Source organism: Dipteris shenzhenensis, chromosome 8, assembly GCF_047967505.1.
Source record: "Dipteris shenzhenensis isolate YYH24624 ecotype China chromosome 8, Dip_SZ_1.0, whole genome shotgun sequence".
Lineage (NCBI taxonomy): Eukaryota > Viridiplantae > Streptophyta > Polypodiopsida > Gleicheniales > Dipteridaceae > Dipteris > Dipteris shenzhenensis.
In genome coordinates, this window is record NC_141603.1 from 49,921,437 (window position 1) to 49,993,525 (window position 72,089).

Consider the following 72,089-nt stretch of genomic DNA (forward strand, 5'->3'; position numbering starts at 1 on the left):
TGGTATGCACATCCGCAAAAAAAAACGCCCTTAGGTGCGTTATCTGACCAAGTACTTATCGGATGGGTGTGCCTCTTTGAGAAAATTTCAATACCACCTAGGTTGCAGTGTAGGAAAAATATTGTGCCCATCGGATATCCTTTGCATGGTCAATCGAGCATTAAATACTATTTTTGCTCTAGTGTCATGCACATCCATAAAAAAAACATGCTGCTAGGTATGCTATCCGATCAAGCGCTTATGGGATGGGTGTGCCACTTTGCATGTAAGTCAATTCCACCTAGTTGAAGGTGTGTGCAAAGTATTGTGCCCATCGGATATGCTTTGCATTGTCGGTCAAGCATAAAACACCGTTTTTGCCTTAGTGTCATGCACAACCATGAAAAAACACGGTCCCAAGTGTGTTAATCAAACAAGTACTTCTCGGATGGGGGCTCCAATTTGCATGCTAGTCCGTTTCAACTAGGTTGAGAAGCATGCAAAGTATTGTCACCATCGGATATGCTCTGCATGTTCAATTACGCATTATACAACATTTTTCCTGTAGTGATATGCACATTCGCAAAAAAACATGCCCTTAGGTATGTTATCTGACCAAGTACTTATCGGATGGGTGTGCCTCTTTGAGAACATTTGAATACCACCTAGGTTAAGGTGTAGGAAAAGTATTGTGCCCATCGGATATGCTTTGCATGGTCGATCGAGCATTAAATACCATCTCTGCCTTAGTGTCATGCACATCTGTAAAAAAACACGCTGCTAGGTGTGTTATCCGATCAAGTACTTATGCGATGGGAATGCCAATTTGCATGTAAGTCAATTCCACCTAGTTGAAGGTGTGTGCAAAGTATTGTGTCCATCGGATATGCTTTGCATTGTCGATCAAGCATAAAACACCGTTTTTGCCTTTGTGTCATGCACAACCATATAAAAACACGGCCGTAGGTGTGTTATTCAAATAAGTACTTATCGGATGGGGGCTCCACTTTGCACGCAAGTTTTTTTCAACTACGTTGAGGTGCGTGCAAAGTATTGTCACCATCGGATATACTTTGCATGGTCGATCACGCAGTATACACCATTTTTTCCCTAGTGATATGGACATCCGTAAAAAAACACGCCCTTAGGTGTGTTATCTGACCAAGTACTTATCGGATGGGTGTGCCTCATTGAGAACATTTCAATACCACCTAGGTTGAGGCATACAAAAAGTGTTGTGCCCATCGGACATCCTTTGCATGGTCGATCGAGCATTAAATACTATTTTTGCTCGTGTCATGCACATTCGTAAAAAAACACGCTGCTAGGTATGTTATCCGATCAAGCACTTATGGGATGGGTGTGCCACTTTGCATGTAAGTCAATTCCACCTAGTTGAAGGTGTGTGCAAAGTATTGTGCCCATCGGATATGCTTTGCATTGTCGATCAAGCATAAAACACCGTTTTTGCCTTAGTGTCATGCACAACCATGAAAAAACACGGTCCTAAGTGTGTTATTCAAACAAGTACTTATCGGATGGGGGCTCCACTTTGTACGCAAGTCTATTTCAACTACGTTGAGGTGCGTGCAAAGTATTTTCACCATCAGATATGCTTTGCATGGTCGATCATGCATTATACACCATTTTTTCTCTAGTGATATGCACATCCGCAAAAAAACACGCCCTTAGTTATGTTATCTGACCAAGTACTTATCGGATGGGTGTGCCTCTTTGAGAACATTTCAATACCACCTAGGTTGAGGCGTACAAAAAGTGTTGTGCCCGTCGGATATCCTTTGCATGGTCGATGGAGCATTAAATACTATTTTTGCTCTAATGTCATGCACATCCGCAAAAAAACACGCCCTTAGGTGTGTTATCTGACCAAGTACTTATCGGATGGGTGTGCCTCTTTGAGAACATTTCAATACCACCTAGGTTGTGGTGTAGGAAAAGTGTTGTGCCCATCGGATATCCTTTGCATGGTTGATCGAGCATTAAATACTATTTTTGCTCTAGTGTCATGCACATCCAGAAAAAAACACGCTGCTAGGTATATTACCCGATCAAGCACTTATGGGATGGGTGTGCCACTTTGCATGTAAGTCAATTCCACCTAGTTGAAGGTGTGTGCAAAGTTTATGCCCATCGGATATGCTTTGCATTGTTGATCAAGCATAAAACACCGTTTTTGCCTTAGTGTGAAGCACATTTGTAAAAAAACACGGTCCTAGGTGTGGTATCGGATCAAGTACTTATCTAACCGACACGCCACTTTTCATGCAACTAAATAACACCTAGGTTGAGGGGGGTGCAAAGTATTGTGCCCATCGGATGTACTTTGCATGATATATATCACGTATTAAACTCCGTTTGTGCCTCAATGTCATGCACAGCCTTTAAAAAACACGCTTTTAGGTGTGTTATCCGACCAACTGCTTATCAGATGGGTGTACCACTTTGCATGCAATGCAATACCACAATTGTTGAGACTCATGCAAAGTATTGTGCCCATCGGATATGCTTTGCATTGTTGAACAAGCATTAAACACTGTTTTGGTCTTAGTGTCATGCACAACCGTCAAAAAACGCAGTCCTAGATGTGTTATTCGACTAAGTACTTATGGGATGGGCATGCCACTTTGCATGTAAGTCAATAATACCTAGGTTGAGATGTGTGCAAAGTATTGTGATGATCGCATATGCGTTGCATTGGCAATTAAGCATAAATCAGCGTTTTTGCCTTAGTGTCATGGACAACAACCAATAAAAAACATGGTCCTAGGTGTGATATTCTAAAAAGTACTTGTCAGATGGGGGAGACACTTTGCAAGAAAGTCAATTTCAACTAGGTTGATGTGTGTGCACAGTATTGTGTCTATCGGTTATGCTTTGCATGGGGGATCACACATTATACACCATTTTTCCCCTAGTGTTATGCACATCCGTCAAAGAACACGCTCTTAATAGGTATATTATCATACCAAGTACTTATTGAATGGGCATTACACTTTGCATGGAATACCATACCACCGCTTTTGAGGCACGTGCAAAGTATTGTGCCCATCGGATATGCTTTACATGGTAGATTGAGTATTAAATACTGTTTTTGGCCTTGGTGTCATGTACAACCGTCAAAAAACATGATCATAGGTGTATTTTTCAAACAAGTACTTATCGGATGGGGATGCCACTTTGCACACAAGTCAATACTGCCTAGGTTGAGGAACGTGCAAAGTCTTGTGACCATTGGATATGCTTTGCATAGTCGATTTCACATTATACACCATTTTGTTCCTAGTGTTATGCACAATCATCATAAAATACGTTTGGAGGTGTGTTATCCGAACAAGTACTTATGAGATGGGTGCACACTTTGTATGCAAGTCAATACGACCTAGGTTGAGGTGTGTACAAAGTTTTGTGCCCATCGGAGAAATGTAGATGCGATAATATTAGAAAATTCTCGGTATGTGTATATGTGTGTGTGTGTGGCAAACAATTTTGATACAACAAAGTAAACACCTAGTGCACAAATTATGCACTTCATACCTTGAGTAAATAAGCTTGTTGATGAGGATAAATATGCCGTTGAATAAAAGCACAGTTGTTGTATGACCACAATAGGATCGCTTTGACACTGTGATTTTGCACACATGTAAGTTTGCAAATAGTATAAAAAATCATATAATAATATATTAATAGTTTGCAAATGTGTATAGCAAGTGAGTAATGGGAAGTGGAAGTGGAGTGAGGAGGGAGGAGTGGAATGGGAGAGGGAAGTAATAGGGGTGTATGATAATAAGTATAAAAAATAGTATAATAATATATTAATAGTTTTCAAATGGCAAGTGAGTAATGGAAAGTGGAAGTGAGAGTGGGGAGGGAAGAATGGAATGGGAGAGGGGAAGGTAATAGGGGAGTAGGATAATAAGGGAGTGAAATGAGTGAGGGGAGTTAATAGGGGATGAAAAAGAGGAGGGTGAGATGGGGAAACATGGGATTTTGGGAGGAGTATGGGACGTGGTGGAAATGTGGGATGGGAGTGGTGGCAATGGGGGAGGAAGAAGAAATGGATGGGGGGAGGGCTAATGGAAGATTGGGATGACGGATGGGGGTCCAATGGGAGAGGGGGAGTAATGGGAGCCAATGGGAGAGGGGATAAATGAAAAGCCAATAGGAGAGAGGGGAGGAATGGAAAGCCAATAGGAGAGGAGGAGGAAAACCTAATTTTTCTTATATATAGTCTTCCTTCTTCATTCATTCTCCCCTCATTTCATTCATTGAAGCAAGAAAGCAAGGACGATCAAGAAAGCAAGGAAGGAAGAGCAAAAAAGCAAGAAAGAGCAAACTTACAAACTTTTTCCAGGTACTTGCAAATTTTTTTGATTAATTCTTTATCTAGATTTTTTTTTTTAATTTGAAAAGAGAGGAACTAGACAGAGAGAGGAACTAGAGAAAGAGAAAGGTTCCTGCCAGGAGGGGAGGAGAAGGAGAGGATGGAGGGGTGGGAGGGGAGGGAGGGGGAGGGGAGGGAGAGGCGGGGGCGAGGTCGAGGGGGGGAGGAGGGGGGAGGGGAGCCTAGTAGGGAGGGGCAGGGGCGAGGGCGGGGTTGAGGGAGGGAGGGAGAGGAGGGGGGTTCTAACGGGGTCGAGGGAGGTAGGGAGGAGGGGGGGAGGGAAGGGCGAGGGCAGGGGGGGAGGGGGAGGGAGGGAGGGAGGGGGGGCAGGGCGGTCTTGGTAGGGAGGGGGGAGGGAGGGGGTGGAGCCGGGTGGGGGAGGGAAGGGGGGGGTGGGTCTGGTGGGGGAGGGAGGGAGGGAGGGAGGGAGGGGGGGGAGGGGGGGAAGGGGGGCGGAAGGGGGGGGGGTCTGGCAGAAGGGGGGCGGAAGGGGGGGAAGTGGGAGGGCCGCCAGACCCCCCTGGAGGGGGGGAGGGGGCGGCGCAGCCGCAGGAAGGGGTGTTGAGATATCGAGCTCCACTTGTGATATGCCAGGGTGACCGTTGTGCATTTATGTCACCGACTTGTTAGCTACAGATGCAGTTGGTACACCGCCCATGAATAATAGCTGGATGATAGCTATCCTTATCTACTCCAGTTTGTGGCTCAATTAGTATGCCACCTTAGTTAGTTGCGTTTGGTTTGAGACCCACATATAGGGTTCTTTTATTTCTTTGTACAAGAGTTCTTTTGGCTTTCACAACTAAGAAGAGGAAAATTGTTTTCAGCCTCCACCTGTGTGTGTATTCCCCCATTGTGTATGTGAGAAAGCCGCAAGTGAGACTCCTTCCCTCTCTCCCATTATCTTCACATGGTATCAGAGCCTTGTTCGTGGTAAGGAGCTCAAGAAAGCAAACCAAGTTCGTGGTGTCCTGGTAAGAGGACTAGTGTTGCTTTCCTTTTTCGAGTTTGGGAGCAAATCTTTGCAGGTAGCACAGCCAGAAGTGCAAGAGTGCACTGTCTCAGATTGAGATGCCCTTCGTGGGGTGGTGACGTTATTTTTCTGATTCGAGGCCATTTTGAGGCCCTTTTTGGAGGCAAAAGTTCTTCGCAGGCACTCAAAAAAAGGCCCTGTTTTTGTTGTGCGACCATTGCTCTGTTGGTTAGTGAAAAGTTGCCGTAGAAATTGCATCGTATGCCTGTGTGCAAAAATATTGGGAGTTGCAGAATCATGCTTGTTGCCTATTGATGCAAAATCGTCACTAGGAAGTGACTGTGTGGTCAAATACCACTTTCGTCACTTTTGCAGATCTGCTCGTGTGGGGCAAAAGCTGTGTTTTTTTTAGTGATAGAATATTTTGCAGTGTTTTGTAATGGCGTCTGATTCTCTTTCACAGATTATCACTGAAAATCTTGACAAGAACAACTTCCAGGCGTGGAAGTTTAGAATGACGTATTTCCTTATGGGAAAAGGTTATTGGGAGTTCATTACAGGAAATGAAGAAGAACCAGTTCTTCCTAATGTTCCCAATCAAAGGAAATGCAGGCATTTAAAGGATGGCATGAGAGAGCCAGAAAAGTTATGTACTGGCTGTCTATCAGTATTTCGGCCTCTATGATTGTGCATATTCAGGATGCAAGTACGCCAAAGGAGGCATGGGATACTTTGGCAAAAATGTACAGCACAAATATGCAAGCCAGGAAAATGCAGCTCAAACAGGAGTTGCACAATGTGCAGAGAGAAAATTTGAGCATCAATGACTACCACATGAAGGTGAAGAAAATTGTAGATGCACTTGCTTCCATTGGGTCGCCAGTGGAAGATGATGATCTAGTTTTTGTGACCTTGAATGGTCTAGGAAAGGATTATGCATAGTTCCGGACATCCATTGCCATCCATGAAAAATTTTCTGATTTTGAAGAGTTGTTTGCTCTTCTAATTTCTGAAGAGCAGAGAAATGGGGGTGCATCTTCTTCAGGAGGAACTTCAAAAGAAACTGTCTTCTACTCAAATGTTGGAAGAGGTAGAGGCAGAGGTAGAGGAGGCCGATCTACAGGCCATGGTAGAAATCAGAATATGAAGCAAACTCAAGAAAACCAGTCCTATGGAGGAGGACGTGGTAACTCTAGAGGCAGGAGGAGCCAAAGAGGCCGTGGTGGATGGTAGAGAAGCCAAAATGCAAACAACAATGTTGAATGCTACTACTGTGGTAAAATGGGTCATATGGCTAAGGACTGCTACAAAAAGTAGAATGACATTATGAATGGAAAATTGCAGCAAGGCAATTATGCATCTTCTAGTAGACAGGGTGATGACAAAAATGAGCATCTGCTTATGGTGAAGCACATGACCAATTCTGTGACAAGTGTAGAAGAATGAAATGATGTGTGGTATGTTGACTCAGGTGCGTCAAACCACATGACAGGTCATGCAAAGTGGATGCAGGATGCAAGGAAAAAGGAAAAACTAGGATTTGTGGATACTGGTGATGATACTGCACATCCTATTGTGCAGATTGGTAAAATTCCTTTGTCTATGCAGGATGGGAAAAAGAAATACCTGTCTGATGTATTTCATGTCCCAAACATCACCAAGAACCTGGTTTCTGTTGGTCAAATGGTTGAGCAGGGCTTGTAGGTCAGATTTAATCCTCATGGATGCTTTGTTGAGGATATGAAAAATAACGGTCGCTTGATAGCAAAAGGAAAGAAGAAAGGCAGGATGTTTATGTTGGATGCAGACATGCCTAAATTGAGTGCAACAATGTTTGCACATGGGACCGGTGCCCAAAATATTATTGCAGGATTGCCAAAATTCAAGGTGGCAGAAATGCATAAGGTTTGTGAAGCCTGTCAATTTGGAAAACAGGCAAGGAAACCATTTCCTAGGCATGTTCAAGAGAGTAAAAAGCCATTGGAATTAATCCACTCTGATGTGTGGACTACTAAAGCTGCATCTATTGGAGGCTGTCACTATTTTGTCACTTTTATTGATGACTTCAGTAGAAAAGTTTGGGTGTATTTTATGAAAAAGAAAAGTGAAGTGTTTAGGCACTTCAAAGCTTTTAAAGCTATGGTTGAAAGTTAAGTGTCGCTATATAGCGACTTTTAGGATTAAAGGTCGCTATATAGCAACTTTTAGGGTTTAGGGTTTAGAGTTAAAGGTTGTTATATAGCGACTCTTTAGTATCGCTATATAGCGACGGAAAAGTGTCGCTATATAGCAATGCTGTGGTAGTAAAACCAAAACCCATCGCGACACGCAGTGCTTTCTTTAGCACTCTCTAATCTCTATTGTAAGCAAAGTAATCTCTCCTCCCACCTATTTCCAATGACCTCCCACTCGAGAGGGAAGGAGATCATGGGTGGCTATTTTTTGGATCTTAATGGATTTCCTTGCATTTTATGTTATGACTTTAGTGTTGTGCAGATGGAAAGGATGAGTGAAAGCTTGTCAGATGATGTGCCAATGCTCGGGAGTGCAGAGTGGCTTACAGAGAGGTTGTATTGTCATTGCACTCATTGCAAGCGAGAAGTATGGCATCAACGCCATATTGTCATGTGCCACTTGAGGATGTATGGGGAGGAGACCAATACCCACCGTTGGTGGTGCACATGGTGATGGATCATCAAAAATTCATTGCTATTTGAGTTCGTGATTAATATTGCATGCATACACGGCATGCATACACGACACAAAATCTTGAGACAGGATGAGGAGGGTGATGTGCATATACCTTCACACTACCAATGTGGATATGAAGATAGAGATCATGTGGATATGGAGATGCCACTACCAATGCCGGATCCAATTGATCCAGATGGATTTAGAGAAGAAGATGAAGATCACAATATGAGCCAATAGGAAGATGTGCATAATGACATCATATGGGAGGAAGATGGAGATCACGATATTGAGGAAGAAGATGACGATCATCAAGAATCACCCGACTTTATTGAAGAAGATGATTAGGTCTATGGTGAATGTATGATGATGATATAGGAGATCAACTCAGTATAGAGTTGGAGATAGACTTTTTTGGCACACTAGACTTGGCTCAAGATGAAGCCAAGTCTCAAATGTAGACATGAATATATGAGCTTCGAACTTGATGTACATGCTCTTGTACTTTTATTCTTTCAAAGGATCAAACATGTACATGCTCTCATATTTTTATTCTCTATGAGATCAAACATGTATGAAAATTTAAAAAATTTTGTCATTGGAAAAAACTAACTTTTAAGGCCTATATGAGTAAAAAACATCTCTGGAAAACGTCGCTATAAAATAGTATCTCAGTGTTGCTACATAGTGACACTTAAAAGTTGCTATATAGCGACCTTTATAATCATCGCTATATAGCGACATTTGCTTAATGTCGCTATATAGCGACACTTTATGGGATGCACTTTTCATACCGATGATTAGCACCCCATGTGCACTAAACATTGGTACGTAAACATCACAATAGGATCCATGTGTAGTAGTGTATTGCATAGCAGAATAGGTATTCTATTTAACTATTGTAGACGTCGATACCACAGTCTTACTCTGTACATGCTGAAGTTGCTTCTCGGGGGGGTCACTTAGTGTAATATGTCTATATCACGTGCGTGCAAGGGTTCTTTTCTAAATCCCTATGTAACCTATTTGTAGTATTTCCTGGTATCCCCTCTGTAAATTTTGGGAAATTTTATAAATCCCCTTCTGTAAGTATATTTATTTTCCTAGAGGAATTTTAAAAGTCCTTATGTGAGTCATACACTACTACTTTTGGAGTCCCTTTAGGTAGGATGAGATATTTAAACTGCAAGATCTCTACATCACCTGCATTATTTGAATCTACACACAAAAAATTGAGGTACCGACTGCAATAATGGGCAATGCATAAGTTTAAGATGGGTTTGTGTCCTGATGATGCCATAAGGCAAGAGAAACAAAGAATAAAGACATATGTGTAAAAATTAAGAGGAACAAATATCAAACAAGACAAATCATGTGTGCCGTACACCAAGAGCAAAGAATTGTGCAAAGCCACTTGAAACACGTAAAGAGCTCAAGAAACAACCTTTATAAAAATACTACATGAAAGATTGGGAGCTTTTATAAATGCTTTATATCTTTCAATTTTTTACAAAACCATATGTATGGATGTTTTAGCTAAGAGAAGGGATGATAGATTAGCCAATTTTACAAAGCATTCAATGACGATATATAATATTTATTTCTTGCCAAATACAAACATCCACTAAGTCATATCAAACCATGAAGCCATGGTATTAAAACCATAGAGGCTACATTCATACAACATCTTGTTGTACCCGATGCCAAAATAGCATTTTTAAACTTGCTTAATGGCATTCATATAAACAAAAGTACCCAGGCGGTTGCAAATCATCCACTTGTGTGATTCAAGGTCCTGCAAAAAAATAATTTAAAAAATCCATCAAGAGAAATCAAACTAAACTCAGCGCATAGTAATAATCGTAATAAAGCTTTTATCATATTAGAAAGATAACAAAGAAGCCCCTACCAAGTGCGTTTAATGCCCCTTTACAAAGTCATTGAATACATTCCAATCATTCTCATCTAAAGTATACTTATTGCTATTACACTCATAGGTGAGGTTTGCCAATGCAATTACGCTCTCAATATTTATCATGTCAAGGTCTGTAAGGTCATATGTGAAGCATCTTGAACCTTTTGCCTTTTGATACCACCCAAGCTGGACTTCTACTCCAAAAGGTCTATCTGAAAGGTTGAACCCTCTTTTATATTCCACATACCCCCCACCAACCTTTCTCCTCATTTTTTGAACTCGTCCAAGGTACCATATAGCTTGTGTTTTCTTTTTTTGCAAAGATCTTGGATTGCATTTCCTTTTGCTTTTCCTTGTTTTGTGTTCTTCATGAAAGAATACGGCACAATCGGAACCTATTCCAAATAGGTTCTCATTTGATGTAGCAAGAGGTATATCTTCCTTAGAGTAGTATACTCCTTGGCGAACCCTTGTGAGTCTATCTTTAGAGAGTGTGGGATTTCCATTAAGTTGGCTTACCAATGTGGACTTGAAGAGAGTTTTACCATCAATGGCAACAACTGGGCTCACTGCTTCTTGTTCATCTAGGAGAGAATCCACCACATGTCTGATTTCACTTATGGAGGCATCGTTGTCATTATCATCTATTTCTGACACATGATCTGCTTGACATTGATCTTCTTCTTCAGAATCAGATTCTTGTGAATATGCATCTGCAAATCCATTTGACCAAGGTTCCATCCACCACTTCATATTCTCACCCTTTGGCTTCATATGCAAACTTTCACACCTTTCTTGAGCACTTTTTAGTCCCTTCTTCAATGCTTCGATGATTTTATCATCAGTTGACACACACTCATAGTCCCCTAGATTAGCTTCTCGCATGTTCTCTTTGAGATTCAATTCTCTCCATACATGTTCTTGCTTCTTATGTGCCCTTGTAAATAGAGGACTATCCTCTTTGCATTCAAAGTGTGCAAGCCTATTCATACTACCTGCACTATGTAGCATATCCATCAAGTCATAAGCGCGTTCTTGTCCCACCATGCTTCCAATCTTACTGAAGAAGATTTCAACTGCATCTGAACCTGTAAGATGTAAAGGACACCTTAGGCCTGGACAAAATTCTCTAAAGTACTTGATCAGTAGGACCACAAAATGGCATGAGAGTTGCACATCTAAGAAAGCTTCCTTAGTTATGAAGTTTCTATTCAACGTATAGTTAGCATGATGAACAATCCAAGACCTCCAAATTTGAAAGAAAAAAGAGACTTTGCCCGCAAGATAGACTCGATCCACAAGATTCAAATGTGGAGATAAGAAGATGTCGATGTAGTCCCCAGCAATTTCAAGATAAGCTTGTGTTCCTAGCATGCTCCTCTCTTTTCTATGAATTCCATTGTTTGCCAATTCTCCCAAGCACCATTGCACTTGTCTACTGCATATTCTTTGAGCTCCAGCCCAATTTTGGCGGTCATCTCGCCTAATGTCTCCCTCCCTTAGCATATGCTTGTCGATAGAAAAAGCATCATACACAATAATGACATGATTTAAGGTGATCCAAACATTGCCAATAGCCAATTGACGCTTAGGCTTGTCAAGAACATTAACTAACTTTTTTCCATTATGTACAAAATCTTGATCATGCAGCCCAAAAACTTGATTTTCTAAAACTTTTGCTGAGAGAGGCCATCCATCCCATTTTATCCCAAATCTACTACCTCTTTTATCTAGATAATCGGAGATCATCAATGTTCTTCGTCGACTATCACCATCAGATGCATGTCCAATAATTGGACCAACCGTGGTCTTTAGCTTCTCATTCCATAAGTTTAAAATAGCATCCCATTGCTTGCGGACAAAACTTGCATCAAATCGGCCGCAAGTGCAATGAAGTGCAAGAACCAAGCGTGGGAGTGCATCATGCAATGGATTGGCAAGAAAAACTCTTGCACGTCCACCAATGACACAATTTTGAAATGCATCAATAATCTGATCATATCCTTTTTGTCCTTCTCCCACTTTGATCATGCATGTGGTCATGCACTCATGATCATCTACTTTATATCCATCAAAACCCACAAGCATGTCATCCTTTGGATTCCACCTACAAGCAATAATAAGCACAAGTCTGTAAGATCATATGCAATCCTCTTGCATTCAAAAACAAGATTTAAATTATGAAAATAATTTAGAGAAAAAGGAGGTTACCTTATCCGCTTCTTTATTGCAGTTTCATCTTCCACTATGATGAAGGGAATCCTTGACATGATTCCATGCTTTTCTTTTTCTTTTTCATAAATTTCAGTGATTGCATCAAAAAGATATCCATGTATACCAGGTACAAACTGAGTAGCAAGTCTTTGCCCTCGCTTTGTCGTTGATAAAGAAGGTCCATTGAGGTTGGAACTCAAGAAGTCATGTAACCTTGGACCTCCCCACATCCTTGCAACCTCAAATATTGCCTTTGTGTTCTCACTATATCTTTGTCCAGCACTTGACTTGATTATGTTTGTGGCAACATCTTGTAGAAAGTCCCATAAGGCAACTTTACCACCAAACTTTTCCAATCTATGGGCTTCGATTATGTTGTTGCAAAATCGTTTTACATCCTTTCGATTGAGAGACTCTATGCTAGCTTCTCTTAAAGTGCGGACTCTTACTGAAAGAATGGCAACCTGAGACTTTGCCCACCATAGTTGCTTAGAAAGGTCTCTTACTCGTCTTTTAGCAAAAAGAGTTGCATTTCTAAGCTCACTCTTTGTAAGATAATCTAGCCTTCTTCCACAACCGGTACCCCTATCTCCTCTCTTATTCTCAACCTTCTCTTCTCTATACAATCTCATTCTAAAGTCAGCAAGTTTAACTATCCCCTTGCAATGGTGGCATGTAAAGTCTTTAAACGGTTGCCCATCTTGTGAAATGCGTATGCAACTTATGTGACGAAAGCATCCATCCACATGAATATCAGTACATCCATTATTTAATGTCGCCTTAACATGACGCTCTATAAACCAATACTTCCCGCCACATTGATCATCTAAGAAAGGCTTTACCTTGACATACTTGTTACCTACTTTGACCTCATGGCTCCAAAGGCCCCAACATAGCAAGTCAAAATTTACAAAAGAAGATTCATTTTCTCTATTAAAACTTGAATCAACAGAGAAAGCACTCGTACTTGGGCTTCTAGTTTTTGTTGAAACCAAAAAGTTGCTAAGAGATCTTTGCTTTGGATCATGCTCCTTATCCTTTCGAGGACGCCCTCGCAAGCCAGTGAGTGCTACCTTTGGATTTTCATCTTTTCTCATGAGCGACTTGATATGAGAGTTTGACTTTGTGTGTTCATTGAGAACCGTGTACAAATCTGATCTTGGAGGACATAAACGCAACCATGCATCATCATATTTGCATCGCACCTTCACCAAGCTTTTGTCCTTAAAATCATGTATTGTAGCTTCAACAACCTCAAAATCCCAACCTATTGAAACGATAGGAGATGAGTAAGAGACTTAATGTAAGAAGATGGCAAATATTGATTGAGGAATAAAGGAACAAATAATACCTTCATTTGTGGACATAAAAGATTTCATCTTCTCTATCGCATCTTCTATCTCTCTTTTGTCATCCTTTGTTGGTTGATGCACTACTTTGGGCATATCTTCTTTTCGTAGTCCTCGAGCAACCATATACTTGAGCTCATGCTTTTTACTTTCCAATATGTGAAATCTCATGAAGTTAGAGAAGCAATTGTATGCTGCATGCTTGCCTTCTATCAATCCTTTACCATAAAGTTCATTACACTCATGACACCAAATTCGCACATGGGGCACCCCATTGAAGTCCTCAGAATGCAACTCAAACTTATCATCCCTTGACACTACCATTTCCTTTAGCTTTGATCTAACTCTATCAGATTCACGTTGCCAACATTCAAGAATAGTTGGGCTTAGTAATCTACTAGAAAGCTTTGAAGACATGTGCACTTGGGCATCAACATTTATGTCATCAGCTAGTTGAGTGCAATGTCTTTTACATGGATAAGGAGTTTCCTCTATGCGACATAGACTTCTCTTGATGTGCACTAAGAGTTGATCATTGATTGTCCATCGTTCCTCTTGCCGTTTGGTTATTATATATTCGTCCTCAACAAACTCAAAGGGTTCCAATAGAAGCTCATCACCTTCAATTTGTTCACGAACATGAGAGAATGTGGGATGACCTGTGTCTCTTGTCACCCTAACAACACCTAATTCCTCCTTATTATCATAGTCAATCACTTGAATCTTGAAAAAAGATGCCATGATAGGAGACCGATGTACTTCAAAATAAAATGAGAACCTTAATTATAACCCCCCTCCACCTGTGTGTGCATGACCTGCAAAATTTAGATTGCCAATTTGTGCATAACTGGTGAGTTTAAATTTGATCATTATAATAAAAATTTGTATGCATGACTCATGGGTTTGAGTTTAACCATAATAAACACAAACTCTTCCCAAATTAATACACAATTCTAATACAAAAATATAAAATTTTGAAAAAAAATAAAAATACATTCTAAGACACTTTACACTTTATTAAATTCAAATACTATAAACACATATACTAGTATTCAAAATGCAAGAAGTTACAGCACGAAGATAAAAATTTGAGAATTTAAAAAATATATAGATTATAGTTCTTTATTGAATTCAAATAGTATAGATGCATATACTAGTTTTGAAAATGCATTGAAAGAGTAACATTATAGTTTATAAACATAATTGTCCAAGAGTAGCTTTATAATAAAATCGGATTAATAAAACTGAGGCATCATCTCAACTGCAGGCCGCAAACATGCATGGGGTTGAGTGTTAAATCTTGCTAGTCGATTATTCATCTCGGCCAGTGTCATTCTATTTTGTTTTTCCACAAACATATAGTTAGTTGCATTGAAATAAATCTGCCGCAACTTGCCACTCCATGCTGACTGTTTTGTGTAATCCTCTTTGAAGTAGTATTCCTTACACTCCTTATAAAAATTAATAACCTCTTTAATCATGTATCCCATGGCAAACACATCTGATTCTTTACTGTAAGCATTGGTGTTCTCAGGGTCGATTATTTCTGGAGCTTGCCAAGGCCGGAGTCGATTTTGTCTTATTGCTGTACTCTTCTTGATCTTATAAGTCAAATCATCCATATCTGGAGTACGCTTCACAAAATTAATAGCTTCTCTTGATTCACTGTATCGAAGCAGCAATCCCCAATCAATGATGCCAACCCGTGGACTATGATTCTTGGTAAAATCTAGCATGACATTGAAAGGGTGTAGATCACAATGTATAATGCCTTCTTGGTGTACAGCTGCTAATGCATCAACCAATGCGTGTATGATGTCTGGGGTAGCTTCCACAAATGCCTTTAATCTCGTAAGCTGTACATCACTTAGTATTGGATCTGGTTCTCTCCTAGTGACTCCATTGCCTTTCAAGCATAACACTTGCTTTCTGAAAGTCCCTTTCTCAAAGGGTAGCTGCATCATCATGTCTCCAATACTCCCTCCATTGAAGTATGGAAAAATGTTGATCCAAGGCAAGCTTCTAGTAAATCCTATGCATCTGACAATACCTGGATGTAAGATTTGCATTCCATATTCTTTGTCAAATGACTTTAAGGTGTGAGACATGTTCCCTTTGTAGCGCTTTGCCGCATAAGTAATACTTCGAGGAAAGAAAGAGATGCCATTAAAAGTGACTTTAAAGCATACTCCAAATGAGCCAGCACCAAGATTCTCACCCTCCTCTATAGCCTCATGGGGGATACCTAACACAATTGAACAATCACCATTCCTAAATGAATGTGCTTTGTGAGAAGCATCCCCGCGACTACCGTCAATAGCTAACCATGCCTCAGAAGTTGGATCACATGAATGTTTTGATTGCTCATATCGCACTCTCTTCGAAATAGTGAAATGTGAATCTATGTCTTTTGCCCTCTTGCTTCTACCCTTCTCCTCTTTCCACTTCAAATCCCAAAAACCTAATTTTTCCATGTCAATATTAGGAGGCACATCATCTCGCAAGTCTTCTGCACATTTCTTCATATTTCCTATGATGCTATTGATCATGTGACGTACTCCACCTTCATTCATTTCACTCTTGGGCAACGTCTCTCCCATTGTGTTGGCTATGACCTCATTGTAGAAACACTCTATCCGTATTGCATTGCTAGTTATGTCTGTTATTTGCTCCTTGCTCATCTTACTTATCCCTATACAAAGATGCCGCCTAATGACTTTGAGCCAATTTTTCCTTTCCTCTGCTTGCATCTTTTCACAAAAGGATTTCTGGCAAAACATGCATGAAAAAACCAAGTATTGAGAGAGAATCTAAAATATATTCATATTTTAAATAATCAATGAACACAAAGTTAATTACAATAAAGAACACAACGAACTCCATTCTTATGAAATTTGCATCATGCTTACATGGGCCTACCATTTGAGTGTGTGGAGAAGTGTGTGTTAGACACTAGATAATCAACATTGGAAGAGTATTTCAAATAATATCCAATGGTTGATGACCCACAATTGATTAAAGATAAGATTCAACTTAGAATCCTTATACATAAGCAGCTTTCAAAGACCCCATGGATAGGCATTAATGAAAGACACAAATATCATTGGCTCTAGTATTATTACCTTAGATGTATGAGCATGAATCTCAGATGTATATTTATTGGAAAGTTTACAACCTCTACACACTAGCATTTATGCGATGGTCCCCTATATTCTACACAAAATATTTCCAAAGAGGACAACAACATCAAAAGTCGAATAAACGACCAAGTGTTGAAGCCGAAACTATCATACAACACTGATAACCTACAACGACACTGAAAGCCAAATAAATGACCATGTGTCGAAGTTTAAACATTTGTTTTATGAAATAAGCTACGACAACACTGAAAGCCGAATAAACGACCTAGTGTTGAAGCCTACTTATTTTATAAATTATATATCTAAGAAACAACACCAAAAGTCGAATAAACGACAAAGTGTTGAATTCTATTACTCTTCTAAGGTTGAGAGACGACACATACAGTCGAATGATACGACCAAGTGTCGAGCTAGTTTCAAAACAATGAGAAGGAGTCCTTGTAACGACATCAAAGGTTGAATATTACAACCAAATGTCGAAATGCAGACTTACTTACTTAACCGCACATATAATCGAGTAATACGATCCAATGCGGAAAGATAAGCACCATGCAAATGCATGGCCCAAGTAATTGACTCAAATATTACATTACAAATCAGATGATCGACGTATTATGTCGAAAGGCTATATACGACACTACGTCGATATCTAATAGTCATGTAATATCAAGAATAAAGAAGTTATGACATTGACATACTATATGAAAAGACGACACTACATCGAACATACGTGAAGAAGAAACCCCCCCCCAAAAAAAGCTTATCAACTTATCGAAAATTTGCCAACGAATGGGTTATTGAGCAGAGAAAGAAAAGCTATCATACCTTTATTTCAATTATAGTCATTCCCAAAACTGCCTTTTCGAGATGCAGTGCTTTATGAACAAACTTATTAGAGAGCTTATGTAAGGTAAAGGGAAAGGAGTAAGGTAAATGAGGAATCCTAAGCTATGGATGAGCAACCCAAGTTGCATGCTCAACCAGACAAGGAGTCAGCAGGAGTCAGGCAAGCAAAGAGAGAACCGCGAAGCCAAGCTGGGAGCATGAAGAACAGAACCTTCTAAAGGGAAGGGTGCCCACAAAAATTACATCGTGAGCAGAGTGGTCTAATATCAAGTCTCCAATAAACCGTAAAGGGATGGTTGTAACCACGTTATCCTACAGCTCTTCTCAAATGCTACCATATTTTGATGTTATGTAGCAAGCGCAAAGCAAGAATGACCTAGAGAAAGGTTGCCATGCTAGTGTCTCGGCAACCTAGAGTTCTTCATAGCAAACTTTGTAATAACTTAGAACTTCCTATGAAAAGCCAGGCAAGTGATGTGCCTACGTGACAAGGGGAATGAAAAGCTCTTTTTTGGGACAATTGACACACCCATATGCGAGCTAGGTGCCATCCAAGACTGAGATTTTCTGTATTTTGATGGACTGTTTCTGATTCCACGTCCAACGCTCACTACTTCATCGAGGAGTTGCTGTGCTGGTTTTAAGTACTTCGAACCAGTGAGGGAACCTCCAGATCTGACCACCGTTGGGACATTTAATTCTACCTGCATGTTCCTGCTACTTACATCATTCATAGAATGCTGAAAACTCGTTCCTAGCAGTCCATCTCGTGAAGACGCTCGGAAATGGCTCAAGTTCCCTACCCATTTGTTTTGGGCTCTTTCTCCCCTATCACTGTTGCTTTCAGCAGTAATATGATTTAAGCCAGGGGTGCTACTCATGCTTGAATCATCAGGTTGAATGCTATGGTATTGCAATTGCACTGGGTGCTGCTGTGGTGAAAGAGAAAGAGAGAGACCCTGGCTAGGCCCAGTAGAGGCTTGTGAAACAGCATTTCTATTCAGCATTGAAGCCTGCTCGTCATGGAGGGGCTGATGTCTCACGTTAGACTGGAGCATATCAGAGGTTGAATGCTGACCTGAGTTCATGGAAAGGAGCCTGGCAGCCAATGACTGATTAATTTGTGCCACATCATTTTGTGGTAGGAATGAAAGCTCATTCACTGTAGTCCAGTTGTATGGATGATTGTTAGCTCGATTTGTGAAGAGACTTGAAGTACTCTGTCGGCCCAAAGCTGTGCTGTACATGGTCGTTAATGTGGACGGTTGTCCCAAAGGACTCGGTGCTGCCGCAGGAGGCGAAGGAAATCCAATATATTGCTGCTGTTGTGGATTGTTGTTTCCAGCTGAATTATTCTATCCGACACCTGCAGGACTGACAGACACCAGGTTTTCAACATTTGAAGCGTCTGTATACCTAGCATACCCGGGATTCATAAGGTGGAGTGTTTGTACTGTATCTGCTTGCATATTCGATCGTGAGAAATAAGAAGCCATGTGGGCTTCACCGTTCTTTACAGCTTCACTAATAAGAAAGCTTCCTTCACTAATAAGAAAGTGTTGTTATTGCCTATAGTGATGACAGAAAACAAGCATGAACTCACGCAAAACTTCACACAGCAGAGATCCAGAGCGTGCAGGGTAGTGAAGTTACCAAAGTGAGGAGGAATCGTAGGTGAAGAAGCGGCTGCTCGAGCTGCAAGAATTTGAATCTCTTTGGTGGAGAAAGAACAATTTGCGGGCACTTGAGGAGGCGAATTCGGAAAATTTAGATGCACATCGGGGCCTCGAAGGCAGACAAGTGCGAAATCATAAGCACGAGCTGCAGCGTATCTAAGAGAGCGAGTACCTCAATGAATGGCTTGCCGGTCTGCTTGCTAGCTCTGATCGCTTGTTCACGTTCGTGCTAAACCGTGGTAGCGCAGTCAAACGATTGCGAGAGAGGGAGACTGCAGTGAGCTCCGAGAGAGAGGAAGGGAAAGCTCCGGTAAGCTGGTTGTCTGCTAGATTGAGAGTTCCGTGGCGGAGGGCGTTGCCAAGGTCCGCCGGAATGGGGGAGAGAGTCTTGCTTTAGCAAGAGAGGATCGTGGAGGATGGGGGAGAAGGAGATGGCGAGGAAGATGGAACAAGATTAGGAGGGGATTTCAAAAGCGGCGGCCCATTAAGGGCCATTAAATTTTGGCAGCAAGATTTAGCAAGATTTGGCAAGATCAAGATAAGATCAAGATAAGATTGCACCTTCATAGCTTGTAGAGAGCTTGCAACCGTGTTATTCATATACCATTTTACTCCATATTCAAGAATATTCTCACAATATTGCACAACCTAGACATCATGGTTGGATTGATTTTGCGATTGCATCATCGACAATTCTTCCCCTATGGTTGACAGTGAATGGGAGAGGACTTGTGAGAATGTTCTAAAACAAGATGGCTTCATTGTTGAATTTTACAAGGGATTTTGGCATGTCATTTAGGATGTTTTGGTTAGTATGCTTAATTTTATGTGTTACAATGGTGTTCTATTAGAAGGCACGACTAATGATTGGAGCTAGCAGACAGAGCTCTGATGCTCATCATGGAGGCACCAAGGCTCCAATATGAGGCGACATTGAGCCTTGCAACAATGGCTACCCCTCTAGGCCAAGAGCAGATCAAGTTTCCTATCATTGCTCTACGCTAGAGGCACACTACAAAAGAGGAGGAGGGGGAGGAGTAGGGCAGGGTGAGACAGGGCCCTAGCCAAAGAAATGAAACTTTGTGATCGATGATGGCAGATAGGTTATGAACACAAGAGTCGCATTATCATTGGTGTATAGATGATAGACGGAAGAGGATGGAGATATAGGCATTTAGCAAATGTAGATTCCACCCCATAAGATCCATAGCTTGTAATGGGTGGAATCAATGTCAAGAATTAAAAATCTTGACAAGGCAATAGCTGATTAATGGCCAAAAGTACATGTCTCGTACATGTGGACCAATGCATATTTTCCATAGTTTCCACGCACACCAAATATTTGTGAAAATTATTTTTCCCTTTCATAGGCATATAACCATGGTGGATGCCCCTTGGCCTTCTTTGTCCCACTCTCTTCCAGTCCTGCTAGCAACGCCTTGTGTCTCCCCTTGCCTCATGGTAGTAATAGCCCTCTTGGCGAGCATTTGCTCTCCCCCCTACACCTCCATTGCTTCAACTTGCCTAGCCATGTGATTGCCCTGCCGTCCACCAAGGTTGAGCCAAGATTCCTAGCTATGGTGAAAGGGAGGTGGTTCAATAGGTTTCCTTGTGCCCCCCTCAACCCTGTGTACATTAGATTAGCTACTTCTTGTTAGATTATGCTAGGTTTCATTAAAACTGTACATTATGTTAATCAAAATAGCTTATGTCATCTTCTGTTAAGCAAAAGTGCCAATACCTTAATGCCAATTTGTGAAATTTAATGTGAATTGGTTTTATGCATGTGAATTTTTTACTTAGAAAATGAAAAATATAGGTGCTTGAATCACTCTCATATCATCTAGATTACAAGAGTTACAAATTCTCAACAAAATGCTCACAAAACGGTACTCATTATGTTCGAGATACACTATGCAAAACAGTGCAAAACTACAATTAGGCCCATTAAACAAATTTCTAGAACTTTGCAATCCGGAAACAAAGATTTCTCTTCATGGCATGTTATGAATTCTAGTCATCTATATGTTCTATAAGTTGTACCATGAGACGCTCTTGGAAAGATATTAGTCACAAAAAAAAACAGCCTTAATGTCATACCACACTGTGATACACTCCACCTATGTCAAGAAGATGTAGACCGAAAGTAATGAAAAATAAGTTGCCAAGAAGAATGCAACTCATAATAGATTGCAACAAAGAAATTAATCGAGTAGCCACATCTTCCGGTCTTCTACATCCCTTCATCACAAAATTAGCATCTAATACATGACAATAATATAAATTATATATGCACATAGATTATTGCTTCATCACTGCATGTATGACTACAATATAAGTGCATTTGGGACCTATGCTCCAACGCCATGCTAACACCTATGTACAACCACATCCATGACAACTCAGGGAGATTTTAGCATTGTCCTTCTAATAACTAATCCACCACTAGATGCCGCAAACAACAAGATGCCATTTCTAGGCATTTTTAGGCATTGTGTAGCATGAGTGTAGCATATGCCGCAAACAACAAGATGCCATTTCTAGGCATTGTGTAGCGTATATAATACCTCGAGAAAAGATATGGTCTAAGAAGCTAGAAAGGGTCTTCTTTAATCTTTGAAGATACCATATATAAGAGCCTTCTTTAGCTCTCAATGTATCAGACACAAGGGCTTATGTTCTCCTAACCTAGAAATAGTTTTATTCTTTCATTTACTTTGAATTGATCATGTTTACCATATTCTAGTTCAAACTGTCACTGGTAGTGATGCTCATGGTACTTGCTAATCTACAACTCTAGGCACAAGTGCGTGAGAAACCCTCAAGCATAATGGGATTCTCACTCAATGAAAATTTTTCCTTTTGCTTTGATCCCTTGTTGCTATATGGATACTATATTTTCCCAAGTGGGAGAATCCTTTTGAATAGGGCTATCTCAAAATAAATACCTTACTTCTTTACTCTCACAGGTTTTATCCGATGGATTTAATTATAGAAGTGGCTCTCCACTATTTATTCTTTTTTAAATAATAGATCAATTGTTTGAGAGCCTGAAGGATCTTTACAAAGGCAGTGCTAAATAGACTGAGTAGAACCAAAGAAAATCAAGTATAAGAGGCATCAACTTCAAAAATAGTCCTCCACCATTGATTCAATGCAATCCCTCTGTGGATAGAAAGAAAAAAAAAGAGAGTGACGGGATAAAAAAATTTCAAAAAATAAATTCAACATTAATGGTGTTCATCAAGATTAGAGATCAATGTATGCAAGAAAGCATAGCATCCTCATAGCATCCTAATCTCATCCTAATGAAAAGGCCAAAAAAGAGTAATAAAGAGAGAAAATCATAGCATCATAATCTCATCCTAATGCAAAGGCCAAAAAGAGCAATAAAGAGAGAAAAGGTTTTTAGAATTCTCTAGAATTCAAGAAAGCATAGTATCCTAACCTCATCCTAATGCAAAGGCCAAAAAGAGCAATAAAGAGAAAAGGTTTTTAGAATTCTCTAGAACTTAAGAAAATGCAATAGGAGCGCTTACTCATTTCAAAAGGAAAATGCCAGTAATAGCATTTCAAAATGTCCCATGACATAAGCCACTCTACGTAAATATCCATGTCACATGTTGCAAGCTTCTAGAAAATTTTCAATATAAAACACCCTTCTGTATATTAACCTTTGGGTATTAAATTACTTCCTTATGTATATATAAATATGTAAGTAATTGAATTAATAAAAACCCATCTGTTGAACTCACGTGATAGGGTTACATATGACAAGTGACCCCCCCGAGAGTTGCTTCTTGATTCTTTCCTCCCTCATCCTAAGGATGTGGATGTTCTCCTTCGTCTCCTCCACTCTATGCTCAGTTTGTGCAACAACTTCATCTAATTCCCTCAGCATCTTTTGAAACTACTTAAATTGCTAATAAACATCAACATGGGTGATTTCCAAGACTTCCACTCTAGTTTGGAAATCTCTCATGATGGCGGCTTGCTTTTCAAAACTTTCAAAAACCATTGCAAGCTCATGCACAACCGTATCATAATCTTGTTATTGTAGGGTCTTGTAGCATACTCTTCCAACAATGTTTCAAAAAGACAACCCTATCGTAATCTTGTTATTGTAGGGGCTTTTAGCATACTCTTTGAACTTCCCAACAATGTTTCAAAAAGACAACCCCCACTGTGGCTGTGCTGCAACTTGCTCCACTGTGGCTTCTCTTTTGTATCATTCCTGCTGGCCTAGAGAGCTACCTCATTGTCTTCTCCACCTTGACTACTCTCTACCCCATCCTTCTTAGCCTTGAAGCTCTCTTGTAGATCCTACATCACTACTTTGTTTCTGCATTCTCCCTTTTCAGAGCCTCCATCATATGGTCTTTTTCAATGTTTAATGCATTTTTCATATTGCAGAGCTATTTGTAAAGACCCTCCTTTTTGGCTCTCTGATCTTCAAGCTCCTTTTGTAGATTATTGCTAGCTTCTTGTCTGCAATGTCCCCATCACTTCTAACTTCTTCAAACCTATCTCAGAGCTCCTTGATGCGCTTCTCTGCTTCTTCTCTTCTATGCCTTTCCATGTCGACCATTTTTATAGTGGCCTCAGCTTACTTTCGTGCTTGAAAGGCCTTGGCTTCTACCTTCTCTACCTTGGCTTCCGCACCCTCCCTGAGAATTTTCTCAAGTTGCACTGCCTTTGCTGCATCGGTGGCTTTCTCTTGTAGAAAAGTCACCTTCTAAGACATCTTCTTATCGTATTTCTCAAAAATCCCTTTGAGGGTAGATGTCATCAGGTGCATTGCAACTCCAATGGACTGAGATGAAAATTGGGATTTTCTATTCATGCGATTCTTTAGGTTGGTTATCATGCTCTTAGAGATCTCCCTTGAGAAAGATACATAACGTCCTTTCAATTGCTATACTGCTGCTTGAACCTACCAGAACTTCATAGTTCCTCTCATATCATGAAAGAAGTGCATTGTCTTTTCCAGCACATCTTGGAGGTCTATTGGCAAGCTAGGTAGCTTAACTCCATCGTCTTTACTAATCTGAGCATTGGGGTATACATCTAGAATATCTTGTCGCTTCCACTTCTTCTCGAAGATGTGTGCTTGAAAATTGCCACTAGGAATATCTAGCACATTTTCAATCAGGCTTTCAATGATGGTAATCTTTTGCCCTTGATAGACTTTTTGTCCCTTCTTCACATTCACCTCCTAGACAAACCTAATGAAGTTTCTAAGAGCATCCAAATTGGGATTCTGAAGAGCAAGTGAGGAGCTCCCAGATGTCACAATTTCAAGATCAGGGAGGAGAGGCTCGCAATCTACTACAGAGGGGGAGGAAAGACTGTGTGAGGAGCTCCCCGATTGTGCAGGGTCCATTACAAGAGAGATAGAAGTTGTAGGAAGAGTGCAAGGGAGATAGAAATGATTGAGAGGGATAGAAGATGAAACAATGAAGGAAATGGAATAGTGGGGGCTTAAGTTTGTAGTTCGAGTGCAGGGGAGAAAGATATGGTCGAGAGGGATGGAAGAAAAAACAGTGAAGAGAATGGAATAGCGGAGGCTTAAGTTTGTATCCTAACTAAAACGAGCTATCAAGGTGACAGCCACTACTGTGGTTGACTTGAATTTTGATTAATTCAAGGTGGCAATACTACCTTGCATGGTAATGAGTGATTAAAGGTGGTGGCATCTAAGATTACCAGCCACATCTGTGGTGGCGACTAAGATTCCACCAGGTTGGCAGTTAATTTCTAGCCACCGCAATGGCCCGCAATTACTCGCTTGCCAGTTACCACCATCGGGGCTTCCATGCATGATTACTATGACTGCAATAAATTACCCAATCATGGGGCTTGCATGCTTAGTAGAGTACTAGAGTGCATGGTAATGAGTGATTAGAGGTGATCATGATTCATGATTTACTTTTGTGGTAATTACTGCCTAGTGGTGGTGGCTCTCATCAGCCACATCTATGATGGCTAAGATGCCATTGGGCTGGTAGTCATTTACCTGCCACCGCAGTGGCTTGCAATCACTCACCTGCCAGTTACCACCACCAGGCTTGCATGCATGATTACTACGAGTGCAATAAATTACCAATCATCAGGCTTGCATGCTTAGTAGAGTATTGGAGTCCATGGTAATGAGTTATTAGAGGTGATTAGGCTTCATGATTTACTTTTGTGGTAATTATTGCCTGATGGTTATGGCTATCATCACCCACGTCTGTGGTGGCTAAGATGCCACGGGTCAGGCAATAGTTAATTACCAGCCACCGTAGTGGCCCACAATCACAACAAGACAAAGCAACTATAGACGCGCTTGATAGATGCGCGAAATAGCAAGCGTGTCTACAGGCACTGCTAGAATAGTGAAAATACAGGTGCGTCTAATAGCGCATCTATTTGCACATCTATTAGCACGTCTATTAGCATGTCTGCACTGTGAATTAGATGCAGATTTAGACGCAAAATAGAGAATACAAAAAGTGAGAGTGATAAATGTACATCACTACTTTTCGAACATTGCCCATGATTACCAAAGCACATAATTTTACCAAAAATATCAATGCTTTTTGGCAAACCCACATACATAAAAATTAAGTGAGGTGAGGGAAATGAGACAATATGTAAAATAGTTTTGCCAATATCAATGATGGGCTATGGTTCAATCTCATCCTCAATGAGATTAACCCTTACCAAACTATCTACTTTAAAATCCAAACCAGTGTTGAGATCTCATCAAATATTTAAAAGTGAGTATTTTTATATGTGTGTACAATACCTGTTCACATTGTTGCACTAGTACTAGTATGTCCTTCTTACTTTGCCAAAACTTTGTGGAGTCAATAGTTACAAAGCCACTTGCATGGCGTTTGATTGTTGCATTAGGGCCTCTTTCCACCATGTCCTTAAACCACTTTATATCCAAAACATACACAAAGAAGCATCGAAAGTCAAGCTTAATAATATCTTGGATTATGCTACAATAATCATCCATGGCTCCATTGGCTCCCTCAAAGCTAGCAATGATGCCGCAATCTTGTGTGTTTCTCTTATCATCGATCTGTTGTGTTTGAAAATGCTTGTCCTCACACCATATAGCATTGAACATAGTACACTACACCAAGACAAAATCAATTAAATAAGCAATCTAAATTGTTGAAAGCTCCTAACTTATGCATAACATTCTATATACCGACCTTGCTCATGCATCCCCTAGCATACTCCCATTCTTCCATTGTGATATGCATCCCCTCGTCTCTCTCTGCTCTCTCCATTTTGTCAAGTAGCCAATCCACATGAATATCCTTTAGAAGTGCTCTCAGATGCTAAGGTCTTCATGAAGCGCTCGAGAAAGAACAACCATCGTGCATGTACAATACCTCATATAGCAATCTCCTCAACCAAATAAACTATGAGATGTAGTTGGCTTGTGAGAATAGAATGTGGAAATGTGTCCTCCACTAACCACCTCCACTGACATAACTCGAGCATTCTCAAGCATGGTGGGATCTATTTCCTTTGAGCTCACATACCTAGAAAGGAAAAAGTACGCCATATTAGCAATATGAACACCTTGCATGGAGCATTGATATGCTTCACATTTGTCTCCTGTAAAGTACCTCATAAGCTCGCCCACGAGAAATGCTAATAGGTAGTATGAACTGAACACAATAGGAATGGTTGATTAGTTTCTTCTAATTCACTCACAAATTTGAAAGGAAAAAGATATTATGCACATAAAATACTTACTTGGAGCATCGTGTGCCAATCATGAGATTTCAAGCCATATAATTGCTCTACACCTCTTTTCTTGCTCTTTGTGTCAAACACCTCATGCATCCAGTGGGAGTACAAATTGTAGTGATAGCTTGCTTCACTGCCACCATCTCTAGCTTTGATAACCTCCATGGTGCACGAGGTAAAAAGACATGCCCATTTGGCCTCTCTTATGGCCAAGCTTCACACATCCTCCCTGTGGTGCGTAGATCCTCCCTTATGCCTGCGGAATCTTGTGTCCCATTCAAATGTTCCCAAATGGTAGATGCCACATTCTTGAAGATATGCATGGGATCAAGTAGGTGATTGATCTTAAGGTGGGACCAATATGGTAAACGATAAAAGATGGAGTATCTAAACAAAAGCGGGTGTTAGCGGGCAATCTTTATTTCCATTCGATATAGCACATAATAGTTACAAACCCTTACCGACTCATGCCAAGTGGTCGAGGAGTCGTGGAACCATCCCAAATTCTCATCCAATCTCCTGCAGTGAGTGACTGTGGGGAGACTTCATTCCAAGGGGCAACATATCTAGGATGATTAGATGGAATAAATCGATGGTGATTCTCATAGATGACCTTATTCAATGCGTCTGCGCATGAGGCAACTAGCGAAGGACCACAAACAGGACATGCATGGTAACCCAATGTAGTGAGACCTGAACAATAGATGCAATTAAGAGTTGAAGGTGGGTTTACTCGTAATTAAAAGTGCAATGCTTACCTGAACACTCGCCATAGCCTGGGAAGTCATGCATCATTCACATCAAGACTGCTTTGCAATTGAAGTTGCATGACGAGGGAGGCTTGCTCACATCAAGCACCTTAATACCTCTCCAAAGTATCTCTAGCTCATCAATCAAAGGCTCCAAATAAGCATCAGGATTTTTTACTTTATGTTTCCCTGGAATTAGAAGGGATAACATAACATGTCCTTTCTTAATCACCATAGAGGGTGGAAGATTATAATTCACCAATATCACTGGCCATACATTATAAGAGGTGCTTTTGAGACCAAATGGGTTCACATCGTCCATACACAATCCAAGTCTCAAGCTCCTAGGTTCTTCCTTGAAGCTTGGACATGTGTCTTCAATATGGTTCCACGCAGGAGTGTCTGTGGGAGTTCTCCACTTGCCATTGGTTGATCAATGGGAGGAATGCGATGACATGAGCTTTGCAATGGATTTGCATTGAACATATGTTGGATGCGAGGGATTATGGGAAAATGTCACATAACCTTATGAGGCACATCCAAAGTGTTGAGATCTGCTCTATACCTTGCCTCTCCACAAGTAGGACACTCTCTTGCATCCTTATGTGGTCCACGAAATAGAATACAATCATTGACGCATGCATGGATGTGCTATGGAATGCGTCTGTAAGCGTGTCTAAAATGTAATGTAGATGTGCATTTTGATGAGCTTTTAGACACGCTAATAAACGTGCAGACTGAGAGCTGATTTTTGAACCTGCTTTTAGTGCGCTTGCTTTCCTTCACATACTTAGTGCGCTTGCTTTCCTTCACATACTTTAGCATCGCGCGGCTTGCTTTCCTATTAAAATAGACATAGCTCCGGGCATCCATACTTATCTCCAAGCAGCCACACTCACCTCTAGGCTTACACAATCATTCCCAAGCACATAAGAGAAGAGGGTGAACAAGGAAGAGAAGAAAGAGAAGTAGCTTTGAAGAAGGACAACAAGCTTCCGTACCTCTATCCAAGGTCAGTCTCTCGGCGGTTGATGTTCTTTGAAAGTTGCACTCTTTGGATTCGTCTTTTGTTGTACGCAGGGAAGGGATGTTTTTGGTAATAGTGTTGTTCTTTTTGGGGTTGGGCGCATGTCCTTTTCAGTTTCTTTGAAAAAGGCATCTATCAGAGCCCGTCTATAGACGCATCTAACAGCATGTTTGACTTTTGGAAAAATAGACAGCCGTGCCTATAGACGCGCTGTTAGACATGTCTATAGACGCACTACGATAGTATTTCTTATGTGTTCTTCCCTTTTCCCTTCCCTTTCCCCTTCCTTTTCCTTCTCTTTCCCTTTCCCTTCCCCTTCCCCTTCCCCTTCTAAGAAAGGGATTGCATGAATGATGGAAATAAGTGATTGCATGAATGATGGAAAAGGATTGCATGAATGAAGAAAGGGATTGCATGAATGATGGAAAGGCATTGCATGAATGAAGAAAGGGATTGCATGAATGATGGAAAGGGATTGCATGAATGAAGAAAGGGATTGCATTCGTGAGGAAATAAGGGATTGCATTCTCTTTTTCTCTCCTTTCTCCTCTCTTTGCTTCTCTTTTCTCCTCTCTTTTTCTCTCTTATCTCCTTTCTTATTTCTCCTCTCTTTTCCTCTCTTTTCGTCTCTTTTCTCATCTCTTTCCTTCTCTCTTTTTCTCTTTTTTTCTCCTCTCTTTCCTTCTCTCTTTTCCTCTCTTTTATCCCCACTTTTTCTCTTTTCAATTTCTCCCTTTTTCTCTCTTATCTCCTCTCTTTTTCTCTATTTTTTCTCCTCACTTTTCTCCTTTTTCTTCTCTCTTTTCCTCTCTTTTTCTCCTCTCTTTTCCTCTCCTTTCTCCTCTCTTTCCTTCTCTTTTCTCCTCTCTTTTTCTCTCTTATCTCCTTTCTTTTTTCTCCTCTCTTTTCCTCTCTTTTCGTCTCTTTTCTCATCTCTTTCCTTCTCTCTTTTTCTCTCTTTTTCTCCTCTCTTTTCTCCTCTCTTTTCTTCTCTCTTTTCCTCTCTTTTATCCTCACCTTTTCTCTCTTTTTCCTTCTCTCTTTTATCCTCTCTTTTCGTCTCTTTTCGTCTCTCTTTTTCTCTTTTCACTTCCTCTTTTTTTCTCTCTTATCTCCTCTCTTTTTCTCTCTTATCTCCTCTCTTTTTCTCTATTTTTTCTCCTCTCTTTTCTCCTTTTTCTCTCTTTTTCTCCTCTCATTTCCTCTCCATTCTCCTCTCTTTCCTTCTCTATTCTCCTCTCTTTTTCTCTCTTATCTCCTTTCTTTTTTCTCCTCTCTTTTCCTCTCTTTTCGTCTCTTTCCTTCTCTCTTTTTCCCCACGTGAAGCTTCAATAGCCTGACATTGAGCAAGCAGATACAAACTTCTGTCACTCTAATTCAAAGAATGCAAGAGTCTATAAATGCTTGCTCAATGTCAAGCTATCACTCTATTTTTTCTTTTGCATCTCGTGACGAGGGCATGCTCGATGGTAATCTTCTTCTTTTCTTTTCTTCAGTTCATCATGTGGCCAGGAAGCTCTTTAGCCTCACCTAATCTTTGGGATGCCATCTGTTGGGAGTTATATAACATTTTGGAGCACCCTCCCACTCCTAGGGAGTTATACACATACATGACGGGCACAACAAACACCCCCCAGCAGTTGGCAATACAGACTCCAAACCACCCCAACCCCACACCAGCTAAGATTACCCCAGTGGAGTCAAGACATTCTAGACTTAGTCAAAACAACACCCAAGGGCCAAAAACAACAACCTCAATTTTTGTGAAAAGTGGGTCTTACAAGGTCCTAATGCATACTGTTTTGGAGATCTATAAAATTATAATCATTGCTATATGGTCAAAAACATTTTCTTTGAATTAAAAAGTCTAGAATTTAGGGATGTATCTAGGATTTGATTTTTATTCTCTCTTATTATTATTGTCAAATAGGCCAAAATTGACTCATTATTAGTGATATTTTTCTCAAAATAGGTATTTATATTTTGAGGTTTCTATATATGGATGGAAAATTCTTTGTATATGAAAGATAATGCTACATTTTTCAAGTCCTTGAAGTGGTTGAATGTGAGGGTTTTATCATCATTTTTCCGGTCTATGCAAATGATGGATTATCATAAGTGCAGTCTAGAGAGTAATATAGTGTAAAGTTAAAGGTAATATATTCCTTAAGAAAAATTTCATGTCATGCATGGTTATACATAGTATTGTGGGTTATATAAGATATATTCCCACACTTTTATAGTAATATAAGGCCACTAGATGAGATATACAAGGTTTCAATGGTGCATAAGCTCCATTGTATCAGTCTATGAGCTTTTTAAACCTAATTGAATGGTCAAAAAATGATTACTTGTGAATTGATGTTATATTATATCAAGTTAAAAATTTTCAAGGTTAAACTTTTTTATATGTGTATTAGATGTAGGTTTCATATGTATATAACTTTGAGTACGCTGTAGCAAATGATGACATACACATATTTATACAATTTTAAAGACCATAATATATAATTTAGTATTGAAGGTTCAATATTTGTTTATGTGTAGAAGACATAGGTTTCATATGTATATGACTTTGAGTCCGCTATAGCAAACGATGATATACACATATTTATTTAATTTTAAAGACCATAATATATAATTTAGTATTGAAAGTTACACCCAATGTTATTTTCTAAACTAAAACTATGTTCAAACAAATTAATACCACTAGAAGTAGATTCTTTTAAAGAGCCATATGCTTGAAATTCATTCATTCAATAGTTTTTATGAGTCAAAACAACAACCATGCAAGTTTTGCAAAGAAAATGGCAGCTTTGTCATAGCTTTTTCTCTATGCATGCATTTTTACCACGTTCTTGGACAAGTCAAAAATATATTTCTTGAAGATCTGACATAGCTATAGCAATCTTAACTCCAAAGCACATCCTAATATGTTGCACTTGTCCCACCCTCTACCAATAATAATTGTCCACGTGCTTCTCCTCTCAACACTCCAAGTGAAGACATTCCAATCAAAGACCCCAAGTGGTGGTATCGGGTGTCGCAAAAATGCACACCTTTTGAAGATCTCACCAACCTCAGTCTATGAAAAGGCAAGTTGCAAAGTTTTGACTTGAAGGATATCAATCTAGTAGAACAAATCATCACAATGCGTATAGCCATAAGTATTTCTGCAAATGACGAGGTGCCTAAGAAAGATTACTGGAGATGGCCATTGAAGATTTACAAATGACAAATAAAACAACTAGAAGAAATAAATGCAAGTCCTAAAACTAAATCATCATAACGCGGTGTAGATAGGGTCATTGTTTTCTTGGGTGTAGCCATTTTTGGTGAGGTTCAAGGAATTTTTTGTATGTAGGTATCTTGCATGACCCATAACTTATGCATTGCTCAATGGAATTCGGCAAACTTTGCCTTCAAGTTATAGTACACATTCCAACTTGAACATGAGACCAAAAAATTATGGAGTGAGGATTTGGAATAATATTCTTAAAGCATTAGAAGTGCTATGTTGCATGTGAAACATGCATCCCAGAGACTATAGGATATAGCAATTTATTTAAAAACATGACCCAAGTAATCATTCAAAATTATACTATGTGAGCTTCTCTTGAACCCAAGGAAACACCTAAATGAGAACATTAGATATGGATTAATGGGCCTCCAATGTTGTGCTAAAGTGATGCACACCGATTTGAGGGCACGCTCCATAACCCTTTTTTGATTTGTCAAAATGGATTGAAAATTTGGAATCCAAATTGGTAAAACTACTGCATGGTGGTCTTAAAACATTAATAGTTGCTGATATTGGTATCTAGATTCACCCTAAAATGGAAGAAGTTGAAAATGTGTAATTTGTGCATGTGTTGAATAAATCTAATACTATTTACAATTTTGAATTGTTTGTTTTTCCACGTACTTGCTTTTGTTGTATGGCTCATCTCGGCATGCCAAAGGTCATTGCATTTCATATGTAATACATAGCATCAAACCCGATATCGTGCCTTTGGCCTATTTGTGTTTTGAAGCATTTTAGGCCACATTGCAATTGTTTGGGATATCCAATTCTATTGACGCATACAGTCAGAGGGGGGGGGAAACTGATGACTAAAAATTTTGCTACTCTCACGAATTTCAAATTTGCACACCTTCCACCCATCGAATCTTGGAATATTTAGTACTGTCAACCTGCCCCCACCCTCCAAACGCCCTGTGACCTACATGCACCTCAACGTGACCTTGCACAGACTTTGGATTGGCATTGTCTTCTTTCGGGTAAGTTGTCTTCTATTCTTTGATCACCTCACAAGCTAGCTTCTCAGGGTCTATTCTGGACTAAGCATGGACATGGCATCAATGTGGCAACATGTAGCTTTCCATGGCTTGCAAGAGAAGCAGACCGAGGTTGCAAGACAGGAAAGTTGAAAAACTTGGTCAAGGCACGAGGAACAGATTGCAGATGTAGGAAAGCAATGACACGGTATCGAAATGGCACAATGGAAGACAGTTTGAAACATTTGCGAAGGGAGAAAAAATGAGAAGAAAGAAGACTCTTTGCAGAGGAGCAGTAGGAAGTAGTTGTAGATGCACACATTCAATCATTGCCATCAAAGCGAAGAACACAAGCTGTGGTGTCACGATTGGTGGGAGCATTCGAGGCAAGAACATCAAACAATTCAGGTGAATACCAGTCTTGAGTCTTCAAAGCTTTAGCATGCACCCTAAAGTTCATAGAGTAACAACCCTATCAACACCTCGGGAGATGCACGCTAAAGAGGCAATTGTGTCTAACCTGAGAAATGGTCTACGTAAAGTGAAAGGGGTGCACAACTTAGATCAACTAGCTACAAAGAGGGTGACATTAGCTAGGTTGGTGTCCCCTGAAACAAAAAAAAAAAGGCTTGGGTGCACAATGTCAAAGATATTGTCAATAAAAAGGAATACTGTGGCTCAAGTGGTTGAATGTAGAGCAGAAGCAATGCACAATTATCACGATCCAAGAAGTCTGTGGGCTTCAACAGAACACAAGAAAATGAGAGACAGCCTACATGCTCAAGTCGTTGCTAGAGTGGACATTTTGGCACAAAAATATGAGAGTTTCTCCAAATATAAAGGACATCTATAAAAAGTAGATGGGATGCAAGGTATTTGATCAGCATGTCATACACATGCTTGATATAATGTAGGCCAGTGGTGCCTTAATCCAGCCCGGTGGTTGTTTGTGATTGAGATTTGGGATACTTTACTTGTTTCAATTCTTAAACCAGGCTTGGGCATAATGTGATTTTCCTAAACCAGCCTAGTGGTTGGAACATCATGCAACCGTGGCTGGTTCAGCTCAGACACAAGTTATGTGATTATCCTGAACTAGTGTGGTTGAATAGACATGAGTTGTTGACTAGCCCAATGGCGTGGTTGAGCAAAAATTAACAGCAATATATTTCACAAAATATAATAGCAATATATTGTTATTTTACTAAACCATCCCAGTGGTTGGAATGTCATGCAACTATGGCTGCTTCAACTTAATCACCAATTATGTGATTGTCCTGAACTAGCGTGGTTGAACAAACATTAGTTGTTGACTAGTGTGGTGGTTGAAATTACTATGTTTCTTAGTACATAAATTAGTTAAATTTAATTTCCTACTATTCGGGTCATATACCACTTAATTTCTATATCAGGATGGCTTGAACTTAACGTGATTATACTAAACTAGCCCGGTGCTAGTTCAGGATAAACAACAGTTACTGATTGAAATTGTGAAATTCAGAAATGAAAAGCAATATACTTGTTATTGTATAATATGTAAAGTTGAGACTGTCAAGCTAAACCAACTTGGTGGTTGAAATAGTGATAGTGTCCTAGTTGAAATTCGTGACTGTCCTAAACCAGCCCAGTAGTTGAAACGGTGACTATTCCAAACATGTCCTAAACCAACCCGATGGTTAAAATTGTGACTATGTCCTAAACTATCCTAGTGATTGAAATTGTGACTATCCTAAACCAGCCCAATAGTTGAAATTGTGACTCTCCTAAGCCAACAGCATGGTGGTGGAAATTATTTTGTTTCTAGTAGCTTGATTAGTTCAACTATTAGACAGTTAGTTCAATTTAAATTCATTATATGATTATATTAAACTAGCCCAAGGGTTGAAATTATTTTGTTTTCCTCTAGGTTGATTAGTTTAATTAGGTCGTGTTTTTGCATGTACTGTATTTTATATTGTTTTTTCATTTTTTTTTCAATTCAATAAACGTGTCTAAAAATGTGTCTATGGATGCATTAGTCACCTCCATTATATTGATAGCCTTCAAGTCAAATCTTTGCAACTTTCCTTTTCACAGATTGAGGTTTGTGAGATCTTCAGAATGTGTGCATTTTTGCACACGCGGTACCACTTGGGGTCTTTGATTGGAATGTCTTCAACTTGGTCCTCCCCTTTTGTTGGAAAGTGGTCAACCTCATTGGAAGTGGCTCCTTTGGAAGAGGCTCAATTGAGAAGAAGCCTGGATAGAGTATGTTTTGGACTTTGCTTAAGGGTGAAAGTAGTAGGCTCATTGTCCTCTACAGGGTTCTCTATTGACCCTAGGTGTGGGCTTGTCAAGGATTTGGGAGGGATTTAAATCCAGCATTTCAAATTGGCAAATTAATACATTTAAGACAAATTTTTGGGCTCCCCGAGGCAATTTAAACTCATCCAGTCCACAAGTTTTAACAGCACCAGCTGTAATAGGTTAACGTGTTATGAATTAACATATCGTGCTGCATGGTAATGCTGCATACCGTGTATGATATCTACTGCAGGGTAGGTTTTATACACCATGAGGGTTTACACTACTACTACATGGTATGGTTAATCTACCGTCAATATAGTTTCTTATAAATATTGTGCACCCACCTCATACTTTTTACATTCTTGAGATTCTAGCTCTACTTGGAGTCTCAAAAGAAACAAAGAAGGATACGTAAAAATGATAAACAAAACTTCCAAAAAATTTTATAAGTTTTTGTATCCTTTTAAGAAGTGTTCAGTGTCGGTGGTGGGCTTGCTTAGGCTAGCTGATATCTACCCACATGAGGATGCAATGGATAAATGCAAAGCTCTTAGTTTATAATTTATCCTTTGAGATTTCAAAGGATCTTTTTCATAAAGAAAAGAAATTTTTTTTGTAAGAAATTTGAAGTTACTTTCATGACAAAATGATAAAGAAGGATGTTTTTAATAGGCATCAACTATACAGTTTTTAAAAATTAGTGAAAAAAGAGTATGTTTTTAGACATGGATGTAAAATATTAGACAATATATTATAGTTTATATTCATTTATTAGGAACTTGACTTTGGCGGGTTATGACTCACTTTTACCAACTGATAACAGCCCATTGAAAGTCTAGCCGATTGTGTACAGAGCTCGCAATCACCATCTTGTATCAACTCGCAAATTACAATGCTAGAGATCGTTATGGAGCACACTTGTTTAGTTACTAGTAAGACACAAATCATAGCATATTATATCATGCATTGCATTATAGTTTATAATACTTTCTTTTCATAACAATTAACTAAACGCAAGTTAGGTATGTCAATGAAGTTTGTTTAAACATGTACATCATTTTGAAAAAAAATTGATGATATATGTAGAAATTAGAAATTATACCATTCCAACTTAGCTAGGTGTCCTTTACTCTGTACATTCGAACAAAGAATCATGATAAGTGCACATGTAATAGCACTAGCTACTACACTAGTGTGTGTGAAACACTGACATTTTTGTACTATTGCAGATAGATGCTTACTTGGGAGAGATTGAGACATGAGAGAAGGAAATTTGCCATCCCACACCTATTTCCATATGTAGATTACCATGTCTATAACTATCCAATTATGTCGGGAGGAAGCAAGACAATTGGATGGTTGCTCTGTCTTGAGGTCTAGTGCAGGTATAGAATGTTGTAAGAATAATGATCAATGAAATTATTGTTTTGATAAGACTTATTTCATTAATTTTGGACTTGTCAATGTACAAATTCATTTTTATAGATACTTTTGGACTAGATTTTAGATAAAATTTAAGGAAAAACCACTCTTTAAAAGAAAGATGAAGCATAAAAACAAGCAATTTTTAAGAGTTTTTGGAAAGAAATTAAATCAAAATTATAAAATTTAACGTGAAAGAGATTAATACATGAAAAACACTTGTAAACTCTCATTAATAGTTATATCAAAAGACTTAATTTTTCTTAATTATTTATTTAATTTATTATAATTAAAATTAACAAAAATAATTTAAATGCATTAATATATTAATTAATGTATGTATCTATGTATGCATGTATGACCCATGCATGACATTAATTTACTATAAGAGTCCTCTAATGTATGTATGTATGTATATATGTATGTATGACCCATGTATGACATTAATATACCATAAGAGTCGTCTAAAATCTTAAAGATATCATAACGGTATCAATAAACACCTTTTGAGAGTCTTAAAACTCTAAAATCTCATAGATATGGCATCACACATGACGTTGCACATGCATGCATGGAACGTACATGTCCTTGGCTCAATCGATGGAAGGCCATTGATACATATGGTGGGGCCAGTGCAATGCACTTGTCCACATGGCATAGGCATGCCCGCAAGGCTTTTAGTTGATCTGTGCTCGTGGATTCACATTGTGACTATTGACAGAGGGGAGGGAGGGGGAAAGAGAGAAAGGGAGGGAGGTAAGAAAGAGAGGAAAAGAAAGGGGAAAGGGGAGCGGAGGGAGAAAGGAAGGGAAGGGAAGGAGAAGGGGTAGGGAAGAGGAGAGAGAGAGAGAGAGAGAGAGAGGAAGGGGGAAGGGAAGGGCAGCGTAAGGAACGGGGAAAGGGGAAAGGAGGGGAGGGAGGAAGGGGAGGGGAATGGGGATGGGGAGGGGAATGAAGGGGATGCAAGGGATAAGGGGAGGGGAGGGGGAAGGGGAAGGGAGAGGTGAGGAGGGGAAGGAGTGGGGAGGGGGACTCCCTAATGCATGCTCTGGCAGCCGCGTCCACTAAGCCTAGGCCTAATGCATGCTCTTGGAAGGCGAGAGGAGGGGTGAGGAAAGGAAGGAGAGGGGAGAGGCTAACAAATACATGCTCTGGCAACCGCGGCCACCACGCACCTACAGAAAAAACCCCCAAAAAAAACATTTTTATTTTTTTTACTTTTTTGGCACAGGCGCTTGGCGGCTGCAGCTGCCCAATCGATGTTTTGGATTCAAAGGGGGAGGGGTTAAGAAAAGAGAGAGGGGAGGGAGAAGAGAGAGGGAGCAGGGAGGGGAAGAGAAGAGAAGGAGAGGGAGACGAAGAAGAGGAAGAGGGGAGGGAGAAAAGAGAGGGAGAGGGGAAGAAGAGAGAGAGGGGAGGGAGAAGAGAGAGGGAGAGGAAGAGGGGAGCGGAAGGGAAGAGAGCGAGAAGAGAGAGGAGAGGGGAGAGAAAGAAGAGGGAAGAGAGGAAGGACACGAGATGGCAGGAGGGGAGAAGGGAGAGGGATAGGAAGAAGAGGGGAGAGGAAAGGGAGGGGAATGTGAGAGGCTATATATAAGCCACAGAACCCTAAAGTTTTGAATTTCCCTCTCTTTTTCCTCTCTCCCTCTCCCGCTTCCTCTCCTTCCTTAGAACTCAAACATCTCACTCTCTCTCCTCGCCATTCTCTCCTTTTTCTCCCCTTGAATTCAAACTTCCCACTTCTTTCTCCTCTCCCCATTTGAATTCAAAATTTCTAGGGTTTCATGCTTTATATATCGCCATACCCCTCCCGTCTCCCTCCCCTCTCACATTCCCCTTCCCTCTCCCTCCCTTCGCTTTCCCCTTCCTCTCCCCTCTCTCTCTCTCCACTCCCCCTTTCTCTCTCTACTCCCCCCTCATCCCCTCTTCTCCCTCTCTTCCCTCTTCTTTCTCTCCCCTCTTCCTCTCTCATCTCCCTCTCTTCCCTTCCACTCGCCTTTCCCTCTCTTTTCTCCCTCCCCTCTCCCTCTTCTTCCTCTCCCCTCTCCCTCTCTTCTCTTCCCCTCCCTGCTCCCTCTCTCTTCTCCCTCTCCTCACTCTTCCCTTCACCCCTCCCCCTTCGAATCCAAAACACCAATGTGGTAGCCGTGGTCGCCAAGCCCCTCCCCAAAAGTTTTTTTTCTTTTTTTGCGGAGGGGCTTGGTGGCCGTGGCCGCCAAAGCATGTATTTGTGAGCTCCCTCCCCTCTCCTTCCCTTCCTCACCCCTCCCCTCCCCTTCCCCTTTCCCTCCTCTCCATTTTTCATTTGCTTCTATTGTCTCTTTAGGTGCTCGGCAGCTGCGGCCACCAAAGCATGCATTAGGGAGACTCCCTCCCCACTCTTTCTCTTCCTCACACCCCCCCTGCCCCCCCCTCCCCTTCCTTCTTCCCTCCCTTCCCCCTCCCTCTTCCCCCTCCCCTCCCCTCCCCTTCCCCCTTTCCCTCCCCTTCCCTTTGTCACCCCTCTCCCTTTCCCTCCCCTCCCCCTCCCCATTCCCCTCCCCTCCCCTCCCCTTCCTCCCTCCCCCTCCTCTCCCCTTACCCCTTCCCCCTTCCTCACCCCTCGCCCTTTCCCTGCCTTCCTCACCCCTCTCCCTTTCCCTCCCTTTCCCTCCCCTCCCCATCCCCATTCCCCTTCTCTCCCCTCCCCTTCCTCCCTCCCCCTCCTCTCCCCTTCCCCCTTCCTTACCCTACCCTTCCCTTCCCTTCCCTTCCCTTCCCCTTCACCTCAGCTCACCTCCACTTCCCCCTCCCCCCCCCTTTCTCTCTCTCTCTCTCTCTCTCTCTCTCTCTCTCTCTCCTCTTCTCTTCCCTTTCTACTTCCCTTCCCATCCGTTCCCCTTCTCCTTCCCTTCCCCCTTCCTTTTCCTCTCTTTCTTACCTCCCCCCATTTCTCCCTTCCCCCCTCCCTCCCCTCCATCAACAATCATCACAACATGAATCCCACACCGACACAAATCAACTAAAAGCCCTACAGTCATGCCCATGCCACATGGAGAAGTGTAGTGTACTAGTCCCACCATATGTATCAATGGCCTTCCATCGACAAACCAAGGACATTTACATTCCATGCATGCATGTGTAGCATCGCGTGTGACTCCATATCTACCAGATTTTTAGAGTTTTTAAACTCTCAAAAGGTGTTGTTAATACCATTATGATATCTTGAAGATTTTAGAAGACTCTTATGGGAAATTAACATCATGCATGGGCCGTACATACATGCATGCATGCATGCATACATACATACATACATATAATTTTTTCAAACATATAAATTACTTTTATTAATTTAAATGGAATTAAACTATCTTTTTTTATTGAATTATTAATTTAAATTATTATTAAGTGCAACATTATAGAGAGATATTTTGAAATTTATTATGTGGAAATGACAGTGCCAAAAAGTAAACTTTTGATTCTCGAACAACATTTTCATAAAGTAAACTTTCCATTTGGGAAGGAGTTTTAGGATTAGTCCAAATGTAGACATATGAGTCCAAAATTAATGAAATAGGTGTTTGATGCGAGACGTATTGTCAAATAAATTTGAACAAGCCAAGAAACTTATTGAGAAACATATTTCGACCAAGTAGTTGATGAAGAAGCTAGAAGTGTGACGGAGGCATCTAGTCTCCATTACAGCTTGGAGGTCACCTGATGATGACTACTCATGTAATAATAGTGTGGGATGTATTTTTTATTATTTGAAAACTTGCAAGATGTTGCAAGAGGTTTATTGCCTCCCAACGTCTTGCATACACGAATGTGTCGAAATGCATTTCACCCAGCTTTAGAAGCTCTAGTAGCGGGTGATTTGTAGGCTAGTGATTCTTGAATATACCAAGTAATTGCTCGTGGTGGAGGAAGTACAATACCACTTTTTGAGCCTCATCCATAGTGACTTTAAAGAACTCGGTCTCAAGTCTTTTGTACCAATCCTCCGAGACAAGTTCAATGTAGTGGCATGAGCATGGCAATGTCCAAATACACCAATATCTACAATTTATTATTTTTCTAGCCTTTTGACAATTCTTGGCATTATAAATAATCACTTGAATGAAATTCTCGAGCCCAATATCTTTAATAAAGCTTTTGAGATGCACAAAAATAAATTCTCTAGCCTTAGCTTCATCGCTCGTATCAATCAATTGACGGAAGGCCTCTCCTTGAACGTCACAACCATGACACTAATCAAGGGCCTCTTGCTAATGTTCTTCCATCCATTCGTAACAATGGTGCAAGCCATTTTTTCAATGCCATTCATAAACAACTTGCTCAATCTCCTCTTTCATACGATTGTAGTAGGCATCCAGCATGCTGTTATATGGATGTCATCATAACTAGACATTGTGAAACCTGTGCCACCTTTGGCCACAAATGCCATGTCTTTTTTCCAATGTGGGCTTTGAACCATGCTCAACAAATAACCTATGCGATAGATAGCTGCAAGATGTGTTGTGCTTTGAAGGAAGCTTCCAAGGGTTATTGTTGCACACATGTATGCACATTCAAATGAGGCAATTACTACATCCTCCTCCTTTTTTATGCACATTCAAGCGATTTGTCGATTGTGCAAGGGACCTTGTGGCACTATATGCACCATTACACTTTGTGAGAAACTTTCTATGGTCAAAGGAAACTTTCCATGGTCAAAGACTGCTCACCCTAAGACACACGGTTCTTTCTTTGATTACAAGTTGGGATTGGTGGCATGCAACTATATCATCCATAGTTGTGTTTTCACTTGCAGATGTTTCATCTCCCAAATGGCTACCACTCCTATCCCTCTGCACTTCCCAACTCGGGGGGGTCACTCATGATATGTAACCCTATCACGTGAGTTCAACAGAAGGATATTTTTTATTTCTAAAATTTACAGAAACAAATATACATAAGGGACTATTTAAAATAGTTTTGGGAAAATTTTACATATTTGTATAGAAAAGGGGTACATTTTATTAATGAAAAATTTATAGATAGGGGATTTTAGAAATAGGCCTTGAACGCACGTGGTATAGAGGGTTTATACATAGTGACCCCCCTGAGCTTCCCAATCTCTCTTAGGATAGCCTAGGAAGTGTTTACACCTGAACCTATGTACTCTTCATGGCAAATATTACATGTCCACTTTGTAGCACTTATGAGAATAACATAATCACGAGCCTTTGTAGAATTTCGCCCTCGTATCTCTAGAGCCATGCTCTTGTCTATACACATATATAAGCAGTTCAATAATGTGCAAATGTTTCATGTCCATTCTGTCACACAATAAACTCCCTATCTTGCATCAAAATTTATTTCTCAATAAGTCTTGAGTTGAAATATGTTCTCAATAAATTTTCGGGCTTGTTTGACAATACGTCTTGCATCAAAACAATAATTTCACTCATCATTATTCTTATAACATTCTATAACTGCATTAGACCTCAAGATAGAGCAACCCAATCATCTTGCTCCCTCTCGACATAATTGGATGGTTATAGACATGGTAATCTACCTATGGAAATAGGTGTGGGATGGTAAGTTGCCTTCTCCCATGACTCAATCTCTCCCAAGTAAGCATCTATCAGCAATATGATCATTTGGTACATCATGCTCTGTACACAAATGTCAGTATTTCAGTAGTAGCTAGTGCTATTACATGTGTACTTATCATGATTCCTTGTTTGAATCTACAGAGTAAAGGACACCTAGCTAGGATGGAATGGTATAATCTCTAATTTCTATGCATATCATCAATTTTTTTTCAAAACTATGTACATGTTTAAACAAACTTTATTGACATACCTAACATATGTTTAGTTAATTATTATAAAAATAAATTATTATAAACTATAATGCAATGCATTTTATAATATGCCACGAATTGTGTTTTACTATAGTAACTAAACACATGTGGTCCATAACAATCTCTAGCATGTAATTTGTGAGTTGATAGATGATGGCAATTGCGAGCTATGTACACAACCAGCTAGACTTTCAATGGGTTGTTATCCAACAACTAGTAAAAGCAAGTCACAACCTGGCCAAAGTCAAGTATTTGTTTTTTCCTAATAAATTAATGTAAATTTTAATATGTTGTCTAATATTTTACATCCATGTCTAAAAACATACTCTTTTTTCACTAATTTGTAAAAACTATCTAGTTATTGCCTACTAAAAACATCCTTCTTTATCATATTTTCATGAAAGTAACTTCAAATTTCTTACAAAAAATTTTCTTTTCTTTATGAAAAAATCCTTTGAAATCTCAAAGGATAAATTATAAACTAAGAGCATTGCATTTATCTATTGCATCCTAATATGGGTAGATATCAACTAGCCTAAGCGAGCTCACCACCGACATTGGACACTTCTTAAAAGGATACAAAAACTTATATATTTGTTTGGAAGTTTTGTTTATCCTTTCTACTTATCTTGCCTTGTTTCTTTTGAGACTCAAAGTAGAGCTAGAATCTCAAGAATGCAAAAAGTAGAGGTGGGCGCACAATATATATAACAAACTGTACCGCGTGGTAGATTAACCATACCATGCAGTAGTTAGTGTAAACCCGCATGGTATCTAAAGTGCCCTACTATGTAGTAAATATCGTACCACATGATATGTAGCAATACCATGCAGCACAGTGTGTCAATGCATAGCATGGTGACCTATTGCAGCAGCTGGTGCTGGTAAAAATTTGTGACTGGACGAGTAGTACTCGCTCTAGGAACCCTAAAAAAATGTTTAAAACGTCTTAATTTTTCGATTTGAAATGCCTGATTTAAATCCCTCCCAAATCTTTGAAAAGCCCACACCTAGGATCAATGGAGAACCCTATAGAGGACAATGAGCCCACTACTTTCACCCTTGAGCAAAGTCCAAAACATACTCTGTCTAGCCTTCTTCTCAATTGAGCCTCTTCCAAAGGAGCCACTTCCAATGAGGTGGACCACTTTCCAACTAAAGGGGAGGACCAGGTTGAAGACATTCCAATAAAAGACCCCAAGTGGCACCACGTGTTGCAAAAATGCACACCGTTTGAAGATCTCACCAACCTCAGTCTCTAAAAAGGCAAGTTGCAAAGTTTTGACTTGAAGGCTATCAATATAACAGAGGTGACCAATGCATCCATAGACGCGTTTTTAGATGCGTTTATTGAATTGAAAAAAAAGTGACGAGCATGACTATTAGAGCGTCTATTAGCATGTCCACAAACCCACATCCAAGTGCACGTTTATATAATAGAGGGACAGGGTCATTGTTTGCTTGGGTGTAGACATTTTTGGTGAGGTTTAGGGACTTCTCTGTATATGGGTATATTGCATGACCCATAACTTATGCATTGCTCAATGGAATTTGGTAGACATTGTCTTCAAGTTGTAGTACACATTCGAAACTTGAACATGAGAGCAAAAAATTATGGAATAAGGATATGGAATGAGACCGTTAAAGCATTACAAGTGCTATGTTGCAGGTGAAGCATGCATCTTGAAGACTGTAGGATATAGAAATTTATTGAAAAACATAAAAATTTTGTTCTATACTGAAGCCAAAGGGCATGCTATTGAGTTTGATGCTGTGTATTATTAAATGTAATGACCTTTGGCATGCTTATGAGCCATATAGCAAGCAAGTGCATGGAAAAAGAAACAATTCAAAATTGTAAGTAGTGTTGGATTTATTATTAAAATATCTTTGCACATGCACAAATTGCACTTTTCCAACTCCTTCCACTTTAGGGTGAATCTAGATACCAATACCAGCAACTATCAATGTTTTAAGACTACCATGCAATAGTCCCAATAGTTTGGATTCCAAATTTTCAATCCGTTTTGGTTTTCAACAAATCAAAAGAAATTTATGAACCATGCCCTCAAATGGGTATGCATTACTTTAGCACAACATTGGAGGGCCATTAACCCATGCATAATGATCTCATTTAGGTGTGTCCTTGGGTTGAGGAGAATCTCACATAGTGTAGTTTAGAATGATTACTCGGTAGCTGAAATTTTGCTACTCCCGCAAATTTTGAATTTTCACACCTCCCACCCATCAAATCTTGGAAGATTAAGTAACTGCAACCTGCCCTTGCCCTGCAAACGCTCTGCAACCCGCATGCACTTCGATGTGACCTTACACAAACTTTGGTTTGCCATTGTCTTCTTTCGGGCAAGTGTGTTCTATTCTTTGCTTGTCTCACTAGATAGCTTCTCTAGGTGTATTTTGAACTGATTGTGGCCATGGCATCAATGGCAACATGCAACTTGCCATGGCTTGCAAGAGAAGCAGACAGAGGCTACGAGATAAGAAAGCCAATAAGCTAGGTCAAGGCACAAGGAATAGAGTGTGGGTCGATGAAAGCGCTGGCATGGTATCTAATTGACAATGGAAGACACTTTTGCAACATCTACGAAGGGAGAAACAACGAGAACAAAGAAGACTACTTGCAGAGCAGTAGAGCAAGAAGCAGTTGTAGATGCACGCATTCAATCATTGCCATCGGAGCGAAGAACACATGTTGTGGTGTCACAATTGGTGGGAGCATTCGAGGTAGTGACATCAAGCCATTCAAGTGATTACCAGCCTCAAGTGTCTTCACAAGCTTTAGCCTGCACCCTAAAGTTCGTAGAGTAACAACCCTACCAACACCTCGAGATATGCACGCTCAAGAGGTGATGCTCTCTAACCTGAGAAATGGCCTACAGAAAGTGAAAGGCATGCACAGCTTGGATCAACTAGCTGCAAAGAGGGCGACATTAGCTATGTTGGTGTCCCTTGAAAGAAAGGAGAAATGGCTTGGGAACACAATGCCAAAGATGTTGTCAATCAAAAGGACCGTGGCTCTAGGGGTTGAACGTAGAGCAGAAGTCAATCAAAAGGACCGTGGCTCTAGGGGTTGAACGTAGAGCACAAGCAATGCACGATCATCCCGATTCGAGAAATCTGTGGGCTTCAACAAAACGCAAGAAAAGGAGAGACAACCTAAGTCTAGAATTCATTGCTACAATGATGACGTTTTGGCACAAAAACACGAGAGTTTCTCCAAATAGAAAGGGCATCTGTAAGAAGTGCACAAGATGCAAGGCATTTGAGGAGCACATCATACACATGCTAGATACAAGGCAGGTCAGTGGTGCCTAAACCAACCCAGTGGTTGTTTGTGATTGAGCTTTGGGATAGTTTACTTGTTTCATTTCTTAAACTAGGCTTGGACTAAATGTGATTGTCCTAAACTGCTCAGTTGTTGGAACATCATGCAACCGTAGGGGCTGGTTCAGCTCAATCACTAGTTATGTGATTGTCATGAACCACAGTGGTTGAAGAGACATTAGTTGTTGTCCTGCTCGATGGCATGGTGAGCAAAAATTAACAGCAATATATTTCACAATATATTGTTATTTTATTAAACCAGCCCGGTGGTTGGAACATCATGCAACCATGGCTGCTTCAGCTTAATCACCAGTTATGTGATCCTCCTAAACTAGCGTGGTTGAACAGACATTAGTTATTGACCAACCCAGTGGTTGAAATTATTGTGTTTCTTAGTACGCAAATTTGTTAAATTTAAATTCCTTCTATGCGGGTCATATACCACTGTTAAATTGTGGAATTCATAAATGAAAAGGAATATATTTTATTTTCTAATGGTGAAATTTAGAAATGAAAAGCAATATACTTGTTATTGTCTAATATGTGAAGTTGAGACCATCAAGCTAAACCATCCCAGTGGTTGAAATTGTGACAGTGTCTTAAACCCATCCCGGTGGTTGAAAAATTGATTGTCCTAAACGTGTCCTAAACCAACCCGGTGATTGAAATTGTGACTGTTCTAAACCATCACGATGGTTGAAAATTGTTTTGCATCATTATATACTTTAATTAGATTGTGTTTTGTATTTTTTTAGTAGTAGCAAAAAGGGGGCTGATTGTTCTCTTGTTCCCACATGTAGGTCAGCAAATGGAGTTGTATCTCAAGTTTGTGCATCAGAATCTAAACATTTCAATTGGGTAGAGGAGCTTTGAGCATTGTAAGCCGTGGTACATCAGGAAACTCAAAGACAGGAATGTTTGTTCTTGCAAAACACATATAGACTAGCAAGCTATGAATGACTTGAAATCTGGTCATGTTGGAGCATTGCTTTATGGGGATTGATGCCCATGCCTCCCCAATGAATGCGTAGTCTGTAGGCCACCTGGATCCTCATCATGTGTTGCAAGGGAGGGCAGGTTTTGTAGCCTGAGGTCTCTGTGGGAGCCAATGGTTTGTCCAAAGGGAGACCGTGAGTGGCACAGGATTGAATGCATTCGTAGCACATGAAAGCATTGTGATTTGAAGCTGAAGAAGAAGACATTCAATGTCTATCCAAATGAAATGAGGGAAGACAACCATGTTGCTCTAAAATGGAGGAGATTTGAAAATGTCAATGTTGAAGGATCCGACAAAAAGAGATGGCTACTATCATATAAGAGCACCCAACCAAGGGATCTTGTAGGTCATGTGGTTCAATCCATCCCAAAATATGTGCTTCATAATTTCACAGCCAGCTCTGGGAGGATAAATAGTTCAGGATTGTGCCTTGCCAATTTTCCCAGTGACACTATTGTATCTATCATAGATTTTGCAAAAAATTATTATTTTCAAGAACAAGATGGGATACAAAGTGATCACTGGTACAACAAGCAGATAACAAATCTTGTGCATATCACGTACAATCATTTGCTTGATTCTTCCACGCCTGATGCCAATCTTCTTTGTTGACTCACAGGAGTCCAGGTCACTGCAATGCACTTACCATTTCTACATTTCAATGATAGGGAACATGACACCCTATTTGTGCAACATGCTTTTCTATTGTGTTGGGAATGGTTGAAAAACAAAAATACCCATGTAAAAAATATAAAACAACATTGGGTGTGGTCATATGGTGCTGCCTCTCAATTTAAATTAGCATGTGGATTCTACTTCGTCTCAAGGTTCAAATCCTTGACCGGTCTAGACATGATGTGGAATTTCTTTGGGTCTAACCATGGCAAGGGTGAACATGATGGATCCGGTACTGTTATAAAGCAAGCTTTGTTTAAACACCAATTAGCATGCCCTCAACAAAAACTCAAGAAAATTAAAGGAGTTCATGGTCTGCACAACATATGGGGCTTTTCAAACAACCAACTAATTAAAACTAGAAAACTTTATTGTTTCTGTAGTGCGTGCATCATAGGGGATCATGACGATTATGAGAACATTGCAACTGTGAAGACATGGGAGCAAGTTCAAGTTTTTCCTCTATGTTCAGATGGAGTCACAAACAATGGAGAGACAAATGACTCGCCATAGTTTTGGGAGAGTTTCGATGACCTCATTGACTGTCTAGAAGAGGAGGATAACTTTGCAGTTGTCGCAAATTCTAGGGGGAACGAGGAAGATGACCCATACTTTCTGTTTGCAGTGCACAAAACCTAAGTACAAGGTTGAGGAAACATTAAAGGATAATTGGAAAACAACCTATAAGAAGTGGGATGTAGTAGTCGGAGATTTTTGGTACAAAAAAACATCCAAGAGTGGCCGCAATTGCAAACTGCTACATAAGAGTCCACAAACATGTGTTTACTCTCATCTAGTAAGAGCTATTAAGTTCCAGATGCAACCTCTGCCACAACAAAAGAAGGGCAATAGTGTCTTCAAATTGGATTTAGATATGCATGAGCACATCTTGCAGTGTCTTGGAGCTATGGAAAAAGACGACTGAGATAGTACTAAGAAAATGTATGTAGTCTCATTGGAGGGAAACAATATGTCCACTTGTCCTACAAAATGGAATTTGTATTGAGACTACTTTTTAGAATATCCAAAAAACCACGGTGCTAGTTCTATTAAATTGTTTTTGTAAATCCCAAACGATAAAATCCATGCTTGTTTTTAGTATATCCCAACAACCACCATGTTGGTTTCCCATAATGAATCCACACATCCTACAAATCCATTCATCTTGTAATAATAGAAGCAAACCACCACACTAGTGGCCGTTCATATCCTAGTACAAACCAACCACCACGCTGGCGATAACTTATCCTGCACTACTACCATGCTATCCCTACACTACTATCGTGCTATCTTAAAATTTGTCGCACAGTGCTATACTAAAACAATTCCCTTTAGACTGTTTATCATTTCGTTAACCGTTATATTTCATCCCATGCTTGCTTTTAGTATCTCCCAACAACTACCCGCTAGTTTCCCATAACGAATCCATTCATCTTGTACGAATCCATTCATCTTGTAATAATAGAAGCAAACCACCGTGTTGGTGGCTGTTCATATTCTAGTGCAACCAACCACCATGCTAGCAATAACTTATCCTGCACTACTACCGTGCTATCCCTACACTACTGCCATGCTATCCTAAAATTTGTTACACAGTGCTAGTGCCCTTTAGACTGGGTATAGTTAACCATCACATTTCAACCATCGGGCTACTTAAAACATTTAGGTATTAACATGGAAGCAGGTCGATACAAAATCAGGTACTACGAGCACCATGAGAATATCCACAAGTTCAAAAAATGTCTGCAAGATTTTGATTATTTCAAAACACAATAACATTTTGCTTTTTCAAGGAAATTCCAGACTCCCAACAATCTTATCAACCTCTCTATAGCACAAGCATCTCCCAACTCTTGAGGCCAGTCTGCTGCACAATGGCAAACCTCTTCACACACTCGGATTAGACTCTTCTTGCTTGTCTCTGCCAACTTATACCCCCATAGTTTAACTTCTCCTTTCGCTAGGGGTCCTCTTCATCCTGGTCTTTGCAGTCTATACATCTTCGCACCTCTATCATGTCATGCCAAAAGAAACCTACATCATGAGCTTGACAAGTACCTTAAAGGAGCAGGAAAAACAATAGCCAAGGAAATCAATACTCACCGTCGTCTGTGTCGACTCCAAGTAATAAATGTAAGAAAAGAATACATCTGTGCCCAACAGATAATAGGATCTCGTATGCAAGAAAGAAAAGCTGATAGTATGGAGAATCAAAAATTTGATTACTATAAAATTGATACAATAGATGGCGTTGCCTCCCAGTCGTGCGCTCCTGTGTGAGAAGCTTCGAGGGCATGCTAGAAACAGTAGAGGACAAAGGCTCGATGCTAAGGAATCAGGGTTGCTATAGCCAGTGATGAATATGGGCTTCACGGGCTTGCTCTTATATAGCCACCAGTTGTAGTCAAGTAGACCCACGACCCAGTCCAGCCAAAACGGCCGACTGGAGGTCGGTCTCGAAATAGGCCACCGACCACATGTTAGAACCGTGGCACAGAATAGAGCAACTAACCTATGTTTGATGTTCGGCCTAGAGCCATCTGGGATCATCTGGGACTCCAAACAGGCCTCGCAACCTGAGAGTGGGCTGCCTCGAGAAATGCTCCATCTACCCTCAGTGCGGTCAGTCATGGGATGCCTTCTCGCACTTGCATGTAGCCTAGTTGGCCGTGTGCCAACTCTATTTGAAGCCCTCCAGCCATCAAGCCACACATGGCCCCCATCTGGTGTCCAAACCAGGACCTACCGGATAACTGAGCTACTCAAATGCCTTCTCCTCATATGGGGGGCTTACAAGTAGAGTTAGTTGGTTTCCGCGTAGTTACACGAGAGTGGAGCATTGATATCTAACACCCCCCCTTAATGTCCACCCGCAAGTGAACTTACTTTTTTAGCCCAATGCCAAGTCGATGAAGATGCCTCTCTAGCAAGTCTCTTCCAAGAGCCTTCGTGAAGATGTCCGCAGCATTCTCTGTAGTCAGACAGTACACCAAGTCGACCTCTCCATCCATGATGAGCTCCGTACAAAGTGATATTGAATCTCAATGTGTTTTGTGCGAGCGTGGAACACAGGGTTCTTTGCAATTGCCATGCAACTCTGATTGTCACATGATAACTGCATAGGCTTGTTCTACACTACACCCATGTCCCCTAAAATCCTCCTCAACCACACTGCCTCACAAGAAGCAAAACATGCTGATTTGTACTCAGCCTCGGTAGAAGAAAGAGCAACTGTAGGTTGCTTCTTGCTGACCCATGACACAGCTCCAGATCTAAGTGAAAAATAGTAACTTATCACTGATCTCCTACTGTCCACGTCTCCTGCCCAATCCGAGTCATAGAATCCGGTCAAGGTGTTGCCCTTGGTATAGGTGATGTCATAATCAAGTGTGCCTTTGATGTATTTCAGCACCCGCATCCCTGCCCTCCAATGGTTCTCCCGAGACTTATTGGGAAACCGGCTTAGTACACCAGTCACAAAACTGATGTCCAGCTGTGTGTTGCACAAGTAAATCCAACTGCCCACAAGCCTTCTGTACTTCGCTTCGTCCACCAGTGGTGATGAATCCTCGTTTGAGAGCTTCATGTCAATCTCCATAGGGGTGCCAACTTCAACCATGCCAAATGCCTTTAGTATCTCTCCAGCATACTTCAGCTGTGAAATGAAGATCTATTTTGGCTCTTGCCAAACTTCAATCCCCAAACAGAAATGCATCCATCCGAGGTCTGTCATTTCAAACTCTCTTCCTAGAAATTGCTTTGCCTGCGAGATATTCTCTTCATGATTCCCTGTTATGACAAGGTCGTCCACATAAAGGACCACGATCATACAACTGCCTCCTTCTCTGTAGATATACAAATTTGCATCAGATGGGCTCCTCCTGAACCGATTTTGTAGAAAGTAGGCATCAATTCGCTGGTACCACACTCGTGGGGCCTGTTTCAGCCCATAAAGTGCCTTCTTCAGTTTATAGACTTTACCTTCTGCACCGAGGATCACAAAATCTGGTGGTTGTTCCATGTATACCTCCTCCTTGAGATCTCCATTCAGAAAGGCAAATTTTACATCCATTTGAAACACGGGCCAACTTTCTTGTGCTGCTAAAGCCAAAACACTATGAATTGTGTGGTTAGTCGAGCTGTGGGAGCAAAATTATCTTGATAATCAAAACCATGTACCTGTGCGAATCCTTTTGCCATGAGCCGAGCCTTGTACTTATCCAATGTGCCGTCGGACTTGTACTTGGTCTTGTACACCCACTTGGTGCCAATTACCTTGCTTTTTGGTGGTCTAACCACAAGGTCCCAAGTGTTGTTCTTCATTATAGAGCCATACTCCGACTACATAGCCTCCATCCACCATCACCCTGTGCCTCTTCAAGACACTTGGGTTCTTCAGCACGGATCACCTCTGTCATCAAAGCGTAGTTGACCAAGTGTTCCTGCGCCCTTCTTTGCTCCTCTAATCTCTTGTACCAGCGGTGTTCGGATAGCTCCTCCTCAATGGCTGGAGGTTCTCTGCCATCCAAAAGTTGCTTTACCCACTTTAGGAATGGTCATTGCCGTTGTGGTTCTGCAGGCTCTTCTTCCTCTTCTTTATCTTGAATCCTCCCAAGCACCGTTGGGGGAGTTCTGTCTGCTGTTGGTGGTTGTACTGGATGGATATCCTGGTCCTGGTTGTCTGGGAAGGAAGCATCCTCCAATTGATGCGGCTGTTCTGAGAAGACCACATCGCAACTTACTATTACCTTCTTAGTAACATAATTATAGAGATGGTAACCCTTTGCCTCTTCACTGTAGCCCAAGAAAATACACTTTTGGCTCTTCGGTTTCCATTTGGTCCTGTTAGCATCAGGGATATGCACAAAACAGTCACATCCAAAAACTCTAAAATGTGCAGCTGAAGGTTTCTTACTAGAAAAGGCCTGCAGTGGAGTCATCCCATTCACAGCCTTCATGTAGCTACGATTGAGAATGTTAACTGTCGTGTTACATGCTTCAGCCCAGAAAGTCTTTAGCAAATCTTTCCCTTTCATCATACTCCTACCCATTTCGCAGATGATGTGCATCTTGTGCTTTATTACTCCATTTTGCTGTGGTGTATGTGGCGGGGGTTTTTGCCTCTTGATCCCGTGACTTTTGCAGTAACTTTTGAATTCACTTGATGTGAACTCACCACTCAACTTCTTCACCTTCCTCCCCGTTTCTTTATCGACCATTACATGCCATTCTTTGAGCTTACTAAAAGCCTCATCTTTAGTCTTTAGGAAGTATATCCATATCCTTCTACTGTAGTCACCGATCAGCATCCTAAAGTAGTAGGAACCACCCAAAGCTTCCATCTCCATCTTTCTGCAAAGGTCCATGTGAACGAGCTCTAGAGGTGCCTTTGCCCTGCTGGCCTCTTTAAAAAAGGGCTGGCGATGTTGCTTGCCCATCATGCAAGCTTCACATACATCGGGCAGATCTGAAATTTCTGGTAGGTCTGCAATCATTCCAATTTTATGCATCTCCTTTAAAGAACTAAGGTTTAGATGACCAAACCTCTCATGCCACAACTTAGTGTTTCTCACATCGGCTCGAGCATTGAAAGCTGAGAGTTTGTAGATGTTGTTGCACCGTGTACCTTTACCAATGACCTTTCCTTGAAGATCCAAAATTTGTGCGCCATTCTTATCGAAGTGAACTTTGAGGTCTCGATCCATGATCGTAGAAATGGACAACAAGTTCCTCTTAATATCTGGCACATAAAGAACATTGGACAATTGTTTTACAACTCCATCTGACTTGAGAGCAATCGTACCTTTTCCTTTTACTGGACATTTTGCATCATTACCGACTGCTACCAGGATGTCATTCCCTATCGGATGTAGAGAGGTATACCAATCCTTCCAACTGGTCATGTGGCGCGATGCACCACTGTCAATAATCCAAGGTTCATCCGCAGGAACATGAACTGCTTCCGTGCATATCTCCTCAATTGCTACGAATAGCTCTACTGGTACTGCCTATGCGCTGTTGCTGGACTCTTTCTTTACTCCGTTCTTCTCATCTGCAATCTTCTTCCGGCACTCATTCTGCTTGTGCCCTGCCTTGTTGCAATAGAAGCACTTAATCTTCTTCTTTCTCTTTTTATCATCAGAAGAAGATGGGTCACTAGAGTCCTTACCCTTACCTTTCTTTGATCCAGCCGAGAAAACCGAATCTTCTCCAGTCCTCGTCTTTTGCCACTTCTCCTCCTCCAGAAGCATTGCGCTGGAATCCTCAAAGTTGAGGGGTAGATTTTTGTTCTGCGTATTTAGTGCCGTAACAAGACTGTCATACTTTGGTGGGAGAATCCGTATGCACCTTCGTGCTAGATTCTCACTGGTGATGGTGATGCCAATTGCAGTCATCTGATCACGTAGATTCTTCACCCTGGTGATGAGCTTCTCTGCCGTTTCAGACTCAAACAATTTCTCGATCGCAAGTTGAGTCTCTAAATTTTGAATTCGCATCTGATTCGTGGTCTCGTACTGATTTTTCAAGACCATCCATGCCTCCTCCACTGTGGTGACATGTTGAATTAACGCCATTTCTTCTTGTCCACACGAGAATCTCATGTGTAGTTGGTACTATCTATTGTGCTGCATTGGTCGAATTTGGTCTCAGAATCGGTTTCACGTCCATCCCAGTAGCAGTATCCCAAAGCTCATATGCACTTAGGATGGTCTTCATCTGGAACTTCCAGAGTGGATAGTGTGACGCCAAAAATTGATATTTTTAACTTGGCATTGATATTGTTTTTCTCTATGTTTGATAAGGGTTTGAGTATCAAGTGATAGCCTAGTGGCTCTCACTTATTTCTATTTTCTATGATATTGTATGGGATTGAGAGGATGAGTGGAATGGCTCATTGTAAATACCATAGGTATGAATTATAAATACCTTGGTATGGGGTGAGAGTTATTTGTGTATGGGATATTATGGAGTTTTTAGAAAATAGGAAGAGTGAGTCATATAAAGAGGTGGGCTCATGTCCATGTGTTCCAATAATATAAGAGAGGCCACATGCCAAGCGTGTGGAAGGCATGTGGAGGAGTGTGAAGTCAAGAGGAATCCTTCTAGAATTCCTATGTGGAATAAGGAGGATGTGGACATGTGGAAAAGAGAGGGTCCCTATGGGCTCCATGTGAGGAGACTCTTGACTTTCTTAATATTTTAAGAGTCATGAGCATCTTGTGATGGGACACATGGCAAGAGTAGCCAAAAAGGACATGGATGGTGACATACGTGCTTATGTGATTGATGGGGAAAGGAATCTACAGGCAGCAATTGTAAATGGGTGAAGGAGGGTAACAAAATCTCTATAAAAGGAGCCCTCCCCCCCCTTGTTCATCAAAATCTCTTCCACCATTAGGCCTTATGTTGCTGTAGTTCTAGTCTCCCCAAGGCTCTTCCATGAGCCTTCTCTCCCTCTTGTAGATATTCTCTCATGTAGACTCTTGAGTCCATCTCTCTCTAGTTTATTCTCTCTCTATGAGTAGTCTTGGAGCTTCCGCTCCCTCTTGTATGTATGAAACCTCTTCTTCTCCCTTGTGTTTGTAGTGTTGAAGTGGATTCTCACTCTATTTGTAATGAAGGTCACTTCAGGTTCTCTCTCTCTTGAGTGTCTCGTCCCTTTTTCTTTTAAAGCCTTGAAAGTTCTTTCTATTCGGCCGCTCACTGTGCATACATGGTCCATTTGTTTCTCGAGCCACCATGCAAACTTCTTCTCCTCTTCTAGGGAAAATCTATGAGGGGTGGATCGTTGATGAAGGTGGAGTCTTAAGGGAGCATCCTGCTCAGGCAAAATTATCCTGGATGGAGGGTAGTTTTCATGACAGTTTGCCCCCCTGTTAGTGTTTTGCCCATAACTTTTTGCTCGGTAGTCCGATTGTAATGAAATTTATATCAGCCCAAATCTCTCTTCAAGGCGCATGTTCTTATTAGTCAGATCTTGAATCAAATACTGCTGCAAAAAGTTATGAGTCTATGTGTTTGACAGTCTATTTTCATGACAGTTTTTACCCCCTTCCAGTAAACTGTCCATATCTCTTCAACCGTCTGTCTGTTTTCAATGAAACTTATATCAGCACGAAGCCCATCTCAAGGCGCATCTCTTTCTTTGCTTGAATCTCTGATATCATGTCTCTACTGAAAGTTATAGGCCTCTGTGTCTAATGATAGTTTGTAGAGTGTTTTGAGTTAAGTGTAAAGGTGTCTATGAAGGAGGTGCAATGTTTCCTCAGAATCTACCCATCCGACCCAATCAGCCCCTTCAAACTCCTCGATGTATATCAGTTCATGTCATGTTGAGTCGCAAGATGTTCTTTCAACAACGTATTGCTCTTCTCTTTGGTGCAGACCGGCTCGCTGAGATTATGGCCTCTGCTGATCCTTTCCTTCTCCCTATGCTTGATTACAACATCACTTGGGATGTTACCATCTTCATTCTCATCTGAGGGAGGAAATTATGGTGTGGTATCTTGGCAAAAAGCTTCTTTCTAATGTCCCATTGTCAGTGATAAATATCTTTGGCTATTAGTTCGAAAGCAGCAGGAAGTGAAGAGGTGCGTGAAGTTTATTACCCCCAACTTCATGTCACATCTTTTGGTGGAGACGCCGGGTATGTTTGGTATTGGATTCATCCCACCTTACTAAACGGTCTTGGGTGTACTTGATTGCATGTTATGCCTAGAAGAGGCATGTGTTTTGATGAGATAAAGAAGATGCCTGGAAGAACTCCATTAGAAGAGATTGCAACCCGTTTAAGAGAACTTGAAGAGTGTGAAGGTGATGCTTACGCTATTCGCACAGTCACCATGATCATATCCTTTATGTTTGCATTGTTGAATATGTTGGTGAATCGACAACGCCGGCAGCAGGCACAATGATAGATTGGGGATTGTTCCATGCACTGGCAGCTTGGTGTGAAGAAGAGTTGAGTCTTTGGGTAGTTTTTGACTATAACAGTGGAGTGGTGATTCTTAATGCTTTCAACTTCTTTTGCTATGCAAATGATGAAGATTACAATATCTTGAAGCTTTTATGTGCACTTCCTATTGTGAGACGGGTGATTCTAGAATGCATGTATACACAATGTTTTCATGGTGCTGGTTGGTCACTTATTTTTGAATATTTTGTTGAGGATCACATGGTGGAGGGTTTTCAACAAGTGGTTATGCATAATAAGTTGGTCTTGGTATACTAATGCTCTGTGGGATCTTGTTCAGATCTTGTTTGGCATATTATTTGGATCTTGGTGTTTCCTTTTTGTGTTTCATCATGGTGAAGATTCCAGTGTTTCGAGGGACCCAAGGGGAAGACCCGGAGTCTTATCTTCGGGATTTTGTTCGAGGATGCCGGCTTTCTGGATGGTCCATGAAGGATCAGGTGGAGACTTTGCCTAATTTTCTTGAAGGTGTAGCCTTGAGTTGGCATGAGACCTTGCCGGACTCTACCAAGGAGGACTGGGACCAAGTGGTGGCAGCAATGAAGCAGAGATTTGGGGCAGTGGAGTCGCCAAATGCTTTGATGTTGCAATTGGACCGGTTCTATCAAGGAGAGGGTGAGTTGGTCTCTACGTTGGCAATCCGATATGAAACTTTATGGACAAAGTATGAAAGGGCAGCTTTGCGAGCTGTGGCATCTACATCATCGGCCCCTCAAAGTCTCTCAGGGATGGAGCACTTAAAGATGAGCAAATTTGTTATGGCTTTGGAGCCTCGTCTTCGCTCAAAAGTAATGAGTAAAGATCCAACAACATACATGGAGGCGCTTCGCATTGCGACCAAGAAAGAAGCTTCTCTTAAGATTGAATCCTCTTTTGTGTCTTCAACAGCTTCAACTTCTAAGGTGGAGGTAATGGGCACTCCTCAGGTACCAAAGTCCTCTGAGTTAGATCATAATATCTCCCAATTGATGGCAGAGTTTGCTGATTTGAAATTGCATTTGGTTAATGCACGACAATCTAGAGCACCAAAGAGTGAAGATAGGCCTCGAGATAGGAGTGGGGTCACTTGCTATGAATGTAATGAAAAAGGTCACTATCACCCCGAGTGTCCTAGATTGAGAAAGAAAGGAGAAAAACAAGTATCCTTGTTAGAAGCTTCTTCAGGGGATGAGGAAAGAGAGGTAATGATGGCTAAACGGGGGCGTGGTAAAGCAAAAGAAGAAGAAGAAAGCAAGGAAGAAGTAGATGAGGAACATCAGGAAGAGGAACACCGTAGTAAGAAAAAGAAGGCATCTAGAAGGAGAATTAGCCAGTCAGACTTTCCTTTAGGACAAGGAATTGGAAGCTATGACTTGTTGTCCGACCTTAAAGAAAAGGAAGCTCATATTACCTTTGGTCAATTACTTGCTTTGTCTCCAAAACTACGGAAGGAATGGGGAAAACTAGCAAGCACAAGAGTGTCAAAGAAGAAAAAGAAGAAAAGTGCCATTCCTGTTGTTCAAAAGGTAGATATAGATGTTGGTGATGATGTACCTGTGGTTGATGCGATCATTGATGGTCAAGTGATTCTAATGTGTACATTGATGGAGGTGCATCGATTAATGTCATGAGTGAGAAGACCGTGATAGATGCTGATTTAAAATACTCCAGTACTACCTCTCCTTATCGCATCAAATTGGCTGACAACACTAGGGTTAAGACCTTGGGAGTTGTGAAGAATCTAGAAGTGGATGTATGTGGAATTTCTGTGCCGACTACTTTTCAGGTGATCCCTACCAAGCCAGATGCACGTGCCTATCCATTGATTTTGGGAAGGCCTTGGCTACGCAAGGTGAAGGCTGTTCAAAAGTGGGATACTAGAGAATTGATTTTGCAAGGAAATGATAAGAAGGTGCGCTACAACATCAGAAGCCGCAAAAAGGAAGTTGTCAAGGAGGAGTCTTCAACATCAGAGAGTTCAAGCTCTGACTTAACCGATGAAGAAGAAGAGACAGGGTGTAGCTCCGAGGAGTCCAACTCAGAGGGTGAGGTGGAAGGAGTGGCCTTTGGTCTTTGTCTTGGTGCTGATCGGGATGAGTCAGGAAGGAACAAGGTGGTGGTGCAAGAAGATCCTATAGAGACACTTCATGTGGAGGATGTGGAGCACACTAAACGACGGCAACGCAATGAAGAGCTTCTTGGTGATTCTCTATCAGGTAGTGAGAAGCTCCAGTACTTGGATATGCTAGATGATTTTCCATGTCTCTTTGCAACAAGCTATTCAAAGGTTCGACCAGTCTCTCTTGTGGAGCACAAGATTGAGTTGAAGCCAGAAAGCAAGCCAGTTGTGCAACGCTTAAGGCGATTCGGGGTGATCCAAGCTGAGGCACTAAAGAAAGAGGTAACACAACTACTTGAGGTGCGATTCATCTTTCCTGTTGATGATTCAAAATGGATATCTCCTGTAGTTGTCACACCAAAGAAAGGAAATAAGTGGCGAGTTTGTGTGGACTTTCGTCCTTTGAATGCATGCACTAAGAGGGATCATTTTCCTTTGCCATTTCAAGATGAAATACTATACCAAGTAGCAGGGCATGAGATGTATTCTGTATGTGATGGGTATTCTGGGTACTTTCAAATTTGTATTCGGGAGGAAGATCAAAAGAAAACATCATTTGTCACACCTTGGGGAGTTTTTGCTTACAGAGTGATGCCTTTTGGGTTGACCAATGCACCAGCTACATTTCAAAGGTTCATGAGTCAAGTCCTGGAGCCTTACTTGGGAAAGTTCATACGGGTGTTTTTGGATGATTTTTGCATTTATTCTCGGCGCATAGATCACATGGAGAAGTTAAAGATGGCCTTAGCTAGGATTGATGAAGCAAAAGGGTGTCTAAATCCTAGCAAGTGTCATTTGGCTCAAACAAAAGTAGTCTTATTAGGGCATATTGTGTCTCAAGAAGGCCTGCAAATGGATCCTGACAAGGTTCAAGCAATCATGGCATTGCCAAGTCCTGAGAGTGTCACTGGTGTTTGCAGAATTCTAGGAAAGAGCAAGTATTATCAACGCTTTTGTGATGATTTCACAGAGATAGTGCATCCCATGAACTTGTTAACAAGAAAAGGAGTTTCTTTCCAATGGGGTGTGGAGCAACAAGAGTCTTTCCAGCAACTTAAGGAGGCCATGAGTAAGGGCCCAATATTGAAGCCCCCTGATTGGTCTCAAGACTTTTATGTAAATCCAAGTGTATCTTTGCATTCAGTTGGTGCTGTATTGCTACAAAAAGGAGAGGCAGGTAGAATGCAACCCATCTATTATGCCAGCCGACAGCTTACAGATGTGGAAACAAGGTATGAAGAAATGGAGCAACAAGCTCTCTCTTTGGTGTTTTCTATCAGAAAGTTTCGCTCCTATTTATTACCTCGACCATTTTTCTTCCTTACCTCTCAGTCTGTATTAGCATATCTAGTTCGCAAGCCTAATCCTGGGGGGAGATTTGCAAAATGGTTGTCAGAGCTTCAAGAGTTCTCTTTCTCTTTTGTCACTGAAAATACCACTAGGTCCACTATGGCAGATTTGCTCACAGGGCGGGAGGATCTAGGAGAAGAAAAGAAATGTAAGGAGAACATTAAAGATGAAAGGGATACACCACCAACAGCTTTTGTTTTGTATTTTGATGGGGCTTTTAGTCCTTCATGCCAACAAGGAGTTGGGGGGATAGTCTTGATGAATCCTGAAGGTCAAGAGGTATGGGCAAGAGGACAAGAGCTTCCAGGTATCACAACTAACAATGCAGCTGAGTATAATGCTTTGATTCTTGGTTTGGAGGGTTGTCTTCAAAGTCAAAAAAATGCATCTTTATTGGATATGCTCAGCACCAGAAAGGGTATCGCTGTTATAACCCTTCCACCCGCAAAATGCAAGTGAGCAGAGATGTTGTTTTTGATGAAATGAGCAGCTGGTATGCACCAACTGTTATGGTAGGAGATGCAGATGCAGGAAATGGGAATGCTGCAATAAATGCAGAGCAGCAATCTCAAGCCTTGAGTGGACCCAGAGAGTCCTCTATAGTGGATCTAATGCTTGGACAGGGAGATTGAGATCTAGTGAATCGTCACATGGCAGCCCTGATAGTGTTGTGCAGGTATCACATAAGGGAAAAGAAAAAGTGGACCATGCTCCAGTGTTTGATGTGTCTGCTGGTAGCTCTCATGTTGATGGAGAGTCAAGCGGCTCTGAAATGAGCCTTGATGAGGAACTTGGGATTCCTTCTGTTGTTACACCTGGTGCAAGGAAAAGCAGGCATGATTTAAAGACTCCTGCAACTGATCCAGTTGTACGGAGGTCCACTCGTATTAAGTATCCAGTTGACAGGCTGAGATATGATGGGTATACAGCACATCACTATGCTTATATGGTCAAGGTTCTAGAAGAGCCAGAGCCCACATGTTTTGAGGATGCAGCAGGGCATAAAAATTGGGAAGCAGCTATGGATGAAGAGATGGCTGCCTTGGATGCAAACCACACTTGGGATTTGATGCCTTTGCCTCATGATAAGAAGGCTATTGGCTGCAAGTGGGTTTACAAAGTAAAGCACAATGCTGATGGGTCTGTTAGCAGGTACAAGGCAAGATTGGTTGCCAAAGGTTTTGCACAGACATATGGAATTGACTATGAGGAAACTTTCAGCCCAGTTGCAAGGATGGCAACCGTGAGAGCAGTAATTGCTATGGCTGCTGCAAAGGGATGGTCTTTGCATCAGATGGATGTGAAAAATGCCTTCTTGCATGGTGACTTGCAGGAAGAGGTTTATATGATGCAGCCAGAAGGTTATGAGGATAAAGCACACCCCGATTTTGTATGCAGGTTGCGCAAAGCCTTGTATGGCTTAAAACAGGCGCCGAGGGCATGGTCAGACAAGATAGGGCAATATCTTGTCACTATTGGATTTCAGATTTCCAATTCAGATTTTTCACTTTATGTGAAAAGGACAAACAGAGGGATTGTGCTTATAGTCATCTATGTTGATGACTTGATTATTACAGGTGATAGTGATGCAGACATTAATGAAGTGAAGCTGCTGTTGAAGCAAAAATTTGAGATGAAGGATTTGGGAGAGCTGCGTTACTTCTTGGGCATTGAGGTTATTAGATCCCCGAGTGGGATATGGCTGTTGCAAAGGCAATACGGTTTGGACATGCTGTCCAAATATGGGATGACAGGCTGTAAGCCTATTTCTGTTCCATTGGAGCAGAATGTGAAGCTCAATGCAGAAACAGGTGAGCTTCTTGAAGATATTACTATGTACAGGCGCATAGTAGGTAGCTTGATTTACATGACTATAACCAGACCAGATTTGAGCTATGCTGTGGGGCTGGTGAGTCAGTTTATGCAGGCACCGAGGAAGCCACATTTGGATGTGGCTAGGCGCATACTGTGGTATGTGAAGTCCACATTGCATTATGGACTGTTTTATGAAGCTGGCTGTGCATTACAGGTACATGGATACACAGATGCTGACTGGGCTGGTAGTGTCTCAGACAGGAGATCTACTAGTGGTTTTATGTTTTCCCTTGGGAGTGGTGCCATCAGTTGGAGCAGCAAGAAGCAGCCAACAGTTGCCTTGTCAAGCACAGAGGCTGAGTACAGGGGTGCAGCAATGGCTGCATGTGAGGTAGCTTGGTTACGGAAGCTACTTGCAGATATGGGACAGTCAGTTCATGCAGCAGTTGTCATTCATTGTGACAACATTAGCAGCATCATGCTTGCTAATAACCCAGTTTATCATGCTAGAACGAAGCACATTGAGGTGCATTATCACTTTGTGAGAGAGAAGGTTCTAGCTGGTGAGATTGATCTTGTCTATGTCAGCACTGAGGAGCAGGTGGCTGATATCTTTACGAAGGCATTGGGTACCGAGAAGCTTCGCAGGTTTAGGAGCTTGCTTGGTGTACGTGAGATGGATTTGAGCTTGAGGGGGAGTGTTGAGATATCAAGCTCTATCCCCGACATATCTCCTGGATGACTATCATTTATGTCACCGTCTATGTTAGTTGTACTCGTGGTGTAGTTAGACTACCACGTATGTTTTGGTTTGGGTTCACATATGAACCACGTATTCTAGGTTTTGACATATAGGGTATTTCCCTCTTCTATTGTATTGTTGTTGTGTGCAAAAGTGAAGAAAGGCTTCACCCTCCAACCTTGTGTCCTCTCTCTTTTGTGTGTTGTGAAGAAAGCTGAACTTGAGTCTCCTATCTCTCTCCCTCTTTCTTTACAGGTTGTTGGCCCAAATTTTGAATAATTCAATGTGGCAGTACTGACTTGCATGGTAATGAATGATTAAAGGTGGTGGCATCTAAGATTCCCAGCCACATTTATGGTGGCGGGGCTAAGATCCACTCGGCTGTCAGTTAATTACCAACCACCACAGTGGCCCGCAATTACTCAGCTTCTAGTTACCACCACCGAGCTTGCATGCATAATTACTACGAGTGCAGTAAATTATGGTAATGAGGGATTAGAGTGGATTAGGCTTCATGATTTACTTTTGTGGGAATTATTGCCCGATGGTGGTGGCTGTGTCATCAACCATGTCAGTCATGGCTACAATTCCATCGTGCCACCGCTCACCCACCACCATGCTTTTGCATGCATGATCATTATGAGTGCAGTAAATATTACTAGTCACCGGGCTTGCATGCTTAGTAGAGAACTAGAGTGCATGGTAATGAGTGATTAGACATGGTAATGAGAATTACTACCTAGTGGTGGTGGCTCTCATTAGCCACATCTGTCATGGCTAAGATTCCACCGGGCTGGCAGTTAATTACCAGCCACCAGAGTGGCATCACATGGCGTCTTCTTCATTATTACCATCCCGTCTGGGGGATTCCACCGTCATAGCCTGTAATTAATATGGATGGAACCCCAGGCCCCAGCCACAACGGTGGCTTAAACTTTATAATATATATAAGATCTGTGGCATTTGGCATTTTACTACATTGCTCTGATCCGTCCATGCTCTGCTACTTTGCTCCACACCGCTCCTCTAGCTCTTTTTCTCTCGACTTGCTGGGGGGGCATAATCTGAGTCCTGGAAATGTGCATGGTCTTCGGCCTCTCCATTGTATCCTCCTTTGGCTCCCTAAAACTTTATAATGCAACAAGCTAGACTGGCAAAAAACTGAGTTGTACAAATTCCCTCTTGCTCAGATGAGACTCTCAACAATGGCTGGATGTAATCTTTTAGGCTCTCAATGATCTTTCAGCTCACTAAATGTAATTTTTTGGTCTCTAAGGCATTTATGTAATCTCTTTTTGTTCAATTTGAGGCTCTCAGTATGCACTGTTGTTAACTTTTATATTTGTATTTGAATGGTTATGGACTCTACCTATAATCTTTTGTTTAAGGCTCTCAGCAATTGCTGAGTTTTTATAGATGTAAGATCCTCTGTTCAACTTTTACTTGTTATAAGTTGATAATTTTTATATAACCTGCTATTGGATGTAAATGTATATCGGAATCTCTTTTGCTCAATTTTCACTCGATAAATTGTACTTTTTCCATCATTTATATTTACTGCAACAAGGACTAAAATACCAAGAAAGAAGGACTACAATTTCCTTGGTTTATGACCAAAATAGCGCTAAAATAACTCCAACGACCCCACCGTTGTGGTTGCATGGAGCTACATCTAGAAAAATACAATTAAACTTTTAGTAAATTCAATTGAAGATATGGCCCTTGAGGGGTCCCCTTTAGGGGCAAGCGCCATATGGACATGCCATTTCTATCTAGTGGCATCCTGGATATTATATAATGCACATAGATATGGCCCTTGCCCCTAAAGGGGACCCCTCAAGGGCCATATTATCAATTGAATTTTGCTTGGTTGCACAACGAAATACATTTTCCTTGGTACACAAATATATAACTCCAAGAACCAGTGGAGTGACTTTCATAGATCTCCTCCTGTAATACGTAAAAATAGGTAATGGAGCTATAACTCCAAGAACCAGTGCGGTGGTCTATCCAATACAACAACCTTGAATTCTGGGCAATGACAGGTGGTCAAGCCAGATATTGCACTGAGGCAATGCTCAAAATGATAGATTGTCTCATTATTATACCAAAAACCAGCGCGATGGCCTCTCTAAGCCAACCCATGATTTGCATGTGGGCTGTAGGCAAAGAAGCGGCAAAAGGCTGCATGATGACAGGTGGTTAGGCTAGAGACAATGCTGCGTTGGTGTTCAAAATGATAGATTGCGTTTAATTATTACACCAAGAACCAGTGCAGTGGTCTCTCCAAGTCAACCTTAAATTTTAATGATTTGCACGCATCGCGTCGCGGCCCCAAAATGGCCCCAAAATAGTTCCACGATTGGCTACACCCAAGCTAATGTTGACCTTACACATGTATAGATGCGCTAGTAGACATGCTAATAGACACTCTTTGAAAATTTACTAAGATAGCAAGACACACTTATAACAACGCTAATAGACGTGCTTCTAGACGCTCTACAGAAATTAAAATTTTTTTTTAACAAAATGCCGTGTGGTTGCAAGAATCCCATTTCTATAGTGTGCAGTGGAATTCCTACAACCAATAGCATTTTTTTTACACGATTCTGTGCATGTCTATAGCTATTGGTAATTTGTTATATATTATTAAACGAGTTAAGGGATGAAGTACTAGAATGTGAAGTACATATATTATTAAACGATCATATACAAGTCTACGATTACAACAGTTACTCCAACTAAAACATTACAACTCAACATTTACATCACAAAGCATTCATTGATAAAACATTATGCATGGAAATTGAATGCCAAAAAAATAAGAGGAGTGTATATTAATTCATAGCCTAAAAAGTGTTTGTATATATATACATATAGGCATGAAGCCAAGCCACCCATAGCTTCAAGTACAAAAAAGAAAACTAGCTAGCTAGCTCTACTTCTAGTACTACTTCTATGACTAATCAGAGGCATCTTCGTCTTCTCTCCCGTCATCACTCTCGCCACCCTTAGAGCCTTCTTTGTTGCCTTCTTCCTCCTCAATATCCTTGCCTTATTCCTCCTCAATATCCCAAGGAGCACGTAAATGAGGGACAACATGTATCAATGTATGAAAAATCAAATCTTTATTTACAACATTGTCATTTTTTAAGTACTTTTAAATACCTGCAAGGGCGCTCCAATATCCCGGCTATACTGGCCCTCAGTAATCAATCCCTTGTCATAGAAGTGCCTACAAGTAGATCGCATGCCATGTCCAGAATGGTAGGCTATCTTGGTAGGAATAGGATGGTCATGGCCATGGAGGTCATGATGATCATGGCCATGGAGGTAATGATGATCATGATATGAGATAGGAGATACAGATATTTAGGCCATTACCCATGAGGATGAGCCTACCATTGGTGATGCTGATTTTGATGAGCAAAGTAGCACAAGTAGTAGTGGGCTGAATGTATCTGTAGATCTCCACATTGGTTTGGATATTGAAGTAGATAGTTTGGCAAGGGTTGATCTCATTGAGGATGAGATCAAGCCCATCATTGTATCATCCAAATTTCTTACATATTGTGGTAAAACTATTTTAAATATTGTCTCATTCTCCTCACCTCACTTAATTTTTGTATATGTACATTTGGCAAAAAGCATATTATCGTGTGTGACACATGCATAGCATTGATATTTTTATTAAATTAGGTGCTTCCGTAATCATTGGTAATTTGGCAAGCAGGAATGCACATTTATCAGCCTACAGTACAATTTCAAACTCTGTTGCACGTTTATAAACACGTCTAAATGTGTGTCTATTATATAGGATGCATTGTGTTGTTGTGATCTCTTGAGGTATTGGTAGGTTTGTCACTCTATGAGCTTTAGGGTGCAGAGCATGTGAAGGCTCAAGACTGCTGGTATTCACCTGAATGGACTAATGTTGCTTCCTCAATTGCTACAACCAATCATGACATCACCTCTTGTGTTCTTCGCTCTAATGGCAATGATCGAATGCCTGCATCTACAAAACTTGCTTCCTGCTGATGTGCTACTCTCGAGGGATGCACTACTAAGAAAATGTATGTATCACATGCAGTTAAGGGGTATTTTAAAAACCCCTCAACTAAAAGTTTTCCTTGAATAAATACACTCCTCTTTACTTATGAACTAAGTGATTTTTTTCTAAATTCATATTAGAAAACCTTTCCTATAATTTTAATCCTGTTAAAATTTTTCAAAAAGTGGAATCAAAATACCCCTCCTTTTGAATGCACATGATACACTAAATTTTTCCTAGGTGAAACCCGAGAGCTGTTGTTCTACAAATAAGGAGTCGTCTTTCTTTTCATTGTTTCTCCCTTTGCAGATGTTGCAAAAGTGTCTTCCGTTGTCATTTCGATGCCGTGCCATTTCTTTCCTCAACCCGCAATCTATTCCTTATGCCTTAACCAAGTTTTTTAGATTTTTTTATATCATAACCTCCGTCTGCTTCTCTTGCAAGCCATGGCGAGCTACATGTTGCCATGGCAACAATCAATGAAAGATGACAATGCCAAACCAAAATAGAGAGAACCTACCTTGTGAGGCAAGCAAAGAATAGAAGACAACTTGCCCGAAAGATGACAATGGCAAACCAAAGATGGCACAATGTCACATTGAGGTGCGTGCAGGTTGCATGGTTGGGGCACGTTGTAGGTACTTAATCTTCAAAGATTTGATGGGCGAGAGGTGTGAAAATTCAAAATTCATAGGAGTATCAAAATTTTCAACCGCCAATTTCCCCCCCTCTAGCGATACATGTCAGCAGAATTGGATATCCCAAACAAGTGCAATGTGGCCTCAAATGCTTCAAAACACAAATAGGCCAAAGGGCATGCTATCGGGTTTGATGCTTTGTATTATGAAATGCAATGACCTTTGGCATGCTTACGAGCCATATAGCAAGCAAGTGCATGGAAAAAGAAATAATTCATAATTGTAAATAGTGTTGGATTTATTAAAAGATCTTTGTACATGCAGAAATTGCACATTTTCACCTTCTTCCATTTTAGGGTGAATCTAGATACCAATACCAAAAACTATCAATGTTTTAAGACCACCATGCAGTAGTCCCACTAGTTTGGATTCCAAATTTTCAATCCGTTTCAAGGTTTTCAACAAATTAAAAAAAGTTATGGAACGTGCTCTCAAATGGGTGTGCATCACTTAGCACAACATTGGAGTCCCATTAATCCATGCCTAATGTTCTCATTTAGGTGTGTCCTTGGGTTGAGAAGAAGCTCGCGTATTGTAGTTTTGAAGGATTACTTGGCTACATGTATGTACACAACAAAAATTTGATGCTTTTGAATAAATTGCTATATCCTATAGTATTCAGGATGCATGCTTCATATGCAACATAGCACTTGTAATGCTTTAACAATCTTGTTTCCTTATTGCATAATTTTTTGGTCTCATGTTCAAGCTTAGAATATGTACTACAACTTGATGACAAAGTTTGCCAAATTATGATGAGCAATGCATAAGTTATGGGTCATGCAAGATACCTATATATAGAAAAGTCCCTAAAACTCACCAAAAATGGAAACACCCAAGCAAACAATGACACAATTGCAACATATCATTAGCCATGTTTTAAATTAATTGCATTATTAAACAAGGATAAAAATGAATGATGAATGAATTGCAATATCTCATTTTCATTTTAAATAAATTGCAACATTATTCAATGACACCAGTGTACACCATGACACCACCTCTTCTTCTGAGAATTTGGTTCAGGATGTGTAAGTATGGGAGCATAATGCAAGGGACCTGGAAGATCTATGTGTGCCCACTTTGGCATATCACCATCACTGAACACCCCTTTTCCATCGTCCAATACTCTACCATTTGTATAGAGGTATACAAGCTTCTCTTATCTTTCTGATGTGAAGCGGTGCCTTGTGGACGACATGCACAAACTTGTAGTTAGTCTAGTTTCATTCACTACAAGATTTGCTACAAGCAAGGTTGTGAGACAATATCTTCATGGACAAAGCTTGCAGATGATACATGGACACTCCACACTCTTTCTACCATATCCATGATGGCATATCTTTGGCTAACTCTTTGATTCTTGGACAGGAAAACAATCCTTCTCTATTTCAAAAAGTAGAGAGTTCTTTAACAGCAGATGCATACTCAGTCCTATCCACAAAGAAACATCCAAGAATATCATGCAATGGACTGCATAAACTATACATCTCTCTTTTGTACAATATTCCCACCATTGCAGATCGAATATATGACCGACATAGTGAAGAGAGTTGTAGGCTTGGTTCCATCCTTTTTTCACCATCTTTTGCAATAGGGTTCTTCGAGTCAAAATGTAACCACCTTAGCCGTGTGTGTGTGTGTGTGTGTGTGTGTGTGTGTGTATGTATGTACATATGTATATGTATATGTATATGTATATGTATGTGTGTGTGTGTGTCTGTGTGTCTGTGTGTTTTTCCTATCAAACAACTATCCTATTACACTACTAGACCAGTTTCCAATGTCAAAATAAATCAATTGCAAACATCCGCTCTTGCCCTTTTCAATCACTTAATGAGAGTAATCCATTGTTAACCACTCTCTTAACATTGCCTAAGTGAGATTAATTCATATCATATCATTCCTTCTGACAAAGTTACAAAGCGAAAGTCAATTATTATACTCACATTCATGTGAGAACATTGCAAAAAGTACAACAATATCGGTGGCTAGTCTCCAATAGAATGTTCAATCATATTTACTAGTTCTTGGAGATAATCTACTATAGACTACGCTTCGAAGATGCCAACACCATCTTTTTGCCTTAGAATTTTCAATGCAAATCTGATGGAGAGGTATGCTGACTGACCTGCATCCATCCACAAACATAGCATGTTAGAACATGCACACTATGAATTGTGGGAGTACAAGCTTCAATGCCGGCACACAATTGTTATCCGTGTCGCTCAATCTAGATTAGCATAATCAAATCGTGGAATTTACTATTCAATAGTAATCAGAGGTGGGCAATTCAAGATATGAAGAAATGCATATAAAATGTTAGTGAAATACAAGTAATAAGTGGGAATCTCAAGTAAACCATAAATTTGGGTATTCCAACCAAGTCCAAGGGAATTCCCAAGGTCAAAAAATCCAAGGATAACCTCAATATACTAATACCTTTCTTCAATCTCCTGTTCGCACTTTTCAATTATTAGTATCACTATTAAATGTATGCTCACATCAAATATGCCAAGAACATCCTACATGTGAATGAATATAATGAACTTAAACAGTAATTCTCCATAATATTCATAAGTCAATATCCAATGCAATTTCAATATACTCAAGATAAAGGATAAAATAATGACATGTCCATTACTTTGAAAAATCAATAGTACTCCATGATCATTAAGAGTCTACTGAAGAGTTTCCTTTTTTGCCAGGTGTAAAGGAGTGATAGTATAGTGGTCCATGGGTATTTTCCTTATTCTAAACAAGGTCATGAATTTCAATGCCAATGTCTCTATCCAATGTTGGTAATTACCATTTCCACAATCATGGTCATGAATCATTGTTTCCTCTGTATATAATAAAGTGTCTAATTAAAGGGAAATTCCAATAATGAATAGTAACCCTTGTTATGCAAATTCAAATCCTATTCATATCCCTATAAGCCCTATAAGTCCAAGATCCCAAATATGGTCATGACATGATCTTTAACTGCTAAGTAGGCATTTGAATCCATGGAAACATTTTATGGTATCAACATGCAAACATAAAGGTCTTCTTTGCATGGATAAGAGTAGTAAAGTGCTATGATTCCCTAGGGCCCTATGAGTGACTCCTCATGATCGAGAGTCCCTTGACCTCTATATATTACACAAGAGCTGGAGTATCTTTCTATCTTTAGAACCGCATATAGATTAACACACCTAAATAAGTCATGAGCAAAGAGTACGAATTTTAATAAACATGTGTAGATGGTATGGACTTCGAATAGGCTAGACAAATAAGTTCTAGAAATAACTATGAAATATGAAATTCCATTTCCTTTTGGACATGGCCTTCATAGAGGTACTTCCAAATACTTGAGGAAAAACTGTATGAAATAGTCAAAAACGGTATATAACCCTTAGAATCCTTATGCATCTCTTCTAGTTAGACTTTTCCAAGAAATAGCACTTATAACCTCTCGAGTAGGACCTCTACTCTAACATTAGACAAGTACAAATTTATCTTGAGACAAGTACGACCTTAGAAAATTTGGATGTGACTATGCAGTTTTATCATCTCCAGGGGAGATGAAAGAGGGGATCCGGGTCACCTCTGTTCCTGGCTCGTTGAGCAAAGGAAACATGTCGCAATAAATAGTAATAAACCTATTAATAGAAACATAGGCTTATAATGAACACCTCATTTCTGTGAACGGCAGGACCTCTCACTTAACTTTAGAAGTTTTGGGCACGACTGATGGGATTAATTTTAGAATAAGCTGTTAATGCTCAGGTAGCTAGTCATAGTTCCAAGATTTACTTAGTTCAACGTATGCAGTCATTTGTATTGAAGGGATACCCTCACAAAATGTCATATGAGATGACTATTGATATGAAAAATTGTAGGATCTCAATTAGAGATCACCGACATTTTTAATGTAGGTGAAGCCAACTTCAGAGCCAGTGAAGTCCAATATCTGCAATTTATTATTTTTCTAGCCTTTTGACAATTCATGGCATTATCAATAATCACTTGAATCATGACATTGGGAGGTAGCAAGCTAAGGGTGTCCACTTCCGGACCACTTGCGAGTGAGTGTGACACCCCCTCGAGTGAAAATACAAATGTTTTGCTTCAATGTGAAATACCTTGATCGAGGTATCATCTCCAATGAAATTTGCACACGAGGACAACCGAACCAAGCCAATACCTCAATCGAGGTCGTAGACTTTCTTTCACCGGACCGAGCCTATACCTCGATCGAGGTATCGTGGCAAGTCCACATACCTCGATCGAGGTATCGTGGATAGATGACATCGGTCGTGTCAAATACCACGATTGAGATATCTAGCATCCGACATGGCAGATGACATACCTCGATCGAGGTAGCATGGCAATTCCACATACCTCAATCGTGGTATGCTAAACCGATGTCTTGATCGCATGTCAAATACCACGATCGAGGTATCTGGCATCCGACATGTACTGTGTTGGCAGCTGACATACCTCGATCAAGGTATCGTGGTAGGTCTATGCCTCGATCGAGGTATGCTGGACCGATGTGTATGTGGCATGTCAAATACCACGATCGAGGTATGTGTCATCTGACATCTACTGTGCTGGCAGCTGAAATACCTCGATCGAGGTATCGTGGCATGTCTATTGGAGACTCAACTCATGAATGAGAAACTGTCTGAGTCTAAAACGGCAGAGAAGTTCATCACTAGGGTGAAGAATCTGCACGATAAGATGACTGCGATTGGCATCACCATCACCAGGAGAATCTAGCACGAAGGTGCATATGATGGAGGCTACGCAATTGGAGTATGGCTC